This window comes from Patiria miniata, unplaced genomic scaffold (genome assembly GCF_015706575.1).
Source record: "Patiria miniata isolate m_02_andy unplaced genomic scaffold, ASM1570657v1 HiC_scaffold_4, whole genome shotgun sequence".
NCBI classification, from domain to species: Eukaryota; Metazoa; Echinodermata; class Asteroidea; order Valvatida; family Asterinidae; genus Patiria; species Patiria miniata.
In genome coordinates, this window is record NW_024037071.1 from 12,082,111 (window position 1) to 12,154,199 (window position 72,089).

The window sequence follows — 72,089 nt, forward strand, 5'->3', positions numbered from 1 at the left end:
TATCTTTCTTGGCAATAGGTGGCGCCTTCATTCTTCATGTACCTGTACTGTATTTATGACATGCGTGCCGTGCCGTGAAAGTGTTGCAAATTGCAATGTCGTACAGTTTGTACACGGTTTGTGGGGAGGCCTATTATTAGTGGTTGCGGAGGTCCGACTCAATCTATTTTAAAATACATAGATTATTTTTTGCTTCCGATTGTCAAACAACAAAGCACATATACACGCGATTCCGTGAACTCTAAAAAGCGTGCAAAATCCGAAAAGAATATCCCGCTGGTCTTTGTTTTACCCTACCACCCACAAATTAAACACCCAGCTCTTAAGCAGGCCCTTCTGAAACACTGGAATCTGAACAGCGATAATGATTTTCTAAGTGCACTCTTTGCGACCCAACCCATCCTGGCATACAAACGACAAAAAAACATAAAAGATGGCCTGGTCCGATCAAGGATGAACCCATCTCCACCATCCAACCAAGAAAAAAAACGTGGATGAGGAGAACGTACAAGTCCTATTGAAACTTCTTGAAGAACAGAACTAACATAATGGTCATTTAGGCATGGAATTCGAAATAAAAAATAAAAAATAAGGAATCCACTTAATCCGATCATTACAAGAAATGCTCACGCGTAAAATATTCTTAACCATCATTAGCAATAAAGTAAATACGTATAAAAGAATTAAACAAAGGGTGACTGATGAAGTGCGTAAAAAGGGCACAGAAAATATGCACTGTTTCCCCCGACACACACAAAAGAAAAAAACAGGTGGGACGGCATATTATCACCGGTATAAATCAAATCATTAAGTGAACTAGAAACAAAAACCACATGTACACAATAATAATAATAATAATAACTGTATTTATATAGCGCTTTTTGCCAGAGGATACAAAGCGCTGGGGGAGAATGCAACAAAAGCCAGGTAAATGAAGTATATGAACATTATGAGACCCATTATGTAGCACCTGCGTCGCCTAAACACCGGATGAGTCTTTTGAAACTCCCGCTCTCCGGTTATCACCAATCTAAGGGCCCGCTGGCGAGGTATGTGTTGACAAGTTGTAACCCACCCATCACCGCAACCCAGCATTGGAACTGATGTTACTCCCTTTATGCGTACTGAATTTCCAAAAAAGAAAAAAACCTAAACAAGGGCAGTTTAGTCATATACTTACACAGGTATCCATACCAGTGCCTCTAAGTCTTAAATAAACGGAAATCTTCCCTAGCTGGTTGCAAATACAATGTTTTCAAAAAGATTCATCAGCTCGCAGAGCCCCTCGTACTCCAATTTTATCATACATCCCATAAAAAGAAAAGAATGAGGAACGGCCCTGCTGATGCTGATAGCAAATCCCATCCTCCTCCCTTGTTTTAAACCCTTATTCACGGCGGCAACTTTCTTGGAATGACTTTGGAACTTTCCAACAAGTTATTTCCCAGATTGTTCCCTGAATTTTGCTCGCACAAAACCGGTTCTTCCTTGCTATTTTCCTAGCCAGACAACCACTCCTTTTTAAGAAAACACACGTCTGATAAAAACTTTAATGCATGGTGGCGGCCAAACTCCATTCCATTTAACTTAAAATGTAGTGGCGAAATGTATGATTACACCCCTTTCTATTAAACACATGTACATGAAGAATGAAGGCGCCACCTATTGCCAAGAAAGATACAGTCACGCGACGGGCGACGGCACGACGCGACGGGCGACGGCACGACGCGACGGGCGACGGCACGACGCGACGGGCGACGGCACGACGCGACGGGCGACGGCACGACGCGACGGGCGACGGCACGACGCGACGGGCGACGGCACGACGCGACGGGCGACGGCACGACGCGACGGGCGACGGCACGACGCGACGGGCGACGGCACGACGCGACGGGCGACGGCACGACGCGACGGGCGACGGCACGACGCGACGGGCGACGGCACGACGCGACGGCACGACGCGACGGGCGACGGCACGACGCGACGGGCGACGGCACGACGCGACGGGCGACGGCACGACGCGACGGCACGACGCGACGGGCGACGGCACGACGCGACGGGCGACGGCACGACGCGACGGGCGACGGCACGACGCGACGCCACGACGCGACGGGCGACGGCACGACGCGACGGACGACGGCACGACGCGACGTTACGACGCGACGGCACGACGTGAAAGCACGACGCGACGCAGATTTGGCGTCTATAGAACACCATAAAATGTACATGCACATGCACGCGCCGCCCGCAAAAAGCAAACGAAAAAACAGGCCACGTTCAGCGGGCGTGTGCGCCCGGCCTATGCCGAGGCCGAACGGCGAAGCGCTATGCTTTCATTGAATTTTTGAGCGACGGACTACTATAAGGGTATTTTTGTCGGCGGCGGGTCACGTGTGTGAACAATTAGACAAGTCACGAACCTGGAACAATTGACGCCAATGTTTAAGCTATCATTCAATAGAAAATTAACGATTATATCTCTCAGGATTGATTTGAAGAATAGAAGGTCTTTTCGTTTTAACTTCCGGTCTGATGACGTCATCAACTTCAAACTTCACACGTGTTGTTTGCATGAAGGTCATTATATATACCAGTTATCAGGCGATTACAAAACACTTCGCCACAGACATTTATTTAAAATGCATTTTGGACATTCTTAAGCCTGCCGCTAGAGAGCGGTCGAGAATTTCATGACGTCACCGGTAAGTTTTGAAGAAAATTGTCTGGCCAGAGACTAACACCGTTGAAAGCAAGTTCATATCTATTTCCGCTTTTAAATAATAAGCCAATAATAAGCCACTTCCGGTTTCGACCGGAAGCAAGGGTCATGTGATTTAACGTACACGTTCAAAAATAAAGACCTTAATTTACTCTATCACTTGCCGTCAACAGCAAGACGACAGATCTCATTATTGATTTTATATAGATTTTTAAAGATAAAAAATATCAAAGTTTAATCATTGTTCTGGCACAATCTTAGCATTCCAAGAAGACCAAGCGTCTTGAGTACAAGACTACGCGCCACGTGTTTGGCTCCGTTCCAACAAGCATGACAATGATGAAATAATGGATCTGCACTGAATGCATGTACATGTACAATGTCCTGTACATGCAGTGTACTCACGCACACCCAGCTCTACGCTTTCATTGAATTTTTGAGCGACGGACTACCGTTAGGGTATTTTTTTCGGCGGCGGGTCACGTGTGTGAACAATTTGACAAGCCATGCGCCTGGCACAATTGACGCCAATGTTTAATCTATCATTTAATGGACAATTTAAGATTATATCTCTCACGATTTATTTTTTAGCGATTTTTGAAAAATAAAAAGTTTTTTCGTTGTAACTTCCGGTCTGATGACGTCATCGGCTTCAAACTTCACACATGTGTTGTTTGCATGAAGGTCAGCATATATACTAATTTTTATAAGATTACAGCAAACTTCGCCACATACATCTATTCAAAATGCATTTTGGACATTTTTCAACCTGCCGCTAGAGGGCGCTCTAATATTTCGTGACGTCATCGGTTACAGTTTCGAAAAGTACTTTCTTGCCGAAGACCAACATCGTTGAAAGCACGTTCATATCTTTTACCATTTTTAAATTACAAGGCACTTCCGGGTTCGACCGGTTTCGACCGGAAGTAAGGGTCGTATGATTTGACACCCACGAAGTAAATTGAAGACCCAGTATTATTCTATTGACTGCCGTTAAAATCAAGCTCCGGTCTCTCACGGTTGATTTTATATCGATTTGTAATGATTAAAAAAAAGAAACACTAAATTGCTTGTAATTTGATACCTGATGACGTCATCATGACGTCAGGACAATATGCACTACTCGGGATCAGGGTCGATATGTGTTCGAAGTTACAAGTTTATATCTTGAACGGTTTTGGAGTAAACCCGCTGAGAAGTATTGTCCGGAAAAAAAAAAGAAAGAAAGAAAGAAAGAACTAGAGGTTCGCGTTTGTTGTTACAAACGCAGAGTGGTCGGGTAGACAACCATTTCATTAGATATTGTCCAATTAAGTTATGAATATGTTTATGTCAGAAAAAAAGGACCAAGAACTTCAACATTTCCAGTACCAATTATTTTTTACAAAAATAATGCGTCTTTTAAGGTGTGATAAATTTCAGTAAACAGTTTGAGTACAAGTTATTTCCGGTTTGATGGCGTCATCAGTCAAAACAGGGAAGGGAGGACACTTGTTAATCATTAAGTAAAAATAACGCATGGAAATATGGAAATTAAGTGTATGTAATAATAACAGCTAACTTCCAGTTTGATGACGTCACAGTATTTGGAAGCAAAAGGTCAATATAAAGTGTAACAGATGTCATTTTTTTTTTGGGGGGGGGCAAAAAACAAAGTCATGAGACAGGGATCAAATGATGGATTTAACTTAACACATAAAATGGTCATTGTTGAATTCTCCCTACAGTAACTTCCGGTCTGATGACGTCATGATTATGAAACCTTGCAAATTCATTTGTGGTTGCTCACGGGATATATAGGGGCAATTATATCATAAAAATTTGATTGAGGGTTTTAACATTTTAAAAGATTAAACTGTTTTCCATGTACCGCTGGAGGGCGCCCTTTCGTGGATGACGTCAAAATAATGTTTTTGTGATTGGCATTCCTCACTTAACACTTCCATAATGTATTTGTCTGTACGGAAATGCTTCCGTTTTAGAGTTAGATTCAGTTTCTATTGCACTTCCGGTAACACCGGAAGTAAAGGTCAAGCAGTTTTGTGCCCGGGAATAATAAATGTTGCTCAAGGCACCGTCTACAACCTCACGAAAAAACGAACACGATACCCTATTTAGTTCAAGAGATATAGGTCAAAGTATTTTGTCAAATCGTGCAATCAAATCGCTTGTAATTTGATACCTGATGACGTCATGATGACGTAACAACAGTTATACTATCTTCGTAACATGGTACAAGTTCACAGTAGGTTTTATGATCATACCGTAAACCGTGTGGAAGAAATTGTGCTTTGTTTTGATTTCAGGCTAAAGTCTTCATTTTCAATTCACGTAACTTTGACCTTCCGGTGGACCCGGAAGTAAAGGTCAAGCGAGTTCACGTACACGACAAAAAGTGTTGATCACCTAATGGTCTATCTGATTACAAAGTTGGAACATATTTGATCATTTTGTTTAAGAGTTATAGATGAAAGTATTTGGCCCTTTTTTCCTCTAAAATCGCGTGTAATTTGACACCCGATGACGTAATCGTGACGTCAGAGTAATATGCACCACTTCGGATGAGGGTCGATATATATTGAAAGTTACAAGTTCATACCATATACCGTTTAAGAGAAAACCCGCGGAGAAGTATTGTCCGGAAAAAAAAAGAAAGAAAGAAAGAAAGATTAATCGTAACAGATCCAAAGAGTGGTCGGGTTGTGCCCGACCACTCAACTAGAGGTCTATGTCTGTTTGCAACAGAACATAGGGCTTTTCCGCATTATGATTTTTTTAAATCAATAATATGCCCTGAATATTCTTGACCATAAAATCTGTCAAAAGAATTTTGCATTTTGCATGTTGCGTTCGGGAGATATGGCTAAAAGGTCCAAACAAATAAATATTCATATAAAATCTCAGGATGACGTCATTATGACGTCACCTCATTTTTAATCTATAACACATCCTGGTATAGCCACATACCAAGTTTCAACCCAATCGGACTTACATTTCTGTAGATATAAGACTTCACAATATGTACGTAAATTTTCAACAATCAATAAAAAAATTGGGTGATGACGTCATCGTGACGTCATAGTCTAGGCAGAATTTTTGTATGAGGGTTTTCCTTGGCTGTAACTTTGATGACGATTCCAGATCGCCAAGTTATAAAAATGGTGGCTTGAAAACGTGTACAAATAAAAGTCAATGGGTTAAAAATCCAACAGCAGAAAAATTGCACCTTTAAATACGTGATTTGCCTTTAAACTGAAACATTTTTATCAAATATTACTTGATATTCTGACTCTTGGGAATATTTTCAATCAAATGACAGGCGTAAAAAAATACGATTTCTTTTTCCTTCTCATAGTAATTCTCAGCCGAAGTTCAGAACTACTCAGTAAGATATATCAGTGTTGTATAGGAAAAGACTTGTGGAGAAAGCTGTGTACAAAGTCTATGAGAAAAATTAATTATTCATGAATCCATAATAAATCATTTGATAATGACGTCATCATGATGTCATAGTCTTGGTATAATTTTTGTATGAGGGTCTTTCTTGGCTGTAACTTTGATGACGATTCCAGATCGCCAAGTTATGAAAATGGTGGCTTGAAAACGTGTACAAAGTCAATGGGTTAAAAATCCCACAGCAGAAAAACTGCACCTTTAAATTAGTGATTTTCCTTTCAACTGAAACATTTTTATAAAATATTACTTGCTATTCTAACTCTTGGGAATATTTTCAATCAAATGACAGGCGTAAAACAGTACGATTTCTTTTTCCTTCTCATAGTAATTCTCAGCCGAAGTTCAGAACTACTCAGTAAGATATATCAGTGTTGTATAGGGAAAGACTTGTGGAGAAAGCTGGGTACAAAGTCTATGAGAAAAAATAATTATTCATAAATCCATAATAAATCACTTGATGACGTCATCATGACGTCACTCTTCGGGACACATCTTGGCTATAGGGACTATGCTTATGCCAACTTTCAATGATGTCTGACAAAGATTGATGCCAAAAGTTCTATAATACGTCCCTGTCTATGCGCATGCATTAACATAAAATCTGTCAAAGTTAGCTGAAAATCGGCTAAAACGGTCACTGTGGACAGGATTTGACCTCAGCAACACGTGCGCTGCAGGCTGACTGACATACGATGTATGTGCTTATGTACAACGTACGTGCATGTACATGTACATACAGTGGACGTCCTGTCCTGTGCATGTTTTGAAGCAGAGGTTTTGTCAACGTGAAGTTTTAAGCGTGCGCAGGGTATGTTCGAGTTCGCTTATCGCCTCGAAACTTTGAAATGTTTTAGACCTACCCTTCAATCGACAATTAAAGTAAAAACAAATATAAAAACTGCCATGGTTGATTTTTCAGGAATTTTCAAATGAAAAAGGGTCTTTTTATTATAACTTCCGGTCTGATGACGTCATTTGCCTAAAACATCGCACACGTCTTAAGTGGGTCAAGGTCATTATATACACCAATATTTAGGCGATTCCGACAAACTTCGCCACAGACATCTATTCAAAATACATTTTTGCTAATTTTCAACCTGTCGCTAGAGGGCGCTCGAAGATTGCATGACGTCATCGGTAGATGATTTGAAGAATTCTATCGGCCAAGAGACTAACACTGTTAAAAGCAAGTTCATTTATATTACCATTTTTAAGTAATAAGCCACTTCCGGTTTGGGCCTTTTTCGACCGGAAGCAAGGGTCACGTGATTTCACGCACACTGAATGAAATAAAGACCTTAACCTAATCTACCACTTGCCGGCAACAGAATGCTGCGGACGCGTACGGTTGATTTCTTATGCATTTTTAAATATTAAAAGTGTCACAACTTAATTGCCTATAAATACACACCGGATGACGTCATCATGACGTCATCAACACATAATGTTGTTTGAATTAGGGTCTTTGCTTGGACAAAAATTGGTGCAAACGAATTACTGGCAAGGAGTCAAAAATGCCCTTTGAAAATCGACAATTTTTTTGTAAATTTCTGTGTACAAAGTCTATGGGAAAAATTAAATATTCAAAAATCTATTATAAATTAGTTGATGACGTCAGCATGACGTCAACCTTCGGGACACATCTTTGCTATAGGGACTATGCTTATGCTAACTTTGAATGATGTCTGACAAAGATTATTGCCAAAAGTGGCGTGTAGAATAAACGTGTACAAAGTCTATGGGGTTTTGGGAAAAAAAGAAGAAGAAGAAGAAGAAGAAGAAGAAGAAAGAAAAACTAGAGGTCTATGTCTGTTTGCAACAGAACATAGGGCTTTTCCGCATGATGTTTTTTTTGAGGTCATGTTTTTTCTGTTTTGTGCAAAACTGTGTGCATTTACGTTTTGTCTAACAAACCTCATTCAAATGGAAATTTGATTTTGGCATATTGCATTTGTCATATATAAAATATATATAATCACAAGATGACGTCATTATGACGTCAGCTCAATATTTATTTGTAACACATCCCGGCCTGCCCCCATACCAAGTTTCAACCCAATCTAAATCACTGTTGATGAGATATAGGGGCTTAAAATATACAAACGATGACGTCACATGTCTAATGAATACGTCATTGTGACAATATTCGGCAGTGCTCATTATTTTATTGCGGTTTTAGTCTGTACAAAGTTTGAAAACAATCGGATTAATGAAAGTGTTAAATTTTGTAAGCAGAATAAATTGGCAATATTAAAAAATCGTAAACAAATCTACTGATGACGTCATCTTGACGTCATTTAAGATATTGTGTACTAGTGTTATTATCTACCCACCCACCAAGTTTCGTGACGATCGGACATTATCTTATATGTGTTTCAAAAAAGCGCATGTTTGATGACACACATTTTTCAAAATATGCGCATATACCTATTGCCTAACAAACCTAATACAAAAAGAATTTTAAATGTAACATATTGGGTTCGTGATATATGGCTTAAAGGTTCAAAACTTCAAAAATCTATATAAAATCACACGATGACGTCATGATGACGTCACCTCAATATTTATTTGTAACACATCCCGGCCTACCCCCATACCAAGTTTCAACCCAATCGGATGTACTGTTCATGAGATATAGGGGCTTAAAATATACAAGTTAACAATGACGTCACGTGTCTAATGATGACGTCATCGTAACAATACTTGGCAGTGCTCATTATTTTATTGTGGTTTTAGTCTGTACCAAGTTTGGAAAAAATCAGATTAATAAAAGTGTTGAATTTTGTAAGCAGAATAAAATTGGCAATTTTAAAAAAATCTTTAAAAATCGACCGATGACGTCATCGTGACGTCATTCAAGATTTTGTGTACTAGTGTTATTATCTACCCACCCACCAAGTTTCAAGACGATCGGACATTCCCTTATATGTTTTTCGAAAAATCGCATTTTTGCTGACGTCATTATGACGTCACACATTTTTCCAAATTTTGTGCATTTATCTAATGCCCAGCGAACCTAATACAAAAAGAATTTTGAATTTATCATATTGCGTTAGTGAGATATGGCTTAAAGGTCCAAAACTTCAAAAATCTATATAAAATCACACGATGACGTCATGATGATGTCACCTCAATTTTTGTCTATAACACATCCCGATCCACCTACATACCAAGTTTCAACTCAATCGGACTGACAGTTCTGTAGATATAGGACTTTGTAATATGCATATTAATGATGACGTCACGTGACCCATGATGACGTCATCATGACGTCACTCGTCCGCACACATCTATGCTGTATGGACTATGTCTATGCAAAGTTTGAACGATATGCAACAAAGTTTAAGGGCAAAAGTGGCGTGTAGAATAAACGTGTACAAAGTCTATGGGGTTTTGGGAAAAAAGAAGAAGAAGAAGAAGAAGAAGAAAGAAAAAAAATCAGAACAAAAAGAAAGGCTTTTCCGCATTTTTGCGGAAAAGCCAACTAGAGGTCTATGTCTGTTTGCAACAGAACATAGGGCTTTTCCGCATTATGAATTTTTTTAATCAATAATATCCCTGAATATGCATGAACATAAAATCTGTCAAAGTTAGCCGAAAATCGGCTAAAATGGTCACTGTGGACAGGATTTGACCTCGGCAATATGATGTATGTGCGTGTGTACAAGGTCTTTGCTTGGACAAAGAGTGGTGTAAATAAATTACTGGCAAAAGAGTCCAAAACGCACTTTGAAAATCCACAAATATTTTTTAAAGTTTTTGATGACGTCATCCTGACGTCACTTCGAACTTTGCATACTAGTATGATTAACTACCTACCCACCAAGTTTCATGACAATTGGACCTTTCCTTATATGAGTTTTGAAAAATCGCATTTTGATGACGTCATGATGACGTCACACATTTTTCCAGTTTTGTGCGAAAAGCTATTACATAACAGACCAAATGCAAAAAAGAATTTTGCATTTTCTATGTTGCGTTCGGGAGATATGGCTAAAAGGTCCAAACAAATAAATATTCATATAAAATCTCAGGATGACGTCATCATGACGTCACCTCATTTTTAATCTATAACACATCCTGGTATAACCACATACCAAGTTTCAACCCAATCAGACTTACATTTCTGTAGATATGACTTCACAATATGTACGTAAATTTTCAAAAATCAATAAAAACATTAGGTGATGACGTCATCGTGACGTCATAGTCTTGGCATAATTTTTGTATGAGGGTCTTCCTTGGCTGTAACTTTGATGACGATTTTAGATCGCCAAGTTATGAAAATGGTGGCTTGAAAACGTGTACAAAGTCAATAGGTTAAAAATCCCACAGCAGAAAAACTGCACCTTCAAATGCGTGATTTTCCTTTAAACTGAAACATTTTTATAAAATATTACTTGCTATTCTAACTCTTGGGAATATTTTCAATCAAATGACAGGCGTAAAGAAATACGATTTCTTTTTCCTTCTCATAGTAATACTCAGCCGAAGTTCAGAACTACTCAGTAAGATAAATTGTATAGGGAAAGACTTGTGGAGAAAGCTGTGTACAAAGTCTATGAGAAAAATTAATTATTCATAAATCCATAATAAATCACTTGATGACGTCACAATGACGTCACTCTTCGGGACATATCTTGGCTATAGGGACTATGCTTATGCCAACTTTCAATGATATCTGACAAAGATTAATGCCAAAAGTGCTATAATACGTCCCTGTCTATGCGCATGCATGAACATAAAATCTGTCAAAGTTAAAACGGTCAATGTGGACAGGATTTGACCTCAGCAACACGTGCGCTGTAGGCTGACTGACATACGATTATGTGCCTATGTACAACGTACGTGCAATGCATGTACATGTACATTGTGGACGTCCTGTCCTGTGCATGTTTTGAAGCAGAGGTATTGTCAACGTGAAGTTTTAAGCGTGCGCAGGGTATGTTCGAGTTCGCTTATCGCCTCGAAACTTTGAAATGTTTTAGACCTACCCTTCAATCGACAATTAAAGTAAAAACAAATATAAAAACTGCCATGGTTGATTTTTCAGGAATTTTCAAATAAAAAAGGGTCTTTTTATTATAACTTCCGGTCTGATGACGTCATTCGCCTAAAACTTCGCACACGTCTTAAGTGGGTCAAGGTCATCATATACACCAATATTTAGGTGATTCCGACAAACTTCGCCATAGACATCTATTCAAAATACATTTTTGCTAATTTTCAACCTGTCGCTAGAGGGCGCTCGAAGATTGCATGACGTCATCGGTAGATGATTTGAAGAATACTATCGGCCAAGAGACTAACACCGTTAAAAGCAAGTTCATATCTATTACCATTTTTAAATAATAAGCCACTTCCGGTTTTGGCCTTTTTCGACCGGAAGCAAGGGTCACGTGATTTCACGCACACTGAATGAAATAAAGACCTCAACCTATTCTACCACTTGCCGGCAACAAAATGCTGCGGACGCGTACGGTTGATTTCTTATGCATTTTTTAATATTAAAAGTGTCACAATTTAATTGCCTATAAACACACACCTGATGACGTCATCATGACGTCATCATTACACAATGTTGTTTAAATTAGGGTCTTTGCTTAGACAAAGACTGGTGTAAATGAATTACTGGCAAAGAGTCAAAAATGCCCTTTGCAAATAGACAATTTTTTTTTAATTTCTGTGTACAAAGTCTATGGGAAAAATTAAATATTCAAAAATCTATAATAAATTAGTCGATGACGTCACCATGACGTCAATCTTCGGGACACATCTTTGCTATAGGGACTATGCTTATGCTAACTTTGAATGATGTATGACAAAGATTAATGCCAAAAGTGGCGATGAGAAAAAACGTGCACAAAGTCTATGGGATTTAGGCGACAAAAAGAAGAAGCCAAAAAAAAAAAAAAAAAAAAAAAAAAATGAGAACAAAAACAAAGGCTTTTCCGCAACTTTGCGGAAAAGCCAAAAATCAGAACAAAAAGAAAGGCTTTTCCGCAACAATGCGGAAAAGCCAACTAAAGTTTCGCGTTTGTTGAGTTACAAACGCAGAGTGGTCGGGCGGACAGCCTTTTCATTTATACACTGCCCAGTTAAAAAAGGATCACGAAAGAAGGATCACGAAATTAAATCCCTTCAAGTACAATCGATGTTTCAAAAAGATATCTTTAACGGTGTGATAAATTCAGTAAACATTCTATGTGCACAAAAAAAAGTTATTTCTGGTTTGATTACGTTATCAGTCAAAAACCGTTAGTGAATACTGATAAAGTTCGGAGAGGATCATTTTTCATTGTAAAGTTAAAATAACGTATGAAAATATGGGAAATATAATTGTTTGTATTAATAACACCTAACTTCCGGTTTGATGACGTCGCAGCATTAGAGATCCAAAGGTGAACATTGTAATGGATATCATTATTTGGACTTCGGGATCAAATGATAGAATTAAATTAAAACTATGATCCTTTTCAAATTCTCCTTAAAGTAACTTCCGGTTTGATGATGTCATGAATTTGAAACCTTGCCAAGTTATCTGTGGTTAATCAGAGAATATCAAGGGGTGATTTGGTAAAATTTGGACGGATGGTTTTAAAATTAAAGAAGGGAAACTCTATTATATGTGCCGATAGGGGGCGCCCTTTCGGATGTTGACGTCATCACACTGTTTTTTGCGTCTTGCATTCCTCACTAAACACTTACATAATATATGTGTCTGTAGTAAAATGCTTCCACTTTTGAGTTATATTCAGTTTTTATTGCACTTCCGGTAACACCGGAAGTAAAGGTCAAGCGGTTTTGCATCCAGTAACATGAAATGTTTCTCACGGCATAGTCTACAGCCTCACGGAAAAACGAACACGATACTCTATTTAGTTCAAAAGATATAACGCAAACTATTTTGTCCAAATTTGCCCTTAAATCACTTGTAATTTGATACCCGATGACGTCATGATGACGTAACAATATTTATAGCATCTTCGTAACATGGTACAAGTTCACACAAGGTTTTGTGATCATACCGTGAACCGTTCGGAAAAAATGTTGCTTTGTTTTGATGTCAGGCTGACGTCTTCATTTTGAAATCACCTAACTTTGACCTTCCGGTAGACCCGGAAGTAAAGGTCAAGCGAGTTCACGTACACGACATAAACTTTTAAGCGTTTAATGGTCTATCTGATTACAGAATACAAACATCATTGAATGTTTAGTTCAAGAGTTATAGGTGAAAGTAATTGGTCACTTTTTCAGATAAAATCACTTGTGATTTGACACCTGATGACGTAATCATGACGTCAGAGTAATATGCACCACTTCGGATGAGGGTCGATATATATTGAAAGTTACAAGTTCATACCATATACCGTTTAAGAGAAAACCCGCGGAGAAGTATTGTCCGGAAAAAAAAAGAAAGAAAGAAAGAAAGAAAGAAAGAAAGAAAGAAAGAAAGATTAATCGTAACAGATCCAAAGAGTGGTCGGGTTGTGCCCGACCACTCAACTAGAGTTTCGCGTTTGTTGAGTTACAAACGCAGAGTGGTCGGGCGGACAGCCTTCTCATTATACACTGCCCAGTTAAGTTAGGAATATATGTAGAAAAAAGGATCACGATATTAAATCCCTTCAAGTACAATCAATGTTTCAAAAAGGTATCTTTAACGGTGTGATAAACTTCAGTAAACATTCTATGTGCACAAAAAGTTATTTCTAGTTTGATGACGTCATCAGTCAAAAATGGTTAGTGAATACTGATAAAGTTCGGAGAGGATAATTTGTCATTTTAAAATTAAATAACGTATGAAAATATGGGAAAAATATTGTTTGTATTAATATCACATAACTTCCGGTTTGACGACGTATTTATAACACCTAACTTCCGGTTTGATGACGTCACAGCATTAGAGATCCAAAGGTGAACATTGTAATGGATATCATTATTTGGACTTCGAAGATATGACAGGGATCAAATGATAGAAATAAATTAAAACTTTGATCTTTTTCGAATTCTCCTTAAAGTAACTTCCGGTCTGGTGACGTCATGAATTTGAAACCTTGCCACCTTATCTGTGATAAATCAGAGAATGTCAAGGGGCGATTTGGTAAAATTTGGACGGATAGTTTTACAATTACAGAAGGGAAACTATATTTTATGTGCCGATAGGGGGCGCCCTTTCGGATGATGACGTCATCACACTGTTTTTTGCGTCTTGCATTCCTCACTATACACTTTCATAATATATATGTCTGTAGTGAAATGCTTCCGCTTTTGAGTTATATTCAGTTTTTATTGCACTTCCGGTAACACCGGAAGTAAAGGCCAAGCGGTTTTGCGTTCGGGAACATGAAATAATTCTCACGGCATAGTCTACAACCTCACGAAAAAACGAACACGATACTCTATTTAGTTCAAAAGATATAACGCAAACTATTTTGTCAAAGTTTGCCCTTAAATCGCTTGTAATTTGATACCTGATTACGTCATGATAACGTAACAAAATGTACAACATCTTCGTAACATGGTACAAGTTCACACAAGGTTTTGTGATCATACCGTGAACCGTTCGTAAGAAATGCTGCTTTGTTTTGATGTCAGGCTAACGTCTTCATTTTGAATTCACCTAACTTTGACCTTCCGGTAGACCCGGAAGTAAAGGTCAAGCGAGTTCACGTACACAACAAAAACTGTTAAGCGATTAATGGTCTATCTGATTACAGAATACAAACATCATTGATTGTTTAGTTCAAGAGTTATAGGTGAAAGTAATTGGTCACTTTTTCAGATAAAATCACTTGTAATTTGACACCCTATGACGTAATCATGACGTCAGAGTAATATGCACCACTTCGGATGAGGGTCGATATATATTGAAAGTTACAAGTTCATACCATATACCGTTTAAGAGAAAACCCGCGGAGAAGTATTGTCCGGAAAAAAGAAAGAAAGAAAGAAAGAAAGAACTAGAGGTTCGCGTTTGTTGTTACAAACGCAGAGTGGTCGGGCAGGCAATTTTTTTCATAAAAAACTGCCGAGTTAAGTTATGAATATGTTTATGCAATAACAAAGGATCACGAAATTAAATCCTTTTCATCACAATGAATTATTTTGCTTAAAAAAATGCATCTTTAAACGGTGTGATAAATTTCCGTAAACATTTTATGTACACATACGAGTTATTTCTGGTTTGATGACGTCATTATTAAAAAAAAAAACGGGAAGTGAAAACTGATTTAGTTCGGAGTGGATAAATGTCTATTGTGAAGATAATTAACGTACGGAAATATAAAAAATATAATTGTATGTATTTATAACGCCTAACTTCCGGTTTGATGACGTCACTAGTATTTGGAAGCAAAATATTCACATTTTTATGGATATCGCTATTTGGGCTACGAAGATATACGACATGGATCAAATGATAGCATTCAATTTATAATATCATCGTTTTCAAATTCTCATAGACGTAACTTCCGGTCTGAAGACGTCATGAATTTGAAACCTTGCCAAGTTATCTGTGGTTAATCAAAAAATATCAAGGGGCGATTTGGTAAAATTGGAACCGATGGTCTTCAGATTAAAGAAAATAAACACTATTTTATGTGCCGCTAGTGGCGCCCTTTCGGATGAATGACGTCATCACACTGTTTTTTATGACTTGCATTTCTCACTAAACACTTGCATAATATATATGTCTGTGGTAAAATGTTTCCGCTTTTGAGTTATATTCAGTTTTTATTGCACTTCCGGTAACACCGGAAGTAAAGGTCAAGCGGTTTTGTGTCCGGAAACAAGAAATGTTTCTCACGGCATAGTCTACAACCTCACGAAAAAACGAACACGATACTCTATTTAGTTCAAAAGATATAACGCAAACTATTTGGTCAAAATTTGTCCTTAAATCGCTTGTAATTTGATACCTGATGACGTCATGATGACGTAACAAAATTTATAACATCTTTGTAACATGATACAAGTTCACACAAGGTTTTGTGATCATGCCGTGAACCGTTTGGAAGAAATGTTGCTTTGTTTTGATGTCAGGCTAACGTCTTCATTTTGAATTCACCTAACTTTGACCTTCCGGTAGACCCGGAAGTAAAGGTCAAGCGAGTTCACGTACATGACAAAAAATGTTAAGCGATTAATGGTCTATCTGCTTACAGAATACAAACATCATTGATAATTTAGTTCAAGAGTTATAGCTGAAAGTAATTGGTCACTTTTTCAGATAAAATCACTTGTAATTTGACACCTGATGACGTAATCATGACGTCAGAGTAATATGCACCACTTTGGATGAGGGTCGATATATATTGAAAGTTACAAGTTCATACCATATACCGTTTAAGAGAAAACCCGCGGAGAAGTATTGTCCGGAAAAAAAAAGAAAGAAAGAAAGAAAGATTAATCGCAACAAATCCAAAGAGTGGTCGGGTTGTGCCCGACCACTCAACTAGAGGTTCGCGTTTGTTGTTACAAACGCAGAGTGGTCGGGTAGACAACTATTTCATTAGACATTGTCCAATTAAGTTATGAATATGTTTATGTCAGAAAAAAAGGACCAAGAACTTCAACATTTCCAGTACCAATTATTTTTTTTACAAAAAGAATGCGTCTTTTAAGGTGTGATAAATTTCAGTAAACAGTTTGAGTACAAGTTATTTCCGGTTTGATGGCGTCATCAGTCAAAACAGGGAAGGGAGGACACTTGTTTATCATTAAGTAAAAATAACGCATGGAAATATGGAAATTAAGTGTATGTAATAATAACAGCTAACTTCCAGTTTGATGACGTCACAGTATTTGGAAGCAAAAGGTCAATATAAAGTGTAACAGATGTCATTTTTTTTTTTGGGGGGGAGCAAAAAACAAAGTCATGAGACAGGGATCAAATGATGGATTTAACTTTACACATAAAATGGTCATTGTTGAATTCTCCCTACAGTAACTTCCGGTCTGATGACGTCATGATTATGAAACCTTGCAAATTCATTTGTGGTTGCTCACGGGATATATAGGGGCAATTATATCATAAAAATTTGATTGAGGGTTTTAACATTTTAAAAGATTAAACTGTTTTCCATGTACCGCTGGAGGGCGCCCTTTCGTGGATGACGTCAAAATAATGTTTTTGTGATTGGCATTCCTCACTTAACACTTCCATAATGTATTTGTCTGTACGAAAATGCTTTCGTTTTAGAGTTAGATTCAGTTTCTATTGCACTTCCGGTAACACCGGAAGTAAAGGTCAAGCAGTTTTGTGCCCGGGAATAATAAATGTTGCTCAAGGCACCGTCTACAACCTCACGAAAAAACGAACACGATACCCTATTTAGTTCAAGAGATATAGGTCAAAGTATTTTGTCAAATCGTGCAATCAAATCGCTTGTAATTTGATACCTGATGACGTCATGATGACGTAACAACAGTTATAACATCTTCGTAACACGGTACAAGTTCACACAAGGTTTTGTGATCATACCGTGAACCGTTTGGAAGAAATGTTGCCTTGTTTTGATGTCAGGCTAACGTCTTCATTTGGAATTCACCTAACTTTGACCTTCCGGTAGACCCGGAAGTAAAGGTCAAGCGAGTTCACGTACACGACAAAAACTGTTAAGCGTTTAATGGTCTATCTGATTGCAGAATACAAACATCATTGAATATTTAGTTCAAGAGTTATAGGTGAAAGTAATTGGTCACTTTTTCAGATAAAATCACTTGTAATTTGACACCTGATGACGTAATCATGACGTCAGAGTAATATGCACCACTAGGGATGAGGGTCGATATATATTGAAAGTTACAAGTTCATACCATATACCGTTTAAGAGAAAACCCGCGGAGAAGTATTGTCCGGAAAAAAAAAATGAAAGAAAGAAAGAAAGAAAGACTAGAGGTTCGCGTTTGTTGTTACAAACGCAGAGTGGTCGGGTAGACAACTATTTCATTAGACATTGTCCAATTCAGTTATGAATATGTTTATGTCAGAAAAAAAGGACCAAGAACTTCAACATTTCCAGTACCAATTATTTTTTTTACAAAAAGAATGCGTCTTTTAAGGTGTGATAAATTTCAGTAAACAGTTTGAGTACAAGTTATTTCCGGTTTGATGGCGTCATCAGTCAAAACAGGGAAGGGAGGACACTTGTTTACCATTAAGTAAAAATAACGCATGGAAATATGGAAATTAAGTGTATGTAATAATAACAGCTAACTTCCAGTTTGATGACGTCACAGTATTTGGAAGCAAAAGGTCAATATAAAGTGTAACAGATGTCATTTTTTTTTGGGGGGGGGGCAAAAAACAAAGTCATGAGACAGGGATCAAATGATGGATTTAACTTTACACATAAAATGGTCATTGTTGAATTCTCCCTACAGTAACTTCCGGTCTGATGACGTCATGATTATGAAACCTTGGAAATTCATTTGTGGTTGCTCACGGGATATATAGGGGCAATTATATCATAAAAATTTGATTGAGGGTTTTAACATTTTAAAAGATTAAACTGTTTTCCATGTACCGCTGGAGGGCGCCCTTTCGTGGATGACGTCAAAATAATGTTTTTGTGATTGGCATTCCTCACTTAACACTTCCATAATGTATTTGTCTGTACGAAAATGCTTTCGTTTTAGAGTTAGATTCAGTTTCTATTGCACTTCCGGTAACACCGGAAGTAAAGGTCAAGCAGTTTTGTGCCCAGGAATAATAAATGTTGCTCAAGGCACCGTCTACAACCTCACGAAAAAACGAACACGATACCCTATTTAGTTCAAGAGATATAGGTCAAAGTATTTTGTCAAATCGTGCAATCAAATCGCTTGTAATTTGATACCTGATGACGTCATGATGACGTAACAACAGTTATAACATCTTCGTAACATGGTACAAGTTCACAGTAGGTTTTATGATCATACCGTAAACCGTGTGGAAGAAATTGTGCTTTGTTTTGATTTCAGGCTAAAGTCTTCATTTTCAATTCACGTAATTTTGACCTTCCGGTGGACCCGGAAGTAAAGGTCAAGCGAGTTCACGTACATGACAAAAAGTGTTGATCACCTCATGGTCTATCTGATTACAAAGTTGGAACATATTTGATCATTTTGTTTAAGAGTTATAGGTGAAAGTATTTGGCTCTTTTTTCCTCTAAAATCGCTTGTAATTTGACACCCGATGACGTAATCGTGACGTCAGAGTAATATGCACCACTTCGGATGAGGGTCGATATATATTGAAAGTTACAAGTTCATATCATATACCGTTTAAGAGAAAACCCGCGGAGAAGTATTGTCCGGAAAAAAAAAAAAAGAAAGAAAGAAAGAAAGATTAATCGTAACAGATCCAAAGAGTGGTCGGGTTGTGCCCGACCACTCAATTAATCGTAACAGATCCAAAGAGTGGTCGGGTTGTGCCCGACCACTCAATTACATATTTAAATAGAGTTTCGCGTTTGTTGAGTTACAAACGCAGAGTGGTCGGGCGGACAGCCTTCTCATTATACACTGCCCAGTTAACTTAGGAATATATGTAGAAAAAAGGATCACGAAATTAAATCCCTTCAAGTACAATCAATGTTTCAAAAAGGTATCTTTAACGGTGTGATAAACTTCAGTAAACATTCTATGTGCACAAAAAGTTATTTCTAGTTTGATGACGTCATCAGTCAAAAATGGTTAGTGAATACTGATAAAGTTCGGAGAGGATAATTTGTCATTTTAAAATTAAATAACGTATGAAAATATGGGAAATATAATTGTTTGTATTAATATCACCTAACTTCCGGTTTGACGAAGTATTTATAACACCTAACTTCCGGTTTGATGACGTCACATCATTAGAGATCCAAAGGTGAACATTGTAATGGATATCATTATTTGGACTTCGAAGATATGACATGGATCAAATGATAAAAATAAATTTAAACTTTGATCATTTTCGAATTCTCCTTAAAGTAACTTCCGGTCTGATGACGTCATGAATTTGAAACCTTGCCACCTTATCTGTGGTTAATCAGAGAATGACAAGGGGCGATTTGGTAAAATTTGGACGGGTAGTTTTACAATTACAGACGGGAAACTATATTTTATGTGCCGATAGGGGGCGCCCTTTCGGATGATGACGTCATCACACTGTTTTTTGCGTCTTGCATTCCTCACTATACACTTTCATAATATATATGTCTGTAGTGAAATGCTTCCGCTTTTGAGTAATATTCAGTTTTTATTGCACTTCCGGTAACACCGGAAGTAAAGGTCAAGCGGTTTTGCGTCCAGGAACATGAAATGTTTCTCACGGCATAGTCTACAACCTCACGAAAAAACGAACACGATACTCTATTTAGTTCAAAAAGATATAACGCAAACTATTTTGTCAAAGTTTGCCCTTAAATTGCTTGTAATTTGATACCTGATTACGTCATGATGACGTAACAAAATGTACAACATCTTCGTAACACGGTACAAGTTCACACAAGGTTTTGTGATCATACCGTGAACCGTTCGGAAGAAATGCTGCTTTGTTTTGATGTCAGGCTAACGTCTTCATTTTGAATTCACCTAACTTTGACCTTCCGGTAGACCCGGAAGTAAAGGTCAAGCGAGTTCACGTACACTACAAAAATTGTTAAGCGATTAATGGTCTATCTGAGTACAGAAAACAAACATCATTGATTGTTTAGTTCAAGAGTTATAGGTGAAAGTAATTGGTCACTTTTTCAGATAAAATCACTTGTAATTTGACACCCTATGACGTAATCATGACGTCAGAGTAATATGCACCACTTCGGATGAGGGTCGATATATATTGAAAGTTACAAGTTCATACCATATACCGTTTAAGAGAAAACCCGCGGAGAAGTATTGTCCGGAAAAAAAAAGAAAGAAAGAAAGAAAGATTAATCGTAACAGATCCAAAGAGTGGTCGGGTTGTGCCCGACCACTCAACTAGAGTTTGGCGTTTGTTGAGTTACAAACGCAGAGTGGTCGGGCGGACAGCCTTTTCATTATACACTGCCCAGTTAAGTTAGGAATATATGTTTATGTAGAAAAAAGGATCAGGAAATTAAATCCCTTCAAGTACAATCAATGTTTCAAAAAGATATCTTTAACGGTGTGATAAATTTCAGTAAACATTCTACGTGCACAAAAAAAGTTATTTCTTGTTTGATGACGTCATCAGTCAAAACAGTTAGTGAATACTGCTAAAGTTCGGAGAGGAGAATTTGTCATTGTAAAGTAGTAACGTATGAAAATTTGGGAAATATAATTGTTTGAATTAATAACACTTAACTTCCGGTTTGATGACGTACTAATAGCACCTAACTCCCGGTTTGATGACGTCACAGCATTAGAGATCCAAAAGTGAACATTGTAATGGATATCATTATTTGGACTTCGAAGATATGACAGGGATCAAATGATAGAATTATTAAATTAAAACTATGATCCTTTTCAAATTCTCCTTAAAGTAACTTCTGGCCTGATGGCCTCATGAATTTGAAACCTTGCCAAGTTATCTGTGGTTAATCAGAGAATATCAAGGGGTGATTTGGTAAAATTTGGACTGATGGTTTTAAAATTAAAGAAGGAAAACTATTTTATGTGCCGATAGAGGGCGCCCTTTCGGATGTTGACGTCATCACACTGTTTTTTGCGTCTTGCATTCCTCACTAAACACTTTCATAATATATATGTCTGTAGTAAAATACTTCCGCTTTTGAGTTATATTCAGTTTTTATTGCACTTCCGGTAACACCGGAAGTAAAGGTCAAGCGGTTTTGCGTCCGGGAACACGAAATGTTTCTCATGGCATAGTCTACAACCTCACGAAAAAACGAACACGATACTCTATTTAGTTCAAAAGATATAACGCAAACTATTTTGTCCAAATTTGCCCTTAGATCGCTTGTAATTTGATACCTGATGACGTCATGATGACGTAACAAAATGTATAATATCTTCATTACATGGTGCAAGTTCACACTAGGTTTTAGGATCATACTGTAAAGTGTTTGGAAGAAATTTTGCTTTGTTTGGATTTCAAGCTTACGTCTTCATTTTGAATTCACCTAACTTTGACCTTCCGGTAGACCCGGAAGTAAAGGTCAAGCAAGTTCACGTACACAACAAAAAATGTTTATCAATTTATGGTCTATCTGATTACAAGGTTGGAGCATAATTGATCGTTTTGTTGAAGAGTTATAGATGGAAGAAGATCGTCATTTTTTCAACGAAAATCGCTTGTAATTTGACACCCGATGACGTCATCATGACGTCGTGTAATATGCACTACTCGGAATGAGGGTCAATATATGCTAATAGTTACAAGTTCATATCATATACCGTTTAGGAGAAAACCCGCGGAAACGTGCTGTACGGAAAAAAAAAGAAAGAAAGAAAGAAAGAAAGATTAATCGCAACAAATCCAAAGAGTGGTCGGGTTGTGCCCGACCACTCAAAGAAAGATTAATCGTAACAGATCCAAAGAGTGGTCGGGTTGTGCCCGACCACTCAACTAGAGGTTCGCGTTTGATGTTACAAACGCAGAGTGGTCGGGTAGACAACTTTTTCATTAGATATTGTCCAGTTAAGTTATGAATATGCTTTTGGCACGAAAAAAAGGACTTTAACATTTCCAGTACCAATTATTTTGTACTAAAGGAATACGTCTTTTAGGGTATGTTAAATTTCAGTAAACATTTAGGTACACGTACAAGTCATTTCCGGTTTCAAGACGTAATCAGTCAAAAAAAGAAGGGAGGACACTTGTTTATCATTAAGTAGAAATAACGGATTGGAATATGGAATTGAAGTGTATGTAATAATAACACCTAACTTCCGGTTTGATGACGTCACAGTATTTGGAAGCAAAAGGTCAATATTAAGTGTAACAGATGTCATTTTATTTGGCAAAAAACAAAGTCATGAGACAGGGATCATATGATGGATTTAAATTAAAAATAAAATGATCAGTGTTGAATTCTCCCTACAGTAACTTCCGGTCGATGACGTCATGATTATGAAACCTTGCAAATTATTTTTTGTGGTTGCTCACGGGATATATTGGGGCAATTTTATTAAAATTGGATTGAGGATTTTAACATTTTGAAAAATTAAACTGTTTTGATGTGCCGCTAGAGGGCGCCCTTTTGTGCGATGACGTCAAAATGATGTGTTTGCGATTGGCATTCCTCACTTAACACTTCCATAATGTATTTGTCTGTAGTAAAATTCTTCCGTTTTAGAGTAAGATTCAATTTCTATTGCACTTCCGGTAACACCGGAAGTAAAGGTCAAGCAGTTTTGTGCCCGGGAATAAGAAATGTTGCTCAAGGCACCGTCTACAACCTCACGAAAAAAATGAACACGATACTCTGTTTAGTTCAAGAGACAAGGTCAAACTATTTTGTCAAATCGTGCCATCAAATCGCTGGTAATTTGATATCTGATGATGTCATGAGACGTAACAACATTTATGACATCTTTTTAACATGGTACAGGTTCACACTAGGTTTTATGATCATACCGTATTCCGTTCTGAAGAAATTGTGCTTTGTTTTGATTTCAGGCTAATTTCTTCATTTTAAATTCACTTAACTTTAACCTCCCAGTAGAACCGGAAGTAAAGGTCAAGCGAATTCACGTACACGACAAAAAATGTTTATCGATTAATGGTCAACTGATTATAAGGTTGGAACATAATTGATCAATTTGTTCAAGAGTTATAGGTGTGAGAAGATCGTAATTTTTTTAACGAAAATCGCTTGTAATTTGACACCCGATGACGTCATGATAACGTCAGAGTAATATGCACCACTTAGGATGAGGGTCGATATATATTGAAAGCAGTGTTGTAGTCGAGACCGGATAGTCCGAGACCGAGACCAAGACCGAGACCTGAAGATTCGAGACCGAGACCGAGACCGAGACCAGCCCCTTCAAGGCGGACCGAGACCGAGACCAATATGGTCCGAGACCGAGACCGAGACCGAGACCGAGACCGCTGATAATAAATAACAATAGTCGAAATAAAAAAACAAGACACGTTATTATAGTTGAAAGTTGTAACCTTTCTATTCACAAAGATTACAGACCAAAATTTTGACCAGTGGCAGTGTTGACAAATTGATACATGACACCTTACTTGAGCAAAAGTAGTTAAACTTAAGAAATATGGGCTTTGACATGTTGTCTGCACCCAATCGTGTCAAAAGTAAAAAGTTAAAGGTAGATGTTTCATCTGTTATAGGAATTCGGATCCTAAACTCCACAGTCACCCCTTGGTTTCAGCTATGACTTCTAACGGATATTTAAGGATGCAATTTTAATTTTACATTGTGCCTCTTTTTTTCCTAAAATAAATATAGGACTTAACTTCTAACAAGACTTGTGTACTTGATTTTAAAAAATGGGAGCTCGAAAATGTTGAACTAATTTTAAAATTTCTGTCATAGAATGTGGACTTGTACATGTAGACCCACAAGTTGTGAGGTGGTAGCCAGAATGTGCCGGATATGGATTTTTAATTTTTTTCTGAACGGGATTTAAATTTTTGAGGAATAATGGGGTACTTCAAAATGAGCAGCCAGAAAATGGGGTCTCATCATAAACTCTCATGGCAACAGTGAGTGGTAACTGGTAAGAGTGTGTGAAAATTTACTTTTTCTTCAAAATACTTTCCCAAATTAAAGAGAACATTGTGTGGGGTCGAAAATATAGGCCTAACTAATTTGAAGCACCTCATTTATTATCAGAATACAACATGCAAGTGATTACGCCCACAGGGGTGGGCTAAACTACACAATCCCCGAAAATGGTTGACCCTTATTGCATAAATCGTTACAAGTTTATTCTTTGCTTTCATGATGTGCCCGACTCAACAGATAAATGCCGAACTTGTTCCAAATCGTTCAGTGACTGGTACTGCTGCAGCTTTACATGTACTTTGGGGACTTTCTAACGTGCAGTTGAGTCCAAACCGACCACGATATATAACAAGCTTGATCTACGGGCTAGCAAATGTTTTAACTATCAACGGTACTGAACAAAGTGAACAAAAAGTAATCGATCGAGCTGTAAAAGCTACATATTGCCGGTCTCGACCCGAGACCAGCCAAAATATCGAGACCAAAGCGGACCGAGACCGAGACCAAGACCGAGACCACAGCTTCCGAGACCGAGACCGAGACCGAGACCAGCAAAAAGTGGTCTCGAGACCGGTCTCGAGACCGAGACCGGTCTCGAGACCGAGACCGGTCTCGAGACCTACAACACTGATTGAAAGTAACGAGTTCCTATCATAAACCGTTTAGGAGAAAACCCGCGGAAACGTGCTGTACGGAAAAGAAAGAAAGATAGAAAGAAAGAAAGAAAGAAAGAAAGACTTTTTTTTGACTTTTCAAATGAAAACTTTATTTCAATTGAAAACATATCCAAAACAACTACATGTATATACAAAGCAACTAAAACAATTACAAATAAAAGATTAGTATACTAAAGTAAATAATAAACAGTAACAAAATTATCCAAAACACAATTATTTTAAAGACGAACAATTATCTTTGTAAAGTAAACACGAAAAAGTAGTTGAAAACTTAAAGAAATTATCATTATTATTATTAAGGAAACAGGCAAGAAAATCGGGAAAATCCAAGCAACCAGCGAGCAGAGCAAACAACAGGTTGAAACACAGGCCCAAGCGAAGCGCCGGCACCACGCGACGCCGCCGCGGCACACCTATTGGCTGTGTACTACTGCCAAACCGGCAAACCGCGGCGACGAAACACAAGCACCAGCACCCCGCCCGAGCCCGCACACCAACCCCGCCACTCCGCCCGCCGGCTACTCAATCTCTCCCGTCTTCTTGTAAACAAAATCTATTAAAGACAACCTTAAAAAAAAAACCCAGAAAATTCATTAGAAGTAATTTAGTTGGAAGGTGGGATCAACAAAAACAAAAAAAAAAACAAAAAAAATATACGAACAATCAAGACAGAAATTAACGCACCGAAAAAGATCATTATATCCAAACAAGATTTTATTCCCTAATTCGTGCCTCAACCGTGAATAAAGTATTTTCAATTCCGCCTACCCCTCTCTTGCAGACCTGAAAGAGAAAACATAAAAATATACACGACCTTGGGGAGCACCGAGCTTCAGTGGCAATGACGGAGCGGACTAGTGTCCCTCCCCAGGTCAGGGATTAGTCTGATTTTGCTGATGAAGATATACACGATATACACGATATTCACATGGGAGACGAACAGCTGTAGGTCACATCTTCGAATGTTAATGAGTTCTTCATGACGAAGGAAACCTGCATAAGCTAATAAAATCATAGCACACAACCTTATATCAATCAGATTATCAGAAGCGGCATACTTGGCGACAATTGCTCTCAACATTTCAGGGGTTACTGGTTCCTTTTTGACTACAGGTTTTTGCAGCAGTTTCTTCAATCCCTGGAGCACAACATGTAGAAATCTAGAGTCACAAGGATTATAACACACAACAGGGTTGCAATCATAGCGCCACTTGATGGCATAAAAACTGGACTCTATTCTAGAGTATGGAGCTTTATCTTGATAGAGATACAAAAGATATCGACTAACGTCCTCAGTCTTGGCTGGAACTTGAATTACCCTGTTACGCTGACACCAATCCTCCCAACTTGCAAAAGCTCGATCGTACTTATAGACAGTGTTTTTAGCCCTTGACGCAGAGAGCACTTCCGCCAAAATCGATTCATATCCTTTTATATAGGAGGATCTGCAAAATATAAAGTAAATAATATGTTTGTCCCACAAACATCAAACAATTAGGAATATTTTTGATTACTTCACCTTGTAATCCATTAATCATAAATAGCAACCAAACGGCTGTATAATCGTCCTGCCAGTATTACTACGTACCATTACTATTATACATTATAATCTCTGACCAAACTGGTCAAACTGAAAAAAGCTATGCAGCTCAAAAAGTACACAAAATAATGTCGATATTTTCTGCCAAACGGCTGAGTGTTGATTAGGGCCAGAACATCTTTTGCACTTACATGCAAATTTGGAATGTAGTCATCTGGTTTTACCAATGATTACATGCGATTTGGCTCTTCATTCATGCATCCTATACAAGTACATGTCCATGCGACTTTATTATCCAGCTATACAGCTCTTGAGAGTTCCTGTTTCATTGAGTGAAGTAATCAGCTGGATGTTTTATTTTTCAAACTATACTTGGAGTTTAATTAAAGCGATTAATATCTATGAACTCAAAACTTTCCAAGTCTCAGGCACAACACTGGGCTAGTAAACTTTTATGACCCAAATGTTGAATTTTGATTACGGCCCTGTACAAATATGTTTGTGGGGTCTTGGAATCTGATCACATGGGAAACTAAGAAACTAAAACTACTGGACTCAGAAAACAAAAGTGGCCAGAAAGGAGCTGATGGCCACTCTGGCACAACTATTGTACCAACAGCTGAACAAGCTTTCATGTGCATTAATACATCACCAACTTGGTTAATAAGGGGCACCAACCAGTTGTTATCACCCTTCCAATCACTTGAAAAGGCAACCCTGTTAGAATTAGGGCACATGAACTTTGAATTAAATATGGGTAACTTAGTATTGAGCTCATCTGCAAACCTATCAACTGTATGGGGACCCCATATGCCATCAATAAAGCTGAAAAATTCTTGTGAAACTCCCCAATCATCAAAGTCTATCTCTCGACTAATGTCATCGGCTAGTGCGTTCCTCTCTCTGGGAATCCACTGACTGTACTTGTAAAGTAATCTGATTGCGCCTGCAGAAGTTGGAAATATCTAGACTCAGATTATGCAATTCTTTAATCATACTTCCCTTGGCCACAATTGATACGACACCTTTGTTATCCGTGAACAGCTTCACTATTTTACCATACAAATGTGGTGCAAATGTTCGCACCGAAAGGTCCACTGCCTTTAATTCTCTCCAAGTTGAACTTTTCAAACTCTCTTCCGAACTCCAATTTCTTTGAAGCTTCATGATTCCACAGTCTGATGACCATGCTCCACAGCCCGTTTGACTAACATCAGAAAATACAATAACCTGAGGAATAGAATATTCGACAAGCAAACGCTTATGAAGAGATTCCAATTCACTATTCCAGAAGAAAATTTCTTCGACTATCTTGCTGTCACTCTGCAAATTGTACACTTTATCCCAGTGAGTTCTACTGACTACCTCATGATACATGAATCTAGACTTCAATTGAGAAATAGGTCCAACTACTGGGGCAAGGGATGTAATCTTCCCTGCCAAGGAAGCAATCTGTCTAGCAGACACCTTGGGCAGAGATGTTTGCGTTGATTCGATACAATTAAGAATATCTATGACTCGCCTTTGGGTGACTTTGATTGAACCTTCAATGCTGTTCCAAGTAATTCCCAACCAATCTAAGGTTTGTATTGGGTCCCACTGGGACTTCTCTTTATTTGGGACCAATCCTGGTGACAGGAGGTCAGCTTTGACAGATTTAGCAACTTGTACAGATGACTCTCTGGAATTTGTTCTACCCCAACCATCATCTAGAAATAATACAATAAAATAACCTTTCGAACGCTAATGCTAAACCAGTGGGCTGAGGTATTTAGTAAATATAAATGGAGCTGTTGACAGGCCAAAGGGCAAAACTTGAAATGAAAAATACCTGGCTCCTTGGCCTAAATCCCAACCAAAACTGAGAAATTTGGTATGTTCTGGAAAAATTTCAATGTGGTGATATCCTGACTTAAGGTCGAATGTGAAAAGAAAATCACCCTGCTTAAAATAACTTAAGGCAACATTCCAGTCTTCGAAGTGAACTTTCTGTTTCCAAAGAAACTGGTTCACCATTCTGAGATTAAGGATCAAGCGCAGTTTACCTGAGCTTTGGACAGAAACCGACAGGGGGTTAACAATGTGTGGTACACGACAGCATTCAACAATTAGGTTTTTGTTAAGTAGCTCTGTAACAGCCTCGGAAACAAACGATGAATGAGTTAATGCTGACTTATTGTTCTTGTAAAAGCCTTTTGGGGGAGTCTCAATAAATGGTATTCGATAACCAAATTCAATCACATTTAAAACAAGTGAAGAAGCCCCAATGTCTTTCCAAAACTGTAAGGATGCACGAAGTCTACCTTTAAGTATAGGTTCCGAGTTGCCTTGCTCGTAATCGTAATACATGTAATTGTTCTTAAAGAATTCTGGGTCATACCCTGTATTATCCATATGTGATGCTCTGTCACCACCCCAATCATGACTACTTGTATTGGCAGTAGTGGTACTTGAACTTGGCCCACCAAATGAATTATAATCCCTAGTAGTGTCTTTCATGCCTGTATCCAATGTTGTTAAGTAAAGGGAGTCTGTAAAACCGACAGGAATAGAAAAAAGAAACAAGGTAATGCAAAGCAAGATACAACAGAAATATGCCTTGATGCACTAAAGGCTACTTTTATATGAATTGGAAAAATTCATATTTGACATACCATTGTCTTTACCCTATAGTGCAATCCTTGCACCGAATACTCTCGAATACTCGTTATCGTGAGCACATATGCATTGTCTCGGGCCTGTTGACATGTTTGAGTGACTATAGGCTAATCATATTTGTGTACTATCACGTATCGTATCTAATTACCAGAATTTCACGGTCCATTTCCAAAGAACGTCTGACTCCAGCTATTAGGTAAAAACATGTCCATTCATTAAATTTATCAATACAGTCTTCCATGGGAAATTATTTTACCTGAATTAGAGAAACACTGTTCTCTGCTAATGCCAGCGTTGCTGGGTATAGGCTCCGCCCAACCTCGTGCCCCGTGGGTACGATCTTGCAGCGCCATGTCGATGCTTGCCGTGGTAGGCTAGGAGGAAAGGACTTGATAATGGTGGCAAACTGTGCAGCAGCAAAGTGCAACTAAGACGGAGAAAGGGTCCCAGAGGACAGTCTCTCAAGAAGTTAACATCATGTGTGAGTAACTTAATACATAGAATTTATCTCTTGTGACTGTATTTCGAACAAGACAGCTTTTATAAAAATTAACTCACATGACTCATTATAGGCTAAGTTACGCAAGGCCAATGGACATAAATCACAAGAGTGGGTGTGTAGAAAAATCCCCCATGTGTGATCCAAAGGATCCTCCGAATTTTGTAATAACCGCGCAGGGCCTACTTGAAATCTTGACAGTACATTGTTTTAAAATTTAAGATGGTACTCCTTGCCTGACCATCGACTAACAATTATTTCTGGCCTAACGTCACCCCTCCCCTCTCGTGATTTGCAATAATAGTCCGCTGGGAACAAGGATTGGGAGTCACTTTTTTGTTGTAGGATGTGGGTGATTGAAGAAAATGCACCATTCTCCCAGTTTGAACACATCAATGACGTTTGCACTGGAAACAATTTCAAGGCGTAGGCCTATGTAATGATCCGTCAATTTTTCTTTTAATTTGTCCATTGTTAAGAAAGATTTGCCACAAATCTGTTCACTAACTATGTGTTCTAAACAACACGAACAAAATATCAAAAAAATCCACAACATTTGCAATTTCGGGTAGACTTCAGGAGTGTTGATTTACGGTAAAGATATGATGTTGTTTGATCTGTAGTGTATAGCGTATCTAGGCAACTCCCATCTCCTTTTCATTTTGTTTTTTTTTAAGAACACGGATTGTATATCTTGAAGGATAAAGTCCTACAAAAATGTGTGCATTTTGCCAAAACTACAAAAAAAAATCAATCGAGGCTTATTAATTTTACTTCCCAGGTTCCCCCATGGCGATCGTAAGAGATTGAAAGTTAGGCTTCAGGTGGAATGCTTCAAGGTGGAATGGGGGAAAACCCGTCTGCGTGACGATGCCGTACCGTCCAACTTTGAAGACTATACCCGACTCATTTGAAGCCTCTAAGTATTACAATGAGACTTGGGGCCAGGATAGGCTATCAATAATTATTGTCATGTATTTAAAGGCCTATCATGTGCTTTATTTGTTTTATTTCGTAGAAAGACTACAGTCTCGTGTATAGACTTCAGCACGAGAGAGAAAAGCTGCCAACGACAAGGAAAGAACCGACCCAACCCCCGTCGAAGATATTGCTTCAGTGCATGGCTGTATCGGCAAATCAAACAGCAGCGATAGAGCATGCATACAGTCTACCACCAGAAATGACAGGAAGGCTATATGTCCAAGCTTGAACAGGAAAACAGACAACTCCGGCAGGAAAATCGACGATCATGTCGAAAAGATCTTATCCGTCAGAGAGGTGGTAAAAGGCCTGAAAGAGGAGCAACTTGTTACTCCACAGACAGCCGACCAGATGGAAACACAGTTTCCTATTCTGCAATTGGAAGTCACTTTTCTGGAGCTAGGAAAACTGCGCCTTGCTCAACGAATCACAATCATAGTGAACAGATGAAGAAGTTTGCACTGCTTGACGAAAGCGTACATCTTCGTCAGAAAGAAGATTGCACTGCCGACTGTGCGTACAGTGAGGATATAGCTGGCCATGCATAACTGTGCCTCATGCGTGGACCATAGCTAAAATTTAACAAGTTTCGCTAAGTATTTCGTTATCATCTTATTGTTGCTCCTCAGAAATTGAAAGATTGAATAGCCGTCTGTTTGCGTTCATGCATATGAGGAAGATATATTGAAATTACTTATTCTGGTTCATAAATAATGGGAAGCAATACTCAACTGCTGGTAGTTGCATAGGCTAAACCTTCACATAATTATGCGGATGGTGACAACCAAATGTATTTTTTTTCATGAGCAATGATATTCTTGACACCTTGATTAATGGCTATGGATATGGAACTGCAATTTCATCAGTGTATTTATTAGCTAGCGAGTAAGTTTTCATTGTATATAAATTGTTTATTATCTAAAAGTTATTCAAGTATCAGTGTGTTCAGTAATCACAACAGATGACCAGAGATGGTTTTTGTAGTCATCCATTCATTTCAAATTTAATGTTCCTATTGAGGCTAGCAGTATTAAAGCAACGTATTATTTCGAGTGCGTGTTTTTATTGTTGCTCATTTACAAAATGATTTTCTGTTATTTCATTTTGATGTTCGTAAAATTAAAAGTTAATGTTTTGTCTGATGGGCAAGTAACGGTTGATATTTATTGCACATTTTGAAAAAGGAGGGGGAAATCTCATTTAAACAGGTTGACATTTTAACTACGCTTTTGATATTTGCCTTTGTAAAGATATAAGAACACAATGTGGTTACTTCTCGGTACAAATTAGTTTTCTTGGCTGAAAATCAATTACCTTCAACACAGTCGCCAACTTGGCCCCAAATACGACACAGATGCAAACCCATGTGTAACTTTTCGAAGGAATGTGAAATGTCAAAAATCGTAGTTAAAAATGTCAACCTGTTGTTAAGAACTTCAACGCATAGCTGAATTCAGGTGGGGGTGTTGGTGATATTTTTCCGTCCAGCATTCACCAACTGCCCTTGGCGCGTGGCCCTATTCATGTGACTTTGCAGCGCGTCCATGAAGAACCCAAAAGTTTTGTGCACAGTGAATGGCGCGTTCGAACGCGCGTCCGATCTAGTTTTTTAAGTTCTATATCTATGGTGGGGGATATACGCGCCGCATGGCCTGTTGGGTTACGCGGACTAGCTCATGCATGTACTGTGTACTGTGTGTGCATGGCTGTTGTACGAGTACGTGTGTGTACGTGCGTACGTACAAGCATAGCCTTGCTGTATGGTACAAGTTACTTTCTCACTAGCAGCGTACGGGCATCGATATGTGCACGCAATTATGCCTTGCCAAGTTGATTAGGGATTTTCTTATCGGCGATTTTTTTTTTTTTATCGGCGAATCGATAAGCCCAACGCCTTGGTCAAGGCTAGAGATGTTGCAGCTCCTGCGTAGCTTCAGATAGCTTCTGATCGTTATCGTCTTTAAGATCGGATATGGAAGCAACGAAATACTCGTTCAATGAGTTGACTGCTTGTTTAACTTTATCGCCCACCACTGTAGCTGTCAGGTTGCACTTGTGAGGATGTGCCAGGTACACCGTCAGTGGGGATATTACCGATACTGGAACCTTGTTGAATGCGGTCTTGCTTGGACATCTTTTCGGTTATAAAACTATGTAACACGAGATATACGTGTGTGCTGTATACGTTAACGTATTCTATAACCAGAGCGGGGAAAGCAAGACGTCCGTCAGTGGCGTGGTCGTGGTGGTCAGTTAATAACTCTGTAATTCACCATGCACCAATGCACTCCAACAGTACCTGCGAAGTACTGTTATGCAAATCGGTTAGTCTGCTACCTATTAAAAATATATTTCATTAACTCCTCTGACAGACTATTTTTATCAAGTATCTTAAAATCTGCAATTTTTTAGCGAAAAAGTACAACACCAACGGTGCCTTTTTCAGGCGAAAATGGCCGCCATCTTGTTTTTCTGTGACATGGTACAATCGCGCATGCGCAAAAGAAAAAACAAAGATGGCCATTCCCAGTCACCGTAATTTTGTCACCACAAAAATTCCATTTATATGTGTGATTGTGAACGTAAATTCCCCCGATTTTTTACATAATACAATATGTGACAGTTTGTTGAATATGATGATAACTTTTTTGAAGCATCAACGTGCATTTTGTTGATGCTTTGTTGATGCTGATCGTGTTTGTTGATGCCTGTTGACGCTTTGTTGACGCTAAATAGCACAACCGCTAAGAACGTTACGGATGCCATTATTTTCTTTTCCAAATGGTTAAAAAGTGATGAAAAGTGGGCACCGTGCGTATCGCTACGCAAGTCCAGATTGTGTGAAAACATCAACCCAGGCAATGCAACGCGTTACCTCGGCGGCGTACGACTAAATCCCTTCTATGCCATATACCATGGATGTAGTCTATACATAGCCCAGTCTTCCCCCATCTCTGACTTCCAAGATCGTATGATTACCCAAGTAACTCAAGGGGGGTCATGTTCCTGGGCACTGTATATTTCTTATTGAGTGGTCGGGCACAACCCGACCACTGTCTAGAATTGTTCCGATTAATCTTTCTTTGAGTGGTCGGGCACAACCCGACCACTCTTTGGATCTGTTACAATTAATATTTCTTTCTTTGAGCGGTCGGGCACAACCCGACCACTCTTTGGATCTGTTACGATTAATCTTTCTCTCTTTCTTTCTTTCTTTCTTTTTTTTTTCTTTTCCGGACAATATTTCTCCGCGGGTTTTCTCTTAAACGGTATATGGTATGAACTTGTAACTGTCAATATATATTGACCTTCACCCGAAGTGGTGCATATTACTCTGACGTCATGATTACGTCATCAGGTGTCAAATTACAAGTGATTTTATCTGAAAAAGTGACCAATTACTTTCACCTAAAACTCTCGAACTAAACATTCAATGATGTTTGTATTCTGTAATCAGGTAGACCATTATTCGCGTAACAGTTTTTGTCGTGTACGTGAACTCGCTTGACCTTTACTTCCGGGTCTACCGGAACGTCAAAGTTAGGTGAATTCCAAATGAAGACGTTAGCCTGACATCAAAACAAAGCAACATTTCTTCCGAACGGTTCACGGTATGATCACAAAACCTTGTGAGAACTTGTACCATGTTACGAAGATGTTATAAATTTTGTTACGTCTTCATGACGTCATCAGGTATCAAATTACAAGCGATTTAAGGGCAAATTTTGACAAAATAGTTTGCGTTATATCTTTTGAACTAAATAGAGTATCGTGTTCGTTTTTTTCGTGAGGTTGTAGACTATGCCGTGAGAAACATTTCGTGTTCCCGGACGCAAAACCGCTTGACCTTTACTTCCGGTGTTACCGGAAGTGCAGTAAAAACTGAATATAACTCAAAAGCGGAAGCATTTTACTACAGACATGTATATTATGAAAGTGTTTAGTGAGGAATGCAAGACGCAAAAAACAGTGTGATGACGTCAACATTCGAAAGGGCGCCCCCTATTGGCAAATAAAATAGAGGTTCCCTTCTTTAATTGTAAAACCATCCGTCCAAATTTTACCAAATGGCCCCTTGATATTCTCTGATTAACCACAGATAACTTGGCAAGGTTTCAAATTGATGACGTCATCAGACCGGAAGTTACTTTAAGGAGAATTTGAAAAGGATCATAGTTTTAATTTAATTCTATCATTTGATCCCTATCATATCTTCGAAGTCCAAATAATAATATCCATTACAATGTTCACCTTTGGATCTCTAATGCTGTGACGTCATCAAACCGAAAGTTAGGTGTTATCAAAACGTCATCAAACCGGAAGTAAGGTGTTATTCATACAAACAATTATATATCCCATATTTGTATACGTTATGTTAACTTTACAATGAAAAATTATCCTCTCCGAACTTTATCAGAATTCACTAACTGTTTTTGACTGATGACGTCATCAAACCAGAAATAATTTTTTTGTGCACATAGAATGTTTACTGAAATTTATCACACCGTTAAAGTTACCTTTTTGAAACATTGATTGTACTTGAAGGGATTTAATTTCGTGATCCTTTTTTCTACATAAACATTTATTCCTGGGCAGTGTATAATGAAAAGGCTGTCCGCCCGACCACTCTGCGTTTGTAACTCAACAAACGCGAAACTCTAGTTGAGTGGTCGGGCACAACCCGACCACTCTCTGTTATTGAGTGGTCGGGCACAACCCGACCACTCTTTGGATCTGTTACGATTAATCTTTCTTTCTTTCTTTCTTTCTTTCTTTCTTTTTTTTTCCGGACAATACTTCTCCGCGGGTTTTCTCTTAAACGGTATATGGTATGAACTTGTAACTTTCAATATATATCGACCCTCATCCGAAGTGGTGCATATTACTCTGACGTCATGATTACGTCATCAGGTGTCAAATCACAAGTGATTTTATCTGAAAAAGTGACCAATTACTTTCACCTATAACTCTTGAACTAAACATTCAATGATGTTTGTATTCTGTAATCAGATAGACCATTAAACGCTTAAAAGTTTATGTCGTGTACGTGAACTCGCTTGACCTTTACTTCCGGGTCTACCGGAAGGTCAAAGTTAGGTGATTTCAAAATGAAGACGTCAGCCTGACATCAAAACAAAGCAACATTTTTTCCGAACGGTTCACGGTATGATCACAAAACCTTGTGTGAACTTGTACCATGTTACGAAGATGCTATAAATATTGTTACGTCATCATGACGTCATCGGGTATCAAATTACAAGTGATTTAAGGGCAAATTTGGACAAAATAGTTTGCGTTATATCTTTTGAACTAAATAGAGTATCGTGTTCGTTTTTCCGTGAGGCTGTAGACTATGCCGTGAGAAACATTTCATGTTACTGGATGCAAAACCGCTTGACCTTTACTTCCGGTGTTACCGGAAGTGCAATAAAAACTTAATATAACTCAAAAGTGGAAGCATTTTACTACAGACACATATATTATGTAAGTGTTTAGTGAGGAATGCAAGACGCAAAAAAACAGTGTGATGACGTCAACATCCGAAAGGGCGCCCCCTATCGGCACATATAATAGAGTTTCCCTTCTTTAATTTTAAAACCATCCGTCCAAATTTTACCAAATCACCCCTTGATATTCTCTGATTAACCACAGATAACTTGGCAAGGTTTCAAATTCATGACATCATCAAACCGGAAGTTACTTTAAGGAGAATTTGAAAAGGATCATAGTTTTAATTTAATTCTATCATTTGATCCCGAAGTCCAAATAATGATATCCATTACAATGTTCACCTTTGGATCTCTAATGCTGCGACGTCATCAAACCGGAAGTTATGTGTTATTAATACGTCATCAAACCGGAAGTTAGGTATTATTAATACAAACAATTATATTTCCCATATTTTCATACGTTATTTTAACTTTACAATGAAAAATGATCCTTTCCGAACTTTATCAGTATTCACTAACCGTTTTTGACTGATGACGTAATCAAACCAGAAATAACTTTTTTTTTGTGCACATAGAATGTTTACTGAATTTATCACACCGTTAAAGATATCTTTTTGAAACATTGATTGTACTTGAAGGGATTTAATTTCGTGATCCTTCTTTCGTGATCCTTTTTTAACTGGGCAGTGTATAATGAAAAGGCTGTCCGCCCGACCACTCTGCGTTTGTAACTCAACAAACGCGAAACTCTAGTTGTTCTGGTAAATCTTTCTTTCTTTTTTCCGGACAATACTTCTCCGCGGCTTTTCTCCTAAACGGTATATGGTATGAACTTGTAACTTTCAATATATATCGACCCTCATCCGAAGTGGTGCATATTACTCTGACGTCATGATTACGTCATCAGGTGTCAAATTACAAGTGATTTTATCTGAAAAAGTGACCAATTACTTTCACCTATAACTTTTGAACTAAACATTCAATGATGTTTGTATTCAGTAGATCAGATAGACCATTAATCGCTTAACAGTTTTTGTCGTGTACGTGAACTCGCTTGACCTTTACTCCGGGTCTACCGGAAGGTCAAAGTTAGGTGAATTCAAAATGAAGACGTTAGCCTGAAATCAAAACAGAGCAACATTTCTTCCGAACGGTTCACGGTATGATCACAAAACCTTGTGTGAACTTGTACCGTGTTACGAAGATGTAATAAATTTTGTTACGTCATCATGACGTCATCAGGTATCAAATTACAAGCGATTTAAGGGCAAATTTTGACAAAATAGTTTGCTTTATATCTTTTGAACTAAATAGAGTATCGTGTTCGTTTTTCCGTGAGGTTGTAGACTGTGCCGTGAGAAACATTTCGTGTTCCCGGACGCAAAACCGCTTGACCTTTACTTCCGGTGTTACCGGAAGTGCAATAAAAACTGAATATAACTCAAAAGCGGAAGCATTTTACTACAGTCATATATTATGAAAGTGTTTAGTGAGGAATGCAAAATGCAAAAACAGTGTGATGACGTCATCATCCGAAAGGGCGCCCCCTATCGGCACATAAAATAGAGTTTCCCTTCTTTAATTGTAAAACCATTCGTCCAAATTTTACCAAATCGCCCCTTGACATTCTCTGATTAACCACAGATAACTTGGCAAGGTTTCAAATTCATGACGTCATCGAACCGGAAGTTGCCTTAAGGAGAATTTGAAAAAGATCATAGTTTTAATTTAATTCTATCATTTGATCCCTGTCATATCTTCGAAGTCCAAATAATGATATCCATTACAATGTCCACCTTTGGATCTCTAATGCTGTGACGTCATCAAACCGGAAGTTAGGTGTTATCAATACGTCATCAAACCGGAAGTTAGGTGTTATTAATACAAACAATTATATTTCCCATATTTTCATACGTTATTTTAACTTTACAATGAGAAACTAGAGTTTCGCGTTTGTTGAGTTACAAACGCAGAGTGGTCGGGCGGACAGCCTTCTCATTATACACTGCCCAGTTAAGTTAGGAATATATGTAGAAAAAAGGATCACGAAATTAAATCCCTTCAAGTACAATCAATGTTTCAAAAAGGTATCTTTAACGGTGTGATAAACTTCAGTAAACATTCTATGTGCACAAAAAGTTATTTCTAGTTTGATGACGTCATCAGTCAAAAATGGTTAGTGAATACTGATAAAGTTCGGAGAGGATAATTTGTCATTTTAAAATTAAATAACGTATGAAAATATGGGAAATATAATTGTTTGTATTAATATCACCTAACTTCCGGTTTGACGAAGTATTTATAACACCTAACTTCCGGTTTGATGACGTCACATCATTAGAGATCCAAAGGTGAACATTGTAATGGATATCATTATTTGGACTTCGAAGATATGACAGGGATCAAATGATAAAAATAAATTTAAACTTTGATCATTTTCGAATTCTCCTTAAAGTAACTTCCGGTCTGATGACGTCATGAATTTGAAACCTTGCCACCTTATCTGTGGTTAATCAGAGAATGACAAGGGGCGATTTGGTAAAATTTGGACGGATAGTTTTACAATTACAGACGGGAAACTATATTTTATGTGCCGATAGGGGGCGCCCTTTCGGATGATGACGTCATCACACTGTTTTTTGCGTCTTGCATTCCTCACTATACTCTTTCATAATATATATGTCTGTAGTGAAATGCTTCCGCTTTTGAGTAATATTCAGTTTTTATTGCACTTCCGGTAACACCGGAAGTAAAGGTCAAGCGGTTTTGCGTCCGGGAACATGAAATGTTTCTCACGGCATAGTCTACAACCTCACGAAAAAACGAACACGATACTCTATTTAGTTCAAAAGATATAACGCAAACTATTTTGTCAAAGTTTGACCTTAAATTGCTTGTAATTTGATACCTGATAACGTCATGATGACGTAACAAAATGTACAACATCTTCGTAACATGGTACAAGTTCACACAAGGTTTTGTGATCATACCGTGAACCGTTCGGAAGAAATGCTGCTTTGTTTTGATGTCAGGCTAACGTCTTCATTTTGAATTCACCTAACTTTGACCTTCCGGTAGACCCGGAAGTAAAGGTCAAGCGAGTTCACGTACACTACAAAAATTGTTAAGCGATTAATGGTCTATCTGAGTACAGAAAACAAACATCATCGATTGTTTAGTTCAAGAGTTATAGGTGAAAGTAATTGGTCACTTTTTCAGATAAAATCACTTGTAATTTGACACCCTATGACGTAATCATGACGTCAGAGTAATATGCACCACTTCGGATGAGGGGCGATATATATTGAAAGTTACAAGTTCATACCATATACCGTTTAGGAGAAAACCCGCGGAGAAGTATTGTCCGGAAAAAAAAAAAAAGAAAGAACTAGAGGTTCGCGTTTGTTGTTACAAACGCAGAGTGGTCGGGTAGACAACCATTTCATTAGATATTGTCCAATTAAGTTATGAATATGTTTATGTCAGAAAAAAAGGACCAAGAACTTCAACATTTCCAGTACCAATTATTTTTTACAAAAATAATGCGTCTTTTAAGGTGTGATAAATTTCAGTAAACAGTTTGAGTACAAGTTATTTCCGGTTTGATGGCGTCATCAGTCAAAACAGGGAAGGGAGGACACTTGTTAATCATTAAGTAAAAATAACGCATGGAAATATGGAAATTAAGTGTATGTAATAATAACAGCTAACTTCCAGTTTGATGACGTCACAGTATTTGGAAGCAAAAGGTCAATATAAAGTGTAACAGATGTCATTTTTTTTGGGGGGGGGCAAAAAACAAAGTCATGAGACAGGGATCAAATGATGGATTTAACTTAACACATAAAATGGTCATTGTTGAATTCTCCCTACAGTAACTTCCGGTCTGATGACGTCATGATTATGAAACCTTGCAAATTCATTTGTGGTTGCTCACGGGATATATAGGGGCAATTATATCATAAAAATTTGATTGAGGGTTTTAACATTTTAAAAGATTAAACTGTTTTCCATGTACCGCTGGAGGGCGCCCTTTCGTGGATGACGTCAAAATAATGTTTTTGTGATTGGCATTCCTCACTTAACACTTCCATAATGTATTTGTCTGTACGGAAATGCTTCCGTTTTAGAGTTAGATTCAGTTTCTATTGCACTTCCGGTAACACCGGAAGTAAAGGTCAAGCAGTTTTGTGCCCGGGAATAATAAATGTTGCTCAAGGCACCGTCTACAACCTCACGAAAAAACGAACACGATACCCTATTTAGTTCAAGAGATATAGGTCAAAGTATTTTGTCAAATCGTGCAATCAAATCGCTTGTAATTTGATACCTGATGACGTCATGATGACGTAACAACAGTTATACTATCTTCGTAACATGGTACAAGTTCACAGTAGGTTTTATGATCATACCGTAAACCGTGTGGAAGAAATTGTGCTTTGTTTTGATTTCAGGCTAAAGTCTTCATTTTCAATTCACGTAACTTTGACCTTCCGGTGGACCCGGAAGTAAAGGTCAAGCGAGTTCACGTACATGACAAAAAGTGTTGATCACCTAATGGTCTATCTGATTACAAAGTTGGAACATATTTGATCATTTTGTTTAAGAGTTATAGATGAAAGTATTTGGCCCTTTTTTCCTCTAAAATCGCGTGTAATTTGACACCCGATGACGTAATCGTGACGTCAGAGTAATATGCACCACTTCGGATGAGGGTCGATATATATTGAAAGTTACAAGTTCATACCATATACCGTTTAAGAGAAAACCCGCGGAGAAGTATTGTCCGGAAAAAAAAAGAAAGAAAGAAAGAAAGATTAATCGTAACAGATCCAAAGAGTGGTCGGGTTGTGCCCGACCACTCAACTAGAGGTTCGCGTTTGTTGTTACAAACGCAGAGTGGTCGGGTAGACAACCATTTCATTAGATATTGTCCAATTAAGTTATGAATATGTTTATGTCAGAAAAAAAGGACCAAGAACTTCAACATTTCCAGTACCAATTATTTTTTACAAAAATAATGCGTCTTTTAAGGTGTGATAAATTTCAGTAAACAGTTTGAGTACAAGTTATTTCCGGTTTGATGGCGTCATCAGTCAAAACAGGGAAGGGAGGACACTTGTTAATCATTAAGTAAAAATAACGCATGGAAATATGGAAATTAAGTGTATGTAATAATAACAGCTAACTTCCAGTTTGATGACGTCACAGTATTTGGAAGCAAAAGGTCAATATAAAGTGTAACAGATGTCATTTTTTTTGGGGGGGGGGCAAAAAACAAAGTCATGAGACAGGGATCAAATGATGGATTTAACTTAACACATAAAATGGTCATTGTTGAATTCTCCCTACAGTAACTTCCGGTCTGATGACGTCATGATTATGAAACCTTGCAAATTCATTTGTGGTTGCTCACGGGATATATAGGGGCAATTATATCATAAAAATTTGACTGAGGGTTTTAACATTTTAAAAGATTAAACTGTTTTCCATGTACCGCTGGAGGGCGCCCTTTCGTGGATGACGTCAAAATAATGTTTTTGTGATTGGCATTCCTCACTTAACACCTCCATAATGTATTTGTCTGTACGGAAATGCTTCCGTTTTAGAGTTAGATTCAGTTTCTATTGCACTTCCGGTAACACCGGAAGTAAAGGTCAAGCAGTTTTGTGCCCGGGAATAATAAATGTTGCTCAAGGCACCGTCTACAACCTCACGAAAAAACGAACACGATACCCTATTTAGTTCAAGAGATATAGGTCAAAGTATTTTGTCAAATCGTGCAATCAAATCGCTTGTAATTTGATACCTGATGACGTCATGATGACGTAACAACAGTTATACTATCTTCGTAACATGGTACAAGTTCACAGTAGGTTTTATGATCATACCGTAAACCGTGTGGAAGAAATTGTGCTTTGTTTTGATTTCAGGCTAAAGTCTTCATTTTCAATTCACGTAACTTTGACCTTCCGGTGGACCCGGAAGTAAAGGTCAAGCGAGTTCACGTACATGACAAAAAGTGTTGATCACCTAATGGTCTATCTGATTACAAAGTTGGAACATATTTGATCATTTTGTTTAAGAGTTATAGATGAAAGTATTTGGCCCTTTTTTCCTCTACAATCGCGTGTAATTTGACACCCGATGACGTAATCGTGACGTCAGAGTAATATGCACCACTTCGGATGAGGGTCGATATATATTGAAAGTTACAAGTTCATACCATATACCGTTTAAGAGAAAACCCGCGGAGAAGTATTGTCCGGAAAAAAAAAGAAAGAAAGAAAGAAAGATTAATCGTAACAGATCCAAAGAGTGGTCGGGTTGTGCCCGACCACTCAAAGAAAGAACTAGAGTTTCGCGTTTGTTGAGTTACAAACGCAGAGTGGTCGGGCGGACAGCCTTTTCATTTATACACTGCCCAGTTGAGTTAGGAATATATGTTTATGTTAAAAAAAGGATCACGAAATTAAATCCCTTCAAGTACAATCAATGTTTGAAAAAGGTATCTTTAACGGTGTGATATTCTATGTGCACAAAAAGTTATTTCTGGTTTGATGACGTCATCAGTCGAAAACGGTTAGTGAATACTGATAAAGTTCAGAGAGGATAATTTTTCATTGTAAAATTAAAATAACGTATGAAAATATGGGAATATAATTGTTTGTATTAATAACCCCTAACTTCCGGTTTGATGACGTCACAGCATTAGAGATCCAAAGGTGAAAATTGTAATGGATATCATTATTGGGACTTCGAAGATATGAAAGGGATCAAATGTTGAATTAAATTAAAACTATGATCTTTTTCAAATTCTCCTTAATGTAACTTCCGGTCTGATGACGTCATGAATTTGAAACCTTGCCAAGTTATCTGTGGTTAATCAGAGAATGTCAAGGGGCGATTTGGTAAAATTTGGACGGATGGTTTTACAATTAAAGAAGGGAAACTCTATTTTATGTGCCGATAGGGGGCGCCCTTTCGGATGTTGACGTCATCACACTGTTTTTTTTTGCATCTTGCATTCCTCACTAAACACTTTCATAATATATATGTCTGTAGTAAAATGCTTCCGCTTTTGAGTTATATTCAGTTTTTATTGCACTTCCGGTAACACCGGAAGTAAAGGTCATGCGGTTTTGCGTCCGGGAACACGAAATGTTTCTCACGGCATAGTCTACAACCTCACGAAAAAACGAACACGATACTATGTTTAGTTCAAAAGATATAAAGCAAACTATTTTGTCAAAATTTGCCCTTAAATCGCTTGTAATTTGATACCTGATGACGTCATGATGACGTAACACAATTTATAACATCTTCGTAACACGGTACAAGTTCACACAAGGTTTTGTGATCATACCGTGAACCGTTCGGAAGAAATGTTGCTTTGTTTTTATTTCAGGCTAATGTATTCATTTTGAATTCACCTAACTTTGACCTTCCGGTAGACCCGGAAGTTAAGGTCAAGCGAGTTCACGTACACGACAAAAACTGTTAAGCGATTAATGGTCTATCTGATTTACAGAATACAAACATCATTGAATGTTTAGTTCAAAAGTTATAGGTGAAAGTAATTGGTCACTTTTTCAGATAAAATCACTTGTAATTTGACACCTGATGACGTAATCATGACGTCAGAGTAATATGCACCACTTCGGATGAGGGTCGATATATATTGAAAGTTACAAGTTCATACCATATACCGTTTAGGAGAAAAGCCGCGGAGAAGTATTGTCCGGAAAAAAAAAAAAAGATTTACCAGAACAATAACAGAGAGTGGTCGGGTTGTGCCCGACCACTCAAAGATTAATCGTAACAGATCCAAACAGTGGTCGGGTTGTGCCCGACCACTCAATTATCCTCTCCGAACTTCATCAGTATTCACTCACCATTTTTGACTGATGACGTCATCAAAACAGAAATAACTTTTTGTGCACATAGAATGTTTACTGAAATTTATTACACCGTTAAAGATACCTTTTGGAAACATTGATTGTGCTTGAAGGGATTTAATGTCCTGATCCTTTTTTCTACATAAACATATATTCTTAACTTAACTGGGCAGTGTATAAAGAAAAGGCTGTCTGCCCGACCACTCTGCGTTTGTAACTAAACAAACGCGAAACTCTAGTTGAGTGGTCGGGCACAACCCGACCACTGTCTAGAATTGTTCCGATTAATCTTTCTTTCTTTCTTTCTTTCTTTTTTTTTCCGGACAAAACTTCTCCGGGGGTTTACTCCTAAACCGTTCAAGATATAAACTTGTAACTTCGAACACATATCGACCCTGATCCCGAGTAGTGCATATTGTCCTGACGTCATGATGACGTCATCAGGTATCAAATTACAAGCAATTTAGTGTTTCTATTTTTTAATCATTATTAATCGATATAAAATCAACCGTGAGAGACCGGAGCTTGTTTTTAGCGGCAGTCAATAGAATAATACTGGGTCTTCAATTTACTTCATGGGTGTCAAATCATACGACCCTTACTTCCGGTCGAAACCGGTCGAACCCGGAAGTGCCTTGTAATTTAAAAATGGTCAAAGATATGAACGTGCTTTCAACGATGTTAGTCTTCGGGAAGAAAGTACTTTTCGAAACTGTAACCAATGACGTCATGAAATATTAGAGCGCCCTCTAGCGGCAGGTTGAAAAATGTCCAAAATGCATTTTGAATAGATGTCTGTGGCGAAGTTTGCTGTAATCTTTTGAAAATTGGTATATATAATGACCTTCATGCAAACAACACATGTGTGAAGTTTGAAGCCGATGACGTCATCAGACCGGAAGTTACAACGAAAAGACTTTTTATTCTTCAAAAATCGCTAAAAAATCAATCGTGAGAGATATAATCTTAAATTGTCCATTAAATGATAGATTAAACATTGGCGTCAGTTGTGCCAGGCGCATGGCTTGTCAAATTGTTCACACACGTGACCCGCCGCCGAAAAAAATACCCTAACGGTAGTCCGTCGCTCAAAAATTCAATGAAAGCGTAGAGCTGGGTGAGCGTGAGTACACTGCATGTACAGGACATTGTACATGTACATGCATTCAGTGCAGATCCATTATTTCATCATCGTCATGCTTGTCGGAACGGAGCCAAACACGTGGCGCGTAGTCTTGTGCTCAAGACGCTTGGTCTTCTTGGAATGCTAAGATTGTGCCAGAACAATGATGGCATGATGACGTTATCAGGTGTCACGTGACAAGCAATTAAACTTTGATATTTTTTATCTTTAAAAATCTGTATAAAATCAATAATGAGATCTGTCGTCTTGCTGTTGACGGCAAGTGATAGAGTAAATTAAGGTCTTTATTTTTGAGCGTGTACGTAAAATCACATGACCCTTGCTTCCGGTCGAAACCGGAAGTGGCTTATTATTGGCTTATTATTTAAAAGTGGAAATAGATATGAACTTGCGTTCAACAGTGTTAATCTCTGGCCAGACAATATTCTTCAAAACTTGTACCGGTGACGTCATGAAATTCTCGACCGCCCTATAGCGGCAGGTTTAAGAATGTCCAAAATGCATTTTGAATAGATGTATGTGGCGAAGTGTTTTGTAATCGCCTGAAAACTGGTATATATAATGACCTTCATGCAAACAACACGTGTGAAGTTTGAAGTTGATGACGTCATTCACTTTTTCTAGTTAAAAACATAATACATACTGACATTGATCACTACCTAAAAGAAACATTTTGAAACAAAATGATTAATTTTATCAGACAGTTTAAATTTCGTTATCCTTGGTACATGTTCTTACATAAAAAAATATTCATAACTTAACTGGACAGTGTTTCATAAAATAGTTGTCTTGTTACAAACGCGAACCTCTAGTTGAGTGGTCGGGCACAACCCGACCACTCTTTGGATCTGTTACGATTAATCTTTCTTTCTTTCTTTCTTTTTTTTTCCGGACAATACTTCTCCGCGGGTTTTCTCTTAAACGGTATATGGTATGAACTTGTAACTTTCAATATATATCGACCCTCATCCGAAGTGGTGCATTTTACTCTGACGTCACGATTACGTCATCGGGTGTCAAATTACACGCGATTGTAGAGGAAAAAAGGGCCAAATACTTTCATCTATAACTCTTAAACAAAATGATCAAATATGTTCCAACTTTGTAATCAGATAGACCATTAGGTGATCAACACTTTTTGTCATGTACGTGAACTCGCTTGACCTTTACTTCCGGGTCCACCGGAAGGTCAAAGTTACGTGAATTGAAAATGAAGACTTTAGCCTGAAATCAAAACAAAGCACAATTTCTTCCACACGGTTTACGGTATGATCATAAAACCTACTGTGAACTTGTACCATGTTACGAAGATAGTATAACTGTTGTTACGTCATCATGACGTCATCAGGTATCAAATTACAAGCGATTTGATTGCACGATTTGACAAAATACTTTGACCTATATCTCTTGAACTAAATAGGGTATCGTGTTCGTTTTTTCGTGAGGTTGTAGACGGTGCCTTGAGCAACATTTATTATTCCCGGGCACAAAACTGCTTGACCTTTACTTCCGGTGTTACCGGAAGTGCAATAGAAACTGAATCTAACTCTAAAACGGAAGCATTTCCGTACAGACAAATACATTATGGAAGTGTTAAGTGAGGAATGCCAATCACAAAAACATTATTTTGACGTCATCCACGAAAGGGCGCCCTCCAGCGGTACATGGAAAACAGTTTAATCTTTTAAAATGTTAAAACCCTCAATCAAATTTTTATGATATAATTGCCCCTATATATCCCGTGAGCAACCACAAATGAATTTGCAAGGTTTCATAATCATGACGTCATCAGACCGGAAGTTACTGTAGGGAGAATTCAACAATGACCATTTTATGTGTTAAGTTAAATCCATCATTTGATCCCTGTCTCATGACTTTGTTTTTTGCCCCCCCCCCCCAAAAAAATGACATCTGTTACACTTTATATTGACCTTTTGCTTCCAAATACTGTGACGTCATCAAACTGGAAGTTAGCTGTTATTATTACATACACTTAATTTCTATATTTCCATGCGTTATTTTTACTTAATGATTAACAAGTGTCCTCCCTTCCCTGTTTTGACTGATGACGCCATCAAACCGGAAATAACTTGTACTCAAACTGTTTACTGAAATTTATCACACCTTAAAAGACGCATTATTTTTGTAAAAAATAATTGGTACTGGAAATGTTGAAGTTCTTGGTCCTTTTTTTCTGACATAAACATATTCATAACTTAATTGGACAATATCTAATGAAATGGTTGTCTACCCGACCACTCTGCGTTTGTAACAACAAACGCGAACCTCTAGTTCTTTCTTTCTTTCTTTTCCGGACAATACTTCTCCGCGGGTTTTCTCCAAAATGGTATATGGTATGAACTTGTAACTTTCAATATATATGGACCCTCATCCGAAGTGGTGCATATTACTCTGACGTCGTGATTACGTCATAAGGTGTCAAATTACAAGTGATTTTAAGTGGAAAAGTGACCAATTACTTTCACTTGTAACTCTTAAACTAAATTATCAATGATGATTGTGTTCTGTAATGAGATAGACCATTAATTGCTCAACATTTTTTATTGTGTACGTGAACTCGCTTGACCTTTACTTCCGGGTCTAACGGAAGGTCAAGGTTAGGTGAATTCAAAATGAAGACGTTAGCCTGATATCAAAACAAAGCAGCATTTCTTCCGAAGAGTTCACGGTATGATCACAAAACCTTGTGTGAACTTGTACCATGTTACGAAGATGTTGTACATTTTGTTACGTCATCATGACGTCATCGGGTACCAAATTACAAGCGATTTAAGGGCAAATTTGGACAAAATACTTTACGCTATATCTTTTGAACTAAATAGATTATCGTGTTCGTTTTTTCGTGAGGTTGTAGACTATGCTGTGAGTAACATTTCTTGTTCCCGGACACAAAACTGCTTGACCTTTACTTCCGGTGTTACCGGAAGTGCAATAAAAACTGGATATAAGTCAAAAGCGGAAGCATTTTACTACAGACATATATCATGCAAGTGTTTAGTGAGAAATGCAAGTCACAAAAAAACAGTGTGATGACATCATCATCCGAAAGGGCGCCCCCTAGCGGCACATAAAATAGTGTTTGTTTTCTTTTTTCTGAAGACCATCGGTTCTAATTTTACCATATCGCTCCTTGATATTCTTTGATTAATCACAGAAGACTTGGCAAGGTTTCAAATTCATGACGTCATCAGACCGGAAGATGAAAACGATCATATGCTTTCATTTGATCCATGTAGTATATCTTCGTAGCTCAAATAACTATATCCATAACAATGTTAACCTTTTGCTTCCAAATACTAGGGACGTCATGAAACCGGAAGTTAGATGGTATAAATGCATACAATTATATTTTTCATATTTCCATACGTTATTTAACTTCACAATAAACATTTATCCACTCCAAACTAAATCAGTATTCACTTCCCAATTTTTAATATTGACGTCATCAAGCCAGAAATAACTATGTGTACATAAAATGTTTATGGAAATTTATCACACCGTTAAAGATGCATTTTTAAACAAAATAAATTTTTGTGATGGAAAGGATTTAATTTCGTGATGCTTTGTTCTTACATCAACATATTCATGACAACTCGTGTTTTTATGGAAAAAAATGCTTGCCCGACCACTCTGCGTTTGTAACAACAAACGCGAACCTCTAGTTGAGTGGTCGGGCACAACCCGACCACTCTTTGGATCTGTTACGATTAATCTTTCTTTCTTTCTTTCTTTCTTTCTTTCTTTCTTTCTTTCTTTTTTTTTTTCCGGACAATACTTCTCCGCGGGTTTTCTCTTAAACGGTATATGGTATGAACTTGTAACTTTCAATATATATCGGACCTCATCCGAAGTGGTGCATATTACTCTGACGTCATGATTACGTCATCGGGTGTCAAATTACAAGTGATTTTATCTGAAAAAGTGACCAGTTACTTTCACCTATAACTCTTGAACTAAACAATCAATGATGATTGTATTCTGTTATAAGATAGACCATTAATCGTTTAACAGTTTTTGTAGTGTACGTGAACTCGCTTGACCTTTACTTCCGGGTCTACCGGAAGGTCAAAGTTAGGTGAATTCAAAATGAAGACGTTAGCCTGATATCAAAACAAAGCAGCATTTCTTCCGAACGGTTCACGGTATGATCACAAAACCTTGTGTGAACTTGTACCATGTTACGAAGATGTTGTACATTTTGTTACGTCATCATGACGTCATCAGGTATCAAATTACAAGCGATTTAAGGGCAAACTTTGACAAAATAGTTTGCGTTATATCTTTTGAACTAAATAGAGTATCGTGTTCGTTTTTTCGTGAGGTTGTAGACTATGCCGTGAGAAACATTTCGTGTTCCCGGACGCAAAACCGCTTGACCTTCACCTCCGGTGTTACCGGAAGTGCAATAAAAACTTAATATAACTCAAAAGCGGAAGCATTTCACTACAGACATATATATTATGAAAGTGTATAGTGAGGAATGCAAGACGCAAAAAACAGTGTGATGACGTCATCATCCGAAAGGGCGCCCCCTATCGGCACATGAAATATAGTTTCCCTTCTGTAATTGTTAAACCATTTGTCAAAATTTTACCAAATCGCCCCTTGACATTCTCTGATTAACCACAGATAAGGTGGCAAGGTTTCAAATTCATGACGTCATCAGACCGGAAGTTACTTTAAGGAGAATTCGAAAAAGATCAAAGTTTTAATTTAATTCTATCATTTGATCCCTGTCATATCTTCGAAGTCCAAATAATGATATCCATTACAATGTTCACCTTTGGATCTCTAATGCTGTGACGTCATCAAACTGGAGGTTAGGTGTTATAAATACGTCGTCAAACCGGAAGTTAGGTGATATTAATACAAACAATTATATTTCCCATATTTTCATACGTTATTTAATTTTAAAATGACAAATTATCCTCTCCGAACTTCATCAGTATTCACTAACCATTTTTGACTGATGACGTCATCAAACCAGAAATAACTTTTTGTGCACATAGAATGTTTACTGAAGTTTATCATACCGTTAAAGATACCTTTTTGAAACATTGATTATACTTGAAGGGATTTAATTTCGTGATCCTTGTTTCGACATATATTCCTAACTTAACTGGGCAGTGTATAATGAGAAGGCTGTCCGCCCGACCACTCTGCGTTTGAAACTCAACAAACGCGAAACTCTAGTTGAGTGGTCGGGCACAACCCGACCACTCTTTGGATTTGTTGCGATTAATCTTTCTTTCTTTCTTTCTTTCTTTCTTTCTTTTTTTTCTGCATAGCACGTTTCCGCGGGTTTTCTCCTAAACGGTATATGATATGAACTTGTAACTTTAAACATATAAGGACCCTCACTCGGAGTGGTGCATATTACACTGACGTCATAATGACGTCATCGGGTGTCAAATTACAAGCGATTTTCGTTGAAAAAATGACGATCTTCTTTCATCTATAACTCTTCAACAAAATTATCAATTTTGCTCCAATCTTGTAAACAGATAGACCATAAATTGATAAACATTTTTTGTTCCGTACGTGAACTCACTTGACCTTTACTTCCGGGTCTACCGGAAGGTCAAAGTTAGGTGAATTCAAAATGAAGACATTAGCCTGAAATCCAAACAAAGCACAATTTCTTCCAAACGGTTTACGGTATGATCATAAAACCTTGTGTGAACTTGTACCATGTTACGGAGATGTTATCACTGCTGTTACGTCATCATGACGTCATCAGGTATCAAATTGCAAGCGATTTGATTGCACGATTTGACAAAATACTTTGACCTATATCTCTTGAACTAAATAGAGTATCGTGTTCGTTTTTTCGTGAGGTTGTAGACGGGGCCTTGAGCAACATTTCTTATTCCCGGGCACAAAACTGCTTGACATTTACTTCCGGTGTTACCGGAAGTGCAATAGAAACTGAATCTAACTCTAAAACGGAAGCATTTTACTACAGACAATACATTATGGAAGTGTTAAGTGAGGAATGCCAATCACAAAAACATTATTTTGACGTCATCCACGAAAGGGCGCCCTCCAGCGGCACATAGAAAACAGTTTAATCTTTTAAAATATTAAAACCCTCAATCAAATTTTTATGATATATTGCCCCTATATATCCCGTGAGCAACTGCAAATGAATTTGCAAGGTTTCATAATCATGACGTCATCAGACCGGAAGTTACTGTAGGGAGAATTCAACAATAACTATTATTATTATTTTTAATTTAAATCCATCATTTGATCCCTGTCTCATGACTATGTTTTTTGCCCCCCAAAAATGACATCTGTTACACTTAATATTGACCTTTTGCTTCCAAATACTGTGACAACATCAAACTGGAAGTTAGCTGTTATTATTACATACACTTAATTTCCATATTTTCATGCGTTATTTTGACTTAATGATAAACAAGTGTCCTCCCTTCCCTGTTTTGACTGACGACGCCATCAAACCGGAAATAACTTGTACGCGTACCCAACTGTATACTAAAAATTTATCACACCTTAAAAGACGCATTCTTTTTGTACAAAATAATTGGTATTGGGAATGTTGAAGTTCTTGGTCCTTTTTTTCTGACATAAATATATTTATAACTTAATTGGACAATGTCTAATGAAATGGTTGTCTACCCGACCACTCTGCGTTTGTAACAACAAACGCGAACCTCTAGTTCTTTCTTTCTTTCTTTGAGTGGTCGGGCACAACCCGACCACTCTCTGTTATTGTTCTGGTAAATCTTTTTTTTTTTCCGGACAATACTTCTCCGCGGCTTTTCTCCTAAACGGTATATGGTATGAACTTGTAACTTTCAATATATATCGACCCTCATCCGAAGTGGTGCATATTACTCTGACGTCATGATTACGTCATCAGGTGTCAAATTACAAGTGATTTTATCTGAAAAAGTGACCAATTACTTTCACCTATAACTTTTGACCTAAACATTCAATGATGTTTGTATTCTGTAAATCAGATAGACCATTAATCGCTAAACAGTTTTTGTCGTGTACGTGAACTCGCTTGACCTTTACTTCCGGGTCTACCGGAAGGTCAAAGTTAGGTGAATTCAAAATGAAGACGTTAGCCTGAAATTAAAACAAAGCAACATTTCTTCCGAAGAGTTCACGGTATGATCACAAAACCTTGTGTGAACTTGTACCGTGTTACGAAGATGTTATAAGTTTTGTTACGTCATCATGACGTCATCAGGTATCAAATTACAAGCGATTTAAGGGCAAATTTTGACAAAATAGTTTGCTTTATATCTTTTGAACTAAATAGAGTATCGTGTTCGTTTTTTCGTGAGGTTGTAGACTATGCCGTGAGAAACATTTCGTGTTCCCGGACGCAAAACCGCTTGACCTTTACTTCCGGTGTTACCGGAAGTGCAATAAAAACTGAATATAACTCAAAAGCGGAAGCATTTTACTACAGACATATATATTATGAAAGTGTTTAGTGAGGAATGCAAGATGCAAAAAACAGTGTGATGACGTCATCATCCGAAAGGGCGCCCCCTATCGGCACATAAAATAGAGTTTTCCTTCTTTAATTGTAAAACCATCCGTCCAAATTTTGACATTCTCTGATTAACCACAGATAACTTGGCAAGGTTTCAAATTCATGACGTCATCGAACCGGAAGTTGCCTTAAGGAGAATTTGAAAAAGATCATAGGTTTAATTTAATTCTATCATTTGATCCCTGTCATATCTTCGAAGTCCAAATAATGATATCCATTACAATGTCCACCTTTGGGTCTCTAATGCTGTGACGTCATCAAACCGGAAGTTAGGTGTTATCAATACGTCATCAAACCGGAAGTTAGGTGTTATTAATACAAACAATTATATTTCCCATATTTTCATACGTTATTTTAACTTTACAATGAGAAATTATCCTCTCCGAACTTCATCAGTATTCACTCACCATTTTTGACTGATGACGTCATCAAACCAGAAATAACTTTTTTGTGCACATAGAATGTTTACTGAAATTTATTACACCGTTAAAGATACCTTTTTGAAACATTGATTGTGCTTGAAGGGATTTAATGTCCTGAATCTTTTTTTCTACATAAACATATATTCTTAACTTAACTGGGCAGTGTATAATGAAAAGGCTGTCTGCCCGACCACTCTGCGTTTGTAACTAAACAAACGCGAAACTCTAGTGGAGTGGTCGGGCACAACCCGACCACTCTTTGGATTTGTTCCGATTAATCTTTCTTTCTTTCTTTCTTTCTTTCTTTCTTTCTTTCTTTCTTTCTTTCTTTCTTTCTTTCTTTCTTTCTTTCTTTCTTTCTTTCTTTCTTTTTTTCTTTCTTTCTTTCACACGTACATCGTTCGAGCTCCGGAGTAAGTAGGTGTTTTTGTGTATTTTAGACTTTGTTTGATTATTATTTCTTTACCACTGTGCTTTGTATTGCCGATACATCTTGCAAGACCGTTTCTAGCCTCTCGGGTGTTTTCATTTTATTATATTTTCAGATTCATTTTTCGTTCGTCCCTGTTTAGCTTGATGCACTGTCTGACTGGCCGCCATGGCTAGCCAGGCAGGGCCCGCTATTCATGGGCAGTCAACCGTAGGGGCGTCCGCTCCTAGCAAGCCCATTGTTCCTGGTGACGAGCCATTCAAGAACGTCACCAGGAACAATGGTGTTACTTTCCGTGCTACAGACACTGTATCCATACAATCCTACATCGATTCGTTCACTAATGTCCACCCTGCCAAAGATATCATCTCTGCTTCTCGTATTTCAAATGGTCGTATTGCTATCTATCTCAGCTCGAGGGAGGCCGTCGTGGAAGCTGTTCAACGTGGTCTCGACCATGACGGTTCTTTCTTTGAGCTGACTCCCCTCATCCGTCCTACTACCCGAATCACTTTATCTAATGTATACCCTGAAATCCCTAATTCCATCCTGGTAAATAATCTCTCGTCATTCTGTAAAGTTGTATCCCAGATCCGCCCCATTCCCCTGGGCTTCAAAAATAAAGAACTCAGTCACATAATGTCTTTCCGGCGACACGTTCAGGTTCTGATCAATGACAATATTACACCCCCGGATCACATCAACTTCTCCCACAACGGAGTAAATTACCGTGTGTTTCTTTCAACTGAGTCCGTGCGGTGTTTTAACTGTGGAGAGTTCGGCCATATCAGTCGGGCATGCAAAAAGCAACCCTCCAACCATCAGACCCACCCGGACAACCCTCTCAACCCACCCCCGTTTTTGTACGTGGTAAATCAGATCCCAAGCATCCCCCCAAAAAATCCAAGACATCCTCTTCTCTGACAACAGTCGGGAGCGGCGCTACTTCTGCGGACCGGGGCTCCGCGGTTCGGCCGGGCCTCAGTGCCTCGGCCGGCCCTGGTGCTCCGTCTGCGGGGGCGGTGGCCTCCGCGGGTGTCTCGGGTGGGGCTCCTGCCTCTGCTCCGGCGTCTGTTGGGGCGGGCGGCGGGGCTCCGCACGCGGCGTCCGCGGGGCCTCCGGCGGGAGCGTCCGGCACGGCTGCCCCGGGGTCTGTTGCGGGGACCGATCCGTCGCCACCGGCGTCTGCTGGAGGCGTCGGGTCGGACTCTGCGACCTCGGGCGCGTCGTCGTCGGGTGCCTCGGCCGGAGCTGCCTCCAAGAAAAAAACCGTATACATCTGGGGAACACCACCGGCCCCTTCCCGCCTCTTCTCGGAAATAACCAAACGCAAAAAATCTCCCCCCTCCAATCCTGTTGACGAGACCCCCCGCCTCGTCCCCCTCAAATCCCCCTCTCCCGTTCGCAAAATTGCCAGGAAAGTCATCTCTCCGATGCAAGTCTCGTCTCCCACTGTATCCCAGGCCCTAGATGCCGTTTCTCCCACCCCCTCCACGCCCGCCCCCTCCACGCCCGCCTCCACGGCTGACGGCACTGACACGGACTCCACGCTGTGGGAGGACTCGCAGGCCGACGATGATCCTTTCGGCTCTGCGGGTCTTCCCACTTGCAAAGGACCTCTCAAACCTGATGAACTCCTGGCATTTCTCAAAGCGGTTAAATCCAGCAAAAAACCTGAACTTGTCGCGCGGAAATTCACCTCAAACATCCCAGGTCTTGCTGCTCAACTAAAACCCCTGAAAAATAGCCCTCTGCTTAAACGAAACTTGCAACAGAGGATCTACAAACTCATCAAAAATCTAGATGTCTGATTTATTTCCCTCTATTTCACTATGGTTTCTGCTCAACTCACTCATTTTATTTTTGTAATGACACTGTCACTGATGACTTTAAACGCGAGGGGCTGTTCCTCCTCGGTCAAACACGCCTCTCTTCACACATATGTTGATACGCTTTGTAATAAACCGGACATCATTTTTCTCCAGGAAACTTGCAATTTAAACGATCATTTTTCTTCCTGGAGTTCCTGGCCTAGTTATACTCCGCTTTGTAATCCCAGCCCCTCGCGCGGATCCGGGGTCACTACTCTCGTTAGAAATAACATTTCCATTCTTGAATCTTCCTCCATTTACGATTGTTATGCTACTTATACTAAAATCTCGCATAACGACGTCATTTTTTATCTCTACAATATTCTTATCCCTCAATCTGATAGTGAAGCCTTAAAAGTCATCGACTGCATTTACAAGCACAGTGACCCCCTCAGTGACGGTGTCATTATAGTCGGAGGTGACTTTAATTGTACTTTTGATCCCGAGTTGGATCGTTTAAATATGCCGACCGAGCGTCGTCCCAGAATTTCCGTGGCTCTCAAAAACATTCTGAACAAACTCTCTTTGTACGACGTCTGGCGCAGACGGAACCCCGAGGAAAAAAAGTACACCTGGTACAGAGCTAACCCCTCCAGCCAGTATGGCGTTTCAAAAGCCAGACTTGACCGCTTTTATCTCCCCACTGCTCTTTTGTCCTCCGTCTCATTGTGTAAAATTCTTCCCTGTTCTTTGTCTGACCATTCGGCTGTGACCGTCACTATTAAGCTTCCCTCCTCTAACTGTAAAGGAAGCGCCTATTGGCATTTTAATAACTCTCTCTTAGACGATCAGGCCTACAGAGAACTGATTGCAGATTTCTGGACTGGCTGGAGGGAGAGACAAAACGAATTCCCCGACATTTGCGCGTGGTGGGATTTTGGCAAGATCCAAATAAAAACCCTCACCCAAATGTACGGGTCGAAAATCGCCAAAGAAAAACGTGACGCCCTGCTCAGGATTAACAAAACTATTGAAAACCTTCTGTCTGCGCCAGACTTTAACGAAGATACTAAACGCATTCTTGATGAACAAAGAGATGAATTGAATAAAATTCTTAACAATGAAGCTCGGGGTGCCCTCGTCAGGGCCCGTTTTCAACATGTCAATGAGGTCGACACATGTTCGTCCTACTTCTTCAATCTTGAAAAGTCTCGTTCTCAGTCTAAATCTTTTTCCAGTATTCGCCTTTCTTCCGGCGATCTCACGGACGATCCTGCACAGATTAAAAAACACGTCCGTGATTTTTATCAAAACTTGTACAGCCGACCTCAGACTGACGAGGGCGCCCAAGAGCACATTTTAAATGATGTGCCTAGACTCGAATCAGTCGACTCGGAGGATCTTGATGTTCCTCCCAGTCTGGAAGAACTCGATGCTGCGGTTAAGCAACTTGGCAAAAAGACGATTTATTCTCCGTTTTTTCTCACGCCTGTAGTACCGGAATTCTTCCGCATTCTTTCCGTCGAGCTGTCATCACGCTCATTCCAAAAAAGGGAGATCTTTCCGACATAGCCAATTGGCGTCCGGTTTCCCTCCTGAACACCGACTACAAAATCTTTGCCAAGTTGCTTGCCAATCGTTTAAAACAATTTATTGGCAATGTAGTCCACCAAGACCAGTGTTACTGCGCTCCTGGTCGGACAATTTATGACAATATTTCTCTCATTAGAGATATCATAAATTTCTGTAATTTCAATGATGTTCCTTTGGCCGTGGTCAACTTGGATCAAAAGAAAGCTTTTGACAGCGTTGACCACGGTTATCTGTTTAATACTATGAGAGCCATGGGTTTTGGAGACGCTTTTATATCATATATTAATCTCTTGTATAATGGTGCCGAGAGCCTGGTGAAGGTGTGCGGCTCTTTAACTGCACCCTTCACCTTCGACAAGGGCATCCGTCAAGGGGGCCCGCTCTCGGGCCTTCTCTACTCCATTGCCATAGAGCCTTTTCTTAACAAACTCCGTAATAATCTGAATCAACATAGTTTTCTTCTTCCCGGCACCGATAAATACGTTTCGGTCTCGGCGTATGCCGATGATATCTCTCTCTTTGTCACCTCCGACAACGGTTTTAAAATAATTGAGCAAACCTATGCTATTTTCAGTAGAGCCTCTGCTGCAAGTTTAAATACTCAAAAATCCCAGGGGCTGTGGGTCGGTTCGTGGACCGGACGAGTCGACCGGCCCCTGAATTTTCAGTGGAACAGTCAAGGTCTTACCTTTCTTGGAGTTTGCTTGGGAAACACCCACGATTTCCTTAAACAAAACTGGGCCATCTGCAAAGAAAAACTTTACAAAACTCTGACCCAGTGGAAACGTCTCTCTTCGACCCTATCCTTTAAAGGTAAAATTCTCGTGGCCAATCAACTCGCTGCTTCTAAACTCTTTCATATCTTGGCCGTTCTTTCCCCACCCGAAAATGTCCTGAGCGAACTCCAGGAACTGCTGGTCGACTTCGTCTGGTCCGGGAAGAGACATTATCTCAAAAAACAAATTCTCTATCAGAGACCCGACAGAGGCGGACTCGGTCTTGCATGCCTCCAAGCACGCACGCTCGCTTACAGAATGTCCACTATCCAACGCTTTCTCGGTCTGTGTCCTCATCCTGCCTACACCATGGTTAGCTACTTTCTCCGTCGTTACAAAAAACTCGACTTTGATTTCCAACTCTTTCAACTTGATCTCGATCCCAAATTCTATATCAGCATTCCTCCACTCTACGGCGAGCTTCTGCGTGCTTGGAAGGAATCCGGAGCTCGAATCGAAATACCATCGGATCAGATCAGTCATGTTATCAACATCCCTATCAATAGCACTCTCCTCGAACACGCGGCTGACGATGGGAACACCTGTTCTCGACTCCTCTCGTGCGGGATCAGGATCGTCCGTCATCTTCTTCATCCCTCCACCGGTCGCTGGCTGGAAGCCGAAGATCTACCCTTCGCCCCGTCCAGTTTCCGTCGTCCCTCCCTCCGCCTCATCGACAGATTGCTTCGCCGCCTGCGTCTCGTCCTCCGCTCGTCTTTTCCGTCTCTCATCGGCTCCTGTGGTCTGCTAGCTCCTCCGACTCCTCTCCGCACCGTCCCCTGCTTTCCGGATAATCCGATCCCCTTTTTCATCGCTCCCGACCTCAACGGACTCTCGCTATCCTCCAAGACCCTTTACGATATCTTCAACGTTTCCGTCAACTGCCACCCTCCCACTACAATCATCGCATCGGTTTCTTCAATAACTCTGACTTCTCCATCCCCTGGACTCAAATCTACAAGCTTCCCACTTCCAAGAAAGAAGGCGACGTCCAGTTTCGACTTCTTCATAACTTCCTGCCTTCTCTCCCTGTTCTTCATCACCTCAACCCGGATATCTCCCCGTCCTGTGGATGGTGTGGAGAGGACGGAACTGTCGTCCACCTCTTCATCCTGTGCTCTGCCATCCAACCCGCCCTCAACCTTCTACACGCCTTGCTGTCCCGTCTTCTTCCGGATCTCCGTCTCAACTTTGACCTCTACTGGATCCTGATCCCAAACGCCAGGAGTCGGGACCGGGACGCGGTCAAACTCGCTAATTTCCTCATCGTCAGCCTTAAAAATGTAATCTACTGGTCCTATCGCTCTACTACCTTTTCCGATCCTCTTCTCGTGTGGTCTCATCGTCTAAAATCTAAAATCCTCATCGAATATCACTACCACCGGTTAAACTCATCCCTTGATCTATTTCTCAAAAAATGGTACATTAACGATTCTCTCTTTACTGTAGCCGACAATAAGATAACGTGGTTGATCTGATCACTATTTTCTTTGCTTCCCCTTCCTTTGTAAATACATCCTATTCCCAGGGCGTGGGTTGTCCCGCTGACCCAAAAGCGGGACGTTGTGCTTTTTGCACAGCCCACCTCGACGACCCTATTTTTCCCACCCGGGGCTTACCGGTAGTGGGCGGGTAACATGCCCACACCAGAGATGCCGGTGACCCCACTCCTTTCTCCTCTCCCTCTCCTTACCCTCCCCCTCCTTACCCTCCCCCTTGAATACTGTTTTTGTTTCACAGATGCTTCTATGCATTTCGTTGCGTACTATTTTTCTGTTCATTTGTTTTCTATTGTATAATTGATATTGTCTTATTCCTCTATATAGTTCTGTCATCATTGCAAGATTCTTATTTGCACTTGTTTGTTTATAATTTACTTTTGGGTGAAAATTACTTCAGTTTATTGATCATGTATTTTCTTGTTCTGTTCTCGTTTACATTTTGTTGTTTGCATTTGATGTCTGTGTATTTTCTTTTTTTCATTCTTGTCATTGATCTTGTTGTTATCTTGTTTGGTCAGAGATTATAATGTATAATAGTAATGGTACGTAGTAATACTGGCAGGACGATTATACAGCCGTTTGGTTGCTATTTATGATTAATGGATTACAAGGTGAAGTAATCAAAAATATTCCTAATTGTTTGATGTTTGTGGGACAAACATATTATTTACTTTATATTTTGCAGATCCTCCTATATAAAAGGATATGAATCGATTTTGGCGGAAGTGCTCTCTGCGTCAAGGGCTAAAAACACTGTCTATAAGTACGATCGAGCTTTTGCAAGTTGGGAGGATTGGTGTCAGCGTAACAGGGTAATTCAAGTTCCAGCCAAGACTGAGGACGTTAGTCGATATCTTTTGTATCTCTATCAAGATAAAGCTCCATACTCTAGAATAGAGTCCAGTTTTTATGCCATCAAGTGGCGCTATGATTGCAACCCTGTTGTGTGTTATAATCCTTGTGACTCTAGATTTCTACATGTTGTGCTCCAGGGATTGAAGAAACTGCTGCAAAAACCTGTAGTCAAAAAGGAACCAGTAACCCCTGAAATGTTGAGAGCAATTGTCGCCAAGTATGCCGCTTCTGATAATCTGATTGATATAAGGTTGTGTGCTATGATTTTATTAGCTTATGCAGGTTTCCTTCGTCATGAAGAACTCATTAACATTCGAAGATGTGACCTACAGCTGTTCGTCTCCCATGTGAATATCGTGTATATCGTGTATATCTTCATCAGCAAAATCAGACTAATCCCTGACCTGGGGAGGGACACTAGTCCGCTCCGTCATTGCCACTGAAGCTCGGTGCTCCCCAAGGTCGTGTATATTTTTATGTTTTCTCTTTCAGGTCTGCAAGAGAGGGGTAGGCGGAATTGAAAATACTTTATTCACGGTTGAGGCACGAATTAGGGAATAAATATATTTTCAATAGGTAGCAGACTAACCGATTTGCATAACAGTACTTCGCAGGTACTGTTGGAGTGCATTGGTGCATGGTGAATTACAGAGTTATTCACTGACCACGCCACTGACCGAGTTCACCACGCAACTGACGGACGTCTTGCTTTCCCCGCTCCTTCCTACCGGAAGGGAACAACATCTGATGTCCTGATTAGAAGATTTGTAAGAATCCATACAAAGACATAAGAAATCCACTTGGCTTCCTGGTAAGGCACTTGGGATTCCAAGGGGTAAGTTGCCTTTCCTTGTCTTGTATAGGGACACTAGTCCGCTCCGTCATTGCCACTGAAGCTCGGTGCTCCCCAAGGTCGTGTATATTTTTATGTTTTCTCTTTCAGGTCTGCAAGAGAGGGGTAGGCGGAATTGAAAATACTTTATTCACGGTTGAGGCACGAATTAGGGAATAAGTATACTTCTGACGAGTCTCAATTGTGTCTCCAGAGGTGGAGGACCCGGATATTCGTAGGACAAAGACACCTACGATGCCAATGCCGTGGTTATTGGCAGCAGTCATTTTCATGTTGACGGGGATGAGGTGACGCCTCTCCAGGCCCAGCTTGGGTAGAAAAAGAAAAAGTAGACAGTATATATTGTACTGAAAAAGTAGAAAATATATATCAAAAGTTAATACAGTGCTTACCGTTGATAGTTGTGCCAAATTTTCGGACTTCCGTCCTTCATCAGGGCTGGGAGGCTTCATTATTTAGCTTCATAATTCTGGCTTTGAGTAGGAGCTTCGTGCCAGCAAGGCGTGACTTGCATCCAGTGTCGGCCATGGCAGGGTAGGAAACAGGAGGGCTGGGGCTGGGGAGGGAGGTGGGGAAGCTGAGGGCTTTGGCCGGGATGGCCCTGATAGCACATCAACAAAGGGCTAGGGGTCGGATGCCCGCTTCTCCCACGCATTACAGAACTCACTGTAGACGTGGTGCTCGAGTGCGATTGCATGGGCACCAGTTGCTGAGGCATCGTCAATGGAGCACAGGGCCTCGAAGATGGCGGTGGCATTGTCCTGGGGTAACGGTGCAGTGGGCCGGCCAGGCTGCCGCTTACGCTGTGACTGGCGACACATGTTCTCGTGGTTGTATAGGATGCCACATTTGGTGCACGTGTGGTTGTAGCCTGTGCATTTCCTTACGTGCTCCTGTCTGCTTCGCCTGTGGCCTGGCTTGCCAGTTGCCACAGTGACCGCAAAGTGTGGCTGCTGATCTGGTATCGCTTTGACTTGCCCGCAGTTGTCCCTTCTCCTGGCGCTTGTAGGAGCTAGCGGTGGCTGTGGTCGCGGTGGTGCCGCCCTCCAGGAGATGACCGGCCGACCGTTTACCGCTTTTCTTCGCTTTGACGTACTTCAGTACCTCCTCGAGTGACATATCTTGCTTTGATTCACAGAGGATGTCCAATTGAATCTCCTTGTCCTCGAGCCTCCGGATGAGGGTGTCTCTGATCATAATGTTGCTGTATTCAACCTGGGTTTTGCTTTTGCACTTGACCCTGAAACTGCACACCCCAGCCTGGCCTCGGAGGCGGCAAGCGTCTTGATGTTGCTGAGGATGGTCTGCTCATCACTGGAGGCGAGGGCGCCAAAGGTCCGTGTGAGGTCCTTCCTAAGTGCATCGTCGCAACGCTCAAGTAGCTGGAAGACTATGTTTTGGCCTTTGAGATGTGTGGCAGCCTTGTAATCAGACCATGTCTGCTTGAAGTACGCCCATTCTTCACTCGTGCCAGCTGCTATCACAGGCCGCTTCACCTCTGCCTTAGCAGGGCCCGAAGTGGGTGCTGGCTAGCCTTGAACAAGGCTGTCGATTGTTCCCAAAACGAGCTTGTTCCCGCTACATACACCGAGCGCCGTGCCAGCTAGTTGTATTGCCGTTATCGTCAACGACCCTTGCATTTGCTTTGTCTGCACGTACGTACATACGCCCGTAAAACACATCTGTAAACAGCTTTACATGCAGTAAGTCGAGGCGGATGACAGCCTTGATGCAACGGTAATATCCTCAATATGATAATTAGTACGCGCTATGGTAAATAGTCTTCTCTCATTGGATAATGGCTAAAAAAAAATGACGGCCTGTGGTAATAATACAGCCGCCTCGACTTACTGCATGTACGGCTGTTTGCTATGGTGGCCCTGAAGGGACATCGCATATCGCAAACGTGTGCGCATACGTATGCGATGTCCCAAAATTTATCTTGCTACTTGCGCAAGTTTGAAATTTGCGCGCGCAAGTTTGAAACTTGCGCAAGTAGCAAGTTTGCGCTCGACAGTACTTGTAGTAACGATTGCACGAGGAACAGCGTGCGCGCGAAGGTTTATTAGTCAGAACCTATTTATATCTAACAGTACGTCTAGATTCCAGACTAGCTGCTACAACTCCCCAGTTCATTAGGAATTTTACTGAAAGGTATGCGACAAGGTATGCAATAAAATTCACGACATTGCAAACAAATTCGCATACGTGTGCGCACATATTCGCGTATTGTTTCACGACATCGCATACGTGTGCGCATATATTCACGATAAATTTCGCGACATCGCATACGTGTGCGCACACATTCGGGATAAATTTCGCGACATCGCATACGTATGCGCACACGTTTGCGATATGCGATGTCCCTTCAGGGCCACCATAGTTTGCGGATGTTTTTGTGGGCGTACGTACGTACGTGCAGACGAAGCACATGCAAGGGTCGTTGAGGCTAACGGCAAATACAACTAGATGGCGCAGCTCGCGGTGTATGTAGCGGAACAAGCTCGTTTGGTGAACAAGCAGACAGCCTTGGTCAAGGCTAGGTGCTGGCGTGTAGGCTTGGTCGGCTGGTTGAGCATGTAGCGGTGCAATCAGGCGCTGATACTCATTTGTCCTTTATCAAAAGCTTACGCTGTTAAGTTGTCATAAATAAGTATGACACTAATTGCTTTCCAACAGTTGTTTATTTGGCCTCAAGCAATGACAAAAGCGTCTTAAACCAATAGGATACGAAATAATAACAACAGATAAATATTAATCAACAATTGGTAAGTCATAGTGTTCTAAAAAAGTATGTTTAAATGTGTAATTGTAAGGGAAATGTTTAGACCACAACGGAGCGGTTCTGCCGGCAAAATTGGCCTCCACCTTGTTTTTCTGGGATATGGTGCAACCGCGTATGCACAAAATGAATTGCTGCTGAGAAAAATAAGATGTCGGCTTCCAGTCGCAGCCATAAATTGTTGCACAAAAAAAACCCCCTTTTTTTTTTTACGTGGGTGAGGTGAAGATGACTTTCCCTTATTTCTTACTTAATGCAACTCACGAGAGTCTATTGAATATGATGATAGCTTTTTTGAAGCTCAAGAGTGCATTTTGAGCCTGTCGACGTTTTGTTGACACTAATCGTGTGTGTTGACGCTTGTTGATGCTTTGTTAATGCTTAATAGAACGACCGAATCAAGAACAAAGATGACGGACTAAAGCTCCTACAACTTGCGTTAATCTTGTGGATAAACTTAAAGCACTCACCCAATGCAGCGGCAATTTAAAGCCCGAGTCCATCATTTGCAGCTATCCAAAAAAGTAACCGGCGTAATTATTGTTGAAAATATACTGGTTGAAAGATAGTAAGGGGACTAAACTCCCTGTGAAATTATCCTTTCTGGCAAGCTCTCATTTTGAAGAAATCAACGAAAGAAGGCATTTCCAACGGTGCTTCTTAAGAAGCACCGTAGGAAAATTTAAATTAGTTGTTCGTTTTGTCAGTATTCGGCGCAGCGCGCACAAGCATTGGAACGACGCACAGGCGCGCGCAGTTGCTATAATTCGTTGGATCAGTGCGCAACCTCGCGTAAAGCTGCAATTCAAAACAATTCGAAACATGATTTAGCAACTTTTGATTTTAAATTGAGATCCTAGAATGCTGTTTTTCTCGGAATATGAAGATGAAGCTGAGCTGAAACTTCATCAAGTAAGTTGTTCAGTATCCTTCATTAGATTTTGAACACTTTTGTTGCTTCAAACGAACAAAATGCACTAATTACAAATGATGGACTATAGCTTTAAATGATAAAAAAAGGACAATGGAGGTAGACTGTTTCCCGCTCCCATAATATGGGAACCAGTAGCTGTAGTTTCTATTCAAGATATATAGTCCATCATTTGTAATTTGTGCATTTTGTTCGTTTGAAGCAACAAAAGTGTTAAAAATCTAATGAAGGATACTGAACAACTAACCTGATGAAGTTTCAGCTCAGTTTCAGCTGTATATTCCGAGAAAAACAGCATTCTAGGATCTCAATTTCAAATCAAAAGTTGCTGAATCATGTTTTGAGTTGTTTTGAATTGCAGCTATATGCGATGTCGCGCACTGATCCGACGAATTATAGCAACCGCGCGCTCCTGTGCGTCGACACGTCGTGCCAATGCTTGCGCGCGCTGCGCCGAATAACAAAACAAACTACTAATTTAAATTTTCCTACGGTGCGTCTTAGGACGCACCGTTGGAAAGGCCTTCATTCGTTGATTACTTCAAAATGATAGCTTGCCAGAAAGATAAATTTCACAGGGAGTTTAGTCCACTCACTATCTTTCAACCAAGTATGTTTTTCAACAATAATACGCCAGTTACTTTTTCGGATGGCTGCAAATGATGGACTATAGCTTTAAAAGGGATTACGTCTTGGAATGCGCCCAGTTAGTCTACAAAATTGGAAAGAGCATTTAAAAGTAGGACATAAACGCCCAAACAACCATCCTTTAAAAACTGGGCATTTTTGTTTTATTCTTGCGAGAACCATGCGAGAACAAATTTCGTGGGTCAAAATTTGACTCATAAAAATTGAGTGGTTGACATGCTTGTTGTGAATAATGCCGCACAGTGCATTGCATTCTGCGGACATGCGAGAAACAAAGTTTGGCGCTGCGTGTATTATGTGAATACGTATGCGTACGTCCACCATGTCTGATTTAAACAACTTTTTTTTTTCTCAGGAACGGTAAGACTTTAGGTTAGTTTCTTTTAAACAATCCAAAACATCAAATTTTGGGGGATTTTAGGCCATAACGCCCTTTTAAAGCCATTGATTGGATCACCTCTGCACATACCCAGCATGATTTTTTTATTTTTGAGAATGTTGTTTACGGCTTTGCGCATGGATGACAGTTGAACACATGGCTATCAAAAAAACTGACTCTTACCATAACCAGTAGGCAAAAATTGCCAGCGTTTCCAGGAGGGCAACTTTCAAGCATTTCAACTGCGTAGGTTTCAAATACTGAAAATTAGTGCCCCTCTACGAAAGCCCGTTAGTGCCATCGAATGTATACATTGCTCTTTTGCAAGTATATGTTTGGTAAATCTTGTTTGTCGGATGTATATGTTTGGTGAATCTTGTTTTTCGGATGTATATGTTACGCAAGTCTTGTTTTTCGGATGTATATGTCTAGCAAGTCTTGTTTTTTGGATGTATATGTTTAGCAAATCTTGTTTTTTGCAAGTATGTGTTTGGCGAATCTTGTTTTTTGCATGTATATGTTTCCCGAGTCTTGTTTTTTGCAAGTATATGTTTGGCAAGTCTTGTTTTTTGCAAGTATAAATTTGGCAAATCTTGTTTTTGCAAGTATGTTTCGCAAGTCTTATTTCTGTGAAGTCTATTTTTAGTAACAGTCTTGTTTTTTGGAAGTATATGTTTCCCGAGTCTTGTTTTTTGCAAGTATGTTTCGCAAGTCTTGTTTTTGTGAAGTCTATTTTTAGTAACAGTCTTGTTTTTTGCAAGTATATGTTTGACGAGTCTTGTTTTTTGCAAGTATGTTTCGCGAGTCTTGTTTTTGTGAAGTCTATTTTTAGTAACAGTCTTGTTTTTTGGAAGTATATGTTTCCCGAGGCTTGTATTTTGCAAGTATATGTTTCCCGAGTCTTGTTTTTTGCAAGTATGTTTCGCGAGTCTTGTTTTTGTGAAGTCTATTTTTAGTAACAGTCTTGTTTTTTGGAAGTATATGTTTCCCGAGGCTTGTTTTTTGCAAGTATATGTTTCCCGAGTCTTGTTTTTTGCAAGTATGTTTCGCGAGTCTTGTTTTTGTGAAGTCTATTTTTAGTAACAGTCTTGTTTTTTGGAAGTATCTGTGGCACTCAGGAAATGAGGCCGAAATAAATGGGCGGAGGAGAACGGCAATTTCCTGTCTTCACCGGTGTTTTAATTCTCTGTAAATTCGGAGAGGAGATGAGACATGTGTGTTAGTGCCTCTGGAATGAAGTATGAGTGTGTGTGACTATTTACAATAAAGTATAACATTAACAAGAATTAAAATTAATTAAGACATGTTGGAAACAAGATTACAAAATGGCGGACAAGGTCTGACAAAAGCAAATAATCTAAAACGTAATTTACAAGTTACTTAACTGACATCCTCAAACAATCGATAGGTAAATAAGGACATTATTCTCAAGGAAAGCAATTAATGGATGCTTTATATGAAAATTGTGCAATAATAGATCATTTAGAGGAAACATAGTTTGGCGCCAAAACCTTACGTGACGGCCGCCATCTTGCGGACGCATCAAAATTTAAGAAAAATTACATCTAAATCACCAAATCAATGAATTGAACTTAGTAAATGAAATAAGGAACTCTCTCTAATGCGTTATTACGAAAGCCCGTTAGTGCCATCGAATGTATAAATTGCTCTTTTGCAAGTATATGTTTGGTGAATCTTGTTTTTCGGATGTATATGTTTGTGGAATCTTGTTTTTCGGATGTATATGTTTAGCAAATCTTGTTTTTTGGATGTATATGTTTAGCAAGTCTTGTTTTTTGGATGTATATGTTTGGCGAATCTTGTTTTTTGCAAGTATATATTTCCCGAGTCTGGTTTTTTGCAAGTATATGTTTCCCGAGTCTTGTTTTTTGCAAGTATAAATTTGGCAAATCTTGTTTTTTGCAAGTATGTTTAGCGAGTCTTGTTTTTGTGAAGTCTATTTTTAGTAACAGTCTTGTTTTTTGGAAGTATATGTTTCATGAGTCTTGTTTTTTGCAAGTATGTTTCGCGAGTCTTGTTTTTGTGAAGTCTATTTTTAGTAACAGTCTTGTTTTTTGCAAGTATATATTTCCCGAGTCTTGTTTTTTGCAAGTATATATTTCCCGAGTCTTGTTTTTTGCAAGTATATGTTTCCCGAGTCTTGTTTTTTGCAAGTATGTATATATTTCCCGAGTCTGGTTTTTTGCAATTATATGTTTCCCGAGTCTTGTTTTTTGCAATATAAATTTGGCAAATCTTGTTTTTTGCAAGTATGTTTCGCGAGTCTTGTTTTTGTGAAGTCTATTTTTAGTAACAGTCTTGTTTTTTTTGAAGTATATGTTTCCGGAGTCTTGTTTTTTGCAAGTATGTTTCGCGAGTCTTGTTTTTGTGAAGTCATTTTTTAGTAACAGTCTTGTTTTTTGGAAGTATATGTTTCATGAGTCTTGTTTTTTGCAAGTATGTTTCGCGAGTCTTGTTTTTGTGAAGTCTATTTTAGTAACAGTCTTGTTTTTTGCAAGTATATATTTCCCGAGTCTTGTTTTTTGCAAGTATATATTTCCCGAGTCTTGTTTTTTGCAAGTATATGTTTCCCGAGTCTTGTTTTTTGCAAGTATATGTTTCCCAAGTCTTGTTTTTTGCAAGTATAAATTTGGCAAATCTTGTTTTTTGCAAGTATGTTTTGCGAGTCTTGTTTTCGTGAAGTCTATTTTTAGTAACAGTCTTGTTTTTTGCAAGTTTATGTTTCCCGAGCCTTGTTTTTTGCAAGTATATGTTTCCCAAGTCTTGTTTTTTGCAAGTATATGTTTGGCGAGTCTTGTTTTTTGCAAGTATATGTTTCCCGAGTCTTGTTTTTTGCAAGTATATGTTTCCCGAGTCTTGTTTTTTGCAAGTATAAATTTGGCAAATCTTGTTTTTTGCAAGTATATGTTTCCCGAGTCTTGTTTTTTGCAAGTATATGTTTCCCGAGTCTTGTTTTTTGCAAGTATAAATTTGGCAAATCTTGTTTTTTGCAAGTATGTTTCGCGAGTCTTGTTTTTGTGAAGTCTATTTTTAGTAACAGTCTTGTGTTTTTGAAGTATATGTTTCCCGAGTCTTGTTTTTTGCAAGTATGTTTCGCGAGTCTTGTTTTTGTGAAGTCTATTTTTAGTAACAGTCTTGTTTTTTGGAAGTATATGTTTGGCGAATCTTGTTTTTTGCAAGTACATGTTTGGCAAATCTTGGTTTTATATGCCCCACGGCGAAGCCGAAGGGGCATACTGTTTCCGCCTTGTCCTTCCGTTGGTGTGCGTGTGGGTGTGGGTGTGTGTGTGTGTGTGTCCGGACAAATCTTGTCAGCGCGATAACTTGAGAAATCCTTAACATATGAACTTCAAAAATTTTGTATTTATTCTGAGATCATAGGGATTAGGGATTAATTCATATAAAACCTACAGAAGACACTAATGCTGTCAATGAACGTTCCATGTGACCAAGGTACATGTAAGTTGATGTTAAAAGAGTGGTGTTATGTCATGGGAATAGTCACGGTTGCGGGGCATTTGTGTTTTTAAACACACCTGACTTGTTTTAAGTCTGTTATAGCTGCGGTGTGCATCATGAGGACGCTGTTGTTTGTGATGAAAGCATAGCCATGCCGGTAGAGAGCAACCAATTAATTCGTTATTACTTCAATTTAGGCCTTAATTACGACGAAATAATTGCATCACTTCTCGCAAACAACAATATTATCATCAGCAAACGGCATCTTAACCGGAAACTGCGAGTTTTAGGTATTTTTCGGCGAAAAAGTCACACCAATATTGTAGACTTCGCCACCTTTATTGAAGGAGAGTTGCAAACATACGGGCAACTGCATGGCTAGGGCCTATAGGGTGCACTGAACTAATTCAAGCGAGAATTTCTACGCCAGCTGATTAGCATAAAAAGTGCCCCCCACAATTTCTTTTGAAAACGGAGACCGTTTGGCTTTAAAAGCGGTGGAATTGTTTAAATATACCCAAGGATCAACTCCCTGGTTTTGGGGCTTCCATCTGAGGGCAGGCTTGATAAAATCACGGATGAAAAAATGGGTCCTTTTGCCTTTGAAAGTGGAAGGGTGCCACTTGTAAAATGGCTACATGCAGGCTCGGGAACTATCACTTTTCGGGAGGTGATTTTATTTGGGTGTGAATAATTAAAAATGTAATTGGCTAATGTACGTAAAATTGAAAAGAAATGAAAACAATTATTTAATTTTGTTTCAGAAACCCCAGTGATGTTGGCTTGCATGTTACTTGGCCCTGAACTTTGTTGATTTTACACTGTTTTTAATGGGGCTTGAATTAGTACAGTGGACCCCTATAGATGAATGCACTTGCGATGCGTTCAGAGTGGTATCAATATTGATAGAGAAACTATCAATATTGTCAAACTCGTTTTTTTAACAAAAAGTTAAAATCGGTTAAAACGGTCACCATGAGTACTAGCTAGTAGGACTATTCCAAAAATAGAATAGGGGTGCAACAATTTTGTGTGGGGAGGAGCAGATCGGGTCCCTACATATATACTTCCTATAAACAAGACTCGCCCAACATGTACTTGCAAAAAACAGGACTGTTACTAAAAATAGACTTCACAAAAACAAGACTCGCGAAACATACTTGCAAAAAACAAGACTCAGGAAACATATACTTCCAAAAAACAAGACTGTTACTAAAAATAGACTTCACAAAAACAAGACTCGCGAAACATACTTGCAAAAAACAAGATTTGCCAAATTTATACTTGCAAAAAACAAGACTCGGGAAACATATACTTGCAAAAAACAAGACTCGGGAAACATATACTTGCAAAAAACAAGACTCGGGAAACATATACTTCCAAAAAACAAGACTGTTACTAAAAATAGACTTCACAAAAACAAGACTCGCGAAACATACTTGCAAAAAACAAGACTCGGGAAACATATACTTCAAAAATACAAGACTGTTACTAAAAATAGACTTCACAAAAACAAGACTCGCGAAACATACTTGCAAAAAACAAGATTTGCCAAATTTATACTTGCAAAAAACAAGACTCGGGAAACATATACTTGCAAAAAACAAGACTCGGGAAACATATACTTGCAAAAAACAAGATTTGCCAAATTTATACTTGCAAAAAACAAGACTCGGGAAACATATACTTGCAAAAAACAAGACTCGGGAAACATATACTTGCAAAAAACAAGACTCGGGAAACATATACTTGCAAAAAACAAGACTCGGGAAACATATACTTGCAAAAAACAAGACTTGGGGAACATATACTTGCAAAAAACAAGACTCGGGAAACATATACTTGCAAAAAACAAGACTGTTACTAAAAAAAAGACTTCACAAAAACAAGACTCGCGAAACATACTTGCAAAAAACAAGACTCCGGAAACATATACTTCCAAAAAACAAGGCTGTTACTAAAAATAGACTTCACAAAAACAAGACTCGCGAAACACACTTGAAAAAAACAAGACTCAGGAAACATATACTTCCAAAAAACAAGACTGTTACTAAAAATAGACTTCACAAAAACAAGACTCGCGAAACACACTTGCAAAAAACAAGACTCAGGAAACATATACTTCCAAAAAACAAGACTGTTACTAAAAATAGACTTCACAAAAACAAGACTCGCGAAACACACTTGCAAAAAACAAGACTCAGGAAACATATACTTCCAAAAAATAAGACTGTTACTAAAAATAGACTTCACAAAAACAAGACTCGCGAAACATACTTGCAAAAAACAAGACTCAGGAAACATATACTTCCAAAAAATAAGACTGTTACTAAAAATAGACTTCACAAAAACAAGACTCGCGAAACATACTTGCAAAAAACAAGACTCAGGAAACATATA